The sequence below is a fragment of the Watersipora subatra genome, chromosome 6, assembly GCF_963576615.1.
Source record: "Watersipora subatra chromosome 6, tzWatSuba1.1, whole genome shotgun sequence".
NCBI classification, from domain to species: Eukaryota; Metazoa; Bryozoa; class Gymnolaemata; order Cheilostomatida; family Watersiporidae; genus Watersipora; species Watersipora subatra.
The window spans coordinates 60,318,762-60,390,850 of NC_088713.1; the positions used below are offsets into that span (position 1 = coordinate 60,318,762).

Consider the following 72,089-nt stretch of genomic DNA (forward strand, 5'->3'; position numbering starts at 1 on the left):
TTTCGATGGCCAAAGACTAGTACAAAGGTTGTCCTGCTAATCTTGTTTTTTCACTATTCTTCCGATCTTCTTTCACATAAATTTAATTATAGTCTGCATTCACGAGGATGATGAGGTGATTACTTTCCTGGACTTTGTTATCGATGCCAACACTTCGAAAAATAGGTGGCAAGTCCTAAATTAACGTTTAAATAATATATTACTTAAAAATACTTATTAAAAATATATTACTTTGTAAAAAGTGTGTTAAGGTTTGTAAAACCTTGTGAATGTGTATTGTAAATAAAAGTATAATGACGACAGAATCATAAAAAGACCGTTTATGACGTTCGGTATCCGTGATCGATTCTATTTCTCCATCAGGCGATTCGATTTATACAATTTCTCTTCTCTGGCTAATTTGCTGAAATTCTGAAAACCACTGCGCAGCATGGAAACGTACAATCCTCCCGACTTCGGAGGGGGCTGCTTCGCAGTACTGCGCACCATGGAAACATAGTGAATATTTATGAATATCGGGAGGAATTACGTCTCCTTTTACACAGACAGTAAGAGTACCATATTCTGCAACCTTGACAACTTAACACAGCGAATAGCAGATGACAACATGCTGCATAGTGCTGGTTGAATGACTAATAATAGGACAAGTTTAATGATCTGCCATGCATGGCATGAGAACAGTTAGAATAAGTATAAAGGCAGATGATGCTTTGTTCCCTATCAATTAAGACTACAAGCCTGTCCTCTAATCTATAGCTATCTACCTAGTTATGCCCATTTGATTTGAAAAATAATGATAAATGCTCAGCAAAAAGGATTTTCTATTGGTTGCACATGATTGGCAACAAGGTTGTTTCATTAGAAACAACATTTGATTGGTCTAGCTAATGTGTAGGCTTCGTAAAGAAAAGAAAAGTGAAACCCTATTGATAAGCCGATACATCAGCTTACGGACTGTACTTCTATTACCCCTAAAGCCGATACATCAGCTTACGGACTGTACTTCTATTACCGCTAAAGCCGATACATCAGCTTACGGTCTGTACTTCTATTACCCCTAAAGCCGATACATCAGCTTACGGTCTGTACTTCTATTACCCCTAAAGCCGATACATCAGCTTACGGACTGTACTTCTATTACCACTAAAGCCGATACATCAGCTTACGGTCTGTACTACTATTACCGCAAAAGCCGATACATCGGGGTTACTGTCTGTACTTCTATTACCCCTAAAGCCGATACATCAGCTTACGGACTGTACTTCTATTACCGCTAAAGCCGATACATCAGCTTACGGTCTGTACTTCTATTACCCCTAAAGCCGATACATCAGCTTACGGTCTGTACTTCTATTACCCCTAAAGCCGATACATCAGCTTACGGACTGTACTTCTATTACCACTAAAGCCGATACATCAGCTTACGGTCTGTACTTCTATTACCCCTAAAGCCGATACATCAGCTTACGGTCTGTACTACTATTACCGCTAAAGCCGATACATCAGCTTACGGTCTGTACTTCTATTACCCCTAAAGCCGATACATCAGCTTACGGTCTGTACTTCTATTACCCCTAAAGCCGATACATCAGCTTACGGACTGTACTTCTATTACCACTAAAGCCGATACATCAGCTTACGGTCTGTACTTCTATTACCCCTAAAGCCGATACATCAGCTTACGGTCTGTACTACTATTACCCCTAAAGCCGATACATCAGCTTACGGTCTGTACTACTATTACCGCTAAAGCCGATACATCAGCTTACGGTCTGTACTTCTATTACCCCTAAAGCCGATACATCAGCTTACGGTCTGTACTTCTATTACCCCTAAAGCCGATACATCAGCTTACGGTCTGTACTTCTATTACCCCTAAAGCCGATACATCAGCTTACGGTCTGTACTTCTATTACCCCTAAAGCCGATACATCAGCTTACGGACTGTACTTCTATTACCGCAAAAGCCGATACATCAGCTTACGGTCTGTACTACTATTACCGCTAAAGCCGATACATCAGCTTACGGTCTGTACTTCTATTACCCCTAAAGCCGATACATCAGCTTACGGACTGTACTTCTATTACCCCTAAAGCCGATACATCAGCTTACGGTCTGTACTTCTATTACCCCTAAAGCCGATACATCAGCTTACGGTCTGTACTTCTATTACCCCTAAAGCCGATACATCAGCTTACGGACTGTACTTCTATTACCACAAAAGCCGATACATTGGCTTATGGTCTGTACTTCTATTACCACAAAAGCCGATACATTGGCTTATGGTCTGTACTTCTATTACCGCTAAAGCCAATACATCGGCTTACGGTAGTGAAAGAGTTGATTAAGATTCTCCTCTTTTCGTTGAATTTATAACAAACAAGACATTTTGCATTGTCACAATATTTATGAGTATATTAATTGCATCAAGATACTCCTGATGCAATTACATCTCCTTTTGCATCAAGAGTATCCTATTCTACAACTTTAACAACACGACACAGCAAAGAGCAGATGAGAACATACTGCATAGTGCTGGTTGGATGACCAATAGGAAGGCAAGTTGGATGGTCTAACATGCACCACATGAGCACAGTTAGGCTAAGTATAACGGCAGATGGCGCTTTGTTCCAAATTAAGACTACAAGCCTGCCTGCCCTCCAATCTATAACTATCTGACCCAGTTATCTCCATTTGATTGGCCCTACATTGGAATGGTCAAGGTAAGTCGGAGAAGTAAGTAACATGAAAGCATGGCTACATACGTCTTGGCACTGCATTCTAAAAATAGAAGGCCATTCTCATCAGCAAACGTCTTTGCCTCTTCGTATGTCACGTCACGTTGTGCGTCTAAATCGGACTTGTTGCCAATCAAAAAGATTACCTGTAAAAAGGACAGCCTCGCTAAGAAATGCCTTAGAACCAAATGTATTTGAGGTAAGGTATCATGTCTCCATAACAGCACTAATTTTGGTTACACAAAAGCGTTTTGTTGCCAATATCGTGCTATAAACCTGCTGCGGTATCTTAAACATCTTCCCTACGATGCCTGCATGCATCAGCTAACAAACCAAATCAATATTAAACAACAACGTGTAAGGCAATGGTGGCCGAATAGGAAACTATGAATGTTGCCAGGTAACACAGCTGCTTGCGGATGTCTAATGAAGCGTGACTGACTACATGTGACACATTGTAGCAGGCGATATATAGAACTGACATGATCAAAGAAAGAGGTTGTTTCATATGAAAGGTTTAAACTCGACACGGATAATTGATAAGATTATTGGATCGGCGGATACCAAATCATATTAGCTAGAGTTCTACGAGTTCATCATAGCAGGGTGCGATTGGAAAATGGAGGCAAACCCCTTCCTTCCAAAGATCAAATGTCCAAGCAAAGGCTTGAAATAAATTGAACTATTAAATTTATTAACTTTTCCTGTATGTGAGAAGATAAACACATGTAGAAATTCTGACACAATAGGTTAGAGTTATCTTCTCTTAAAACACTCTTTAATTTTAATTTTTTACTGGAACATGGTTAAATTCCCGTTAAAACTTGATACATGACCATGACGCATGTACATATAAGTTGTACTAATATTCAAACCATAAGGCCTGTGAAAAATCCTTGAATAGCAAATTAATTCGCAAAAGATTAAATAATAAAATGGTGCCATAAAATGTTTACAATTGGGTTGCAGAAAGAGCTCGGACACTTTTTCGCCCCTATATTACTGCTACAAACAACTTTAGCGCGTTAGAGTCGAAATGATTATCGCCACTAGTACACTAGCAGTGCGTGCGCCGTGAGTGATCGTCATGTATAACACGTGCACCATTATTCCTAGATGCAAAAAGGTTGAGTGGCGCAGTGGTTGGGCGCTTTGCTGCAAATCCGAATATCCTGGTTCAAATCCCATGCGGTACAATCTTTTTTTAATGCTTTTAGCGTAGCTACAGATGGACAAGCACAGCTCTTACTATAGTACAGATTATTAAAGCTTCCAGCATTATTTTTGTTGTTAAAAACAAAATAATAACTACCATTAGTAGTATTACTCAATAGATAATGACCAGAATTACATTCAACTACAGTTTGTGAGGCCTCGATAACTGTAATAGATCTGCAATGGCTAGTAATTGCAAAGAAGAAACTGCAATAAAAATCAAAGGTCTGTAAACATGTTTGCTATTGGCTAAACACTGATAGATGATCGTTTCCTTTACAAACACGATAGACTACTTTATTAACTACTCACTAATTAAAGACGAAGCCGTGTACGAAGACGACTAACTGTGCAACACACCTCTCGCCCATACACAAACGCTGTGTTGAGCCACACTACGCGACTCGTGGCGCACGATGAGTTAAATTGCAGAATTAAAAATGCAATATTTGATGGCAGTACATATAATTTACTTTCTATTCTAGGATTTTATACCTAAACTTTTAGATGTTTTTATATACGCATATGTTAGTAATGGGCATACCATAAAATATCTATTTGAACGCCGGGGCACTATTTTTCAATTTTTCTCTATAGTGGCATTCTAGTAGAGGTGGCATTCAATTAGAGGTTTTACAACATGCGCATTTATTTATACATGGTTATATACAGGCAAACTCGGATAACTCAAACTACACGAGACCGAGTGAAAGTGTTCGAGTTATCAGAGCGTTCAAGTTATCAGAGCACTGTCACAAGTCCATGTATTTATTTATTTATTAGTAGATACATGTACATATACAAACTATAATATAAATCAAAAGCATAGATGGCTTGTTGCAAATTAAAAGGCTTCTAATGTAATGTTTTAAAAAAATTTTATGAGAAAGTATAGAGATTTTTCCATCACTTAAGATTTGTTTGTTGTTTTAGGTGATGTGACTGCCAGAACGTTTTCAGATTAAAATAGGCAAAACCTGATCGCAGTTGAAACGCTCAGAGAAAACGACATATTTTTCTTTTGAGCGTTTTAGCAAAAACTAATTTCGCCGAGTTTTTTCAAGTTTATCTGAAGGTTACCTCGCTTCTCGTTGATTTTGAAGGGCTATCCCCAAGCGGATGCTTGGTAAAATTGGATTTTTTTGCAAACCTTTATAAAAGTTGTTAACAAGAATATTTTACCGATGATGATAATAATGATGCCTAAGAACTACTAAAAGTTGATGTTTATCTCTATGGCTCGCAATAAAGTGATATTCTAAAGTGATAACAACCGTCTCGGTAGCCGTTGGGCAAAAAACTGTTCGAGTTAACCAAGTTAAAGTCGAGTTATCTGAAGCGTGGGAACGGTTCACTTTATTATTGCGTGGGAACAGACCAAACAAAACCGTTCTAGTTAACTATGTGTTCGAGCTGTCCGAGGCCGAGTTATCCGAGTTTCACTGTATCTTTATGGTATAAATATAGTACTAAATATTATAGTATTAAATATATGTATTACTATAAAAATTATTATAGTATACGTATATATTATTGCTTTTATTGTATTATTATAATACTATGTATAGTATTATAGTATACATATACATGTATCACTATATTATATATGTAATAAACATATGTATTACTATATTTATAATTACATTTATAGTATAAATATAATTATAAAACTTATAAATACAGCAATATATAACAAAGGTTGAAGTGAATAACATTTATTCCAAGGATATTTTCTAGCTGTAATCCTAGCCAAACAACAGTCACCTATCTACATGATTTATATTTCAACTTTTTGTTCTTAGCTAGTTAGCTTTGTGCTTAGGTAGTTCGAAAGAACTGAGGAATAGAACATACAGTGTTAGGGTTTGTCAGATTCCTTGCGTCTGTCAACCAGCTGGATAAGTGGTTGTACGTCGACCGTCTGGTGATGTCATACACCATGAGTGCTCCAGCAGCACCTCTGTAGTAGCTGCGTGTTACAGCCCTGAACCTTTCTTGACCTGCACCGAGAATGACTCACATTAATGTAGTTAAAACTACTAAAAGCCTCTCACTGTAGTTTATAGCCATTCCAAGTGTAGAAAGATGGCATCTGTGTATTGTATTGTATTTCACCTGCTACTAAATAACAACGTTCAAAATTAATGAATTTTATTGAGAAAAAAAACAGGCGAGTATGGCATCCGTGTTTTGAGACTTCAAATTGTGTGACTGAGCAGGGCCATAACTCCCCAAATAGTAGGTTCCCATATTCCTGTATTGTGCATAGCAAACAGGAAAAATAAGACAACTCCTCAAGTTCTAGCTGATCAAGTCAAAAACAATGCAACACACTAAGATATGGCATAGAGCCTCACATGTTCATGGATTTGACTATCACAAACTTCAGACTAGAAGGTTAGACTACCCGCTGTGCCCCAGGTATTTAGAAATACAGCCAGGCTGAATGATAGCACCAGCCCACTATATACTATAAAACAGAGTAACTGCATGAGTAGAGTAATAGAGTAAACACGTACCAGCTGTGTCCCATATCTGTAGTTTGATCTTTTGTCCGGAAACCTCTATTATTCTAGTACCAAACTCCACGCCGATTGTGTGTGGACAATCAGCCATGACTGTGAAAAAAATATACATCTACCTTAACATCACGTGTTCTATTCACTATCTTACTATACTCTAAATGCTACTTTCACATGATGAAAAGTTTTCTTCAACTCATTTCTTTCTCTCTATATTTACCACTGCATTCTCCTACTAGTTACATCGACACAAAAGATCAGAACGGCGCCAATTAAATATGACAAACTTCCAATGTGCATTATGTATCGCAAGGAGACCAAAAATTGATTTCACTCATTTAAGACATCACTAACAACATTTCATTTCGAGTCTAAATGTAATCTCTTCACATTCAAGTAAAAGCTGTCAACATGGCTCAAGGATCTAGGTTGACTTTACCTTATGCTACCTGTTCAATGTATATAACGCTTCACCTTCCTAAACTATATGAAACTTTCACGCTGATTAAAAACCTGCTGGTAGTGACTGCGGAGATTTATAGAATTTGTTACAGCTTCATAGCGCTGTTATTCTAGAAAATTTATAAAAAATTGCAGATTCCTATCATGCCTTTTTGTAACACTGCCATTGTCCTATTTCAAAGTTGAATTTAAAATTGAAGTCTTACACGAAAGAAGAGAATTCCTTCAATACCCTTTTTTGTTATTCCGTGAGTGCGTGACTGAATTGTCATGGTCCGCCATCTTTGTAGACAACTTTTACCGTTGAAAACACGACGCTTCTGCAATCAATTTTAAAGTTAAAATGCCGGTAATTTGCGGTATCATTGGTCACTCCAACCACAGCAACAGAGAAAGTCATCTTCGATATTTTAAGGTGTCAAAAACACTATATTTAATAATGCTAAGTGAACGAGAATGACGCTTGTTTACCTACAAAATATGGCGGCGTTTCCGCGAACGAGCGCATGTGCACACATATTGATGATATCACAAAAAAAGTCAGACTACTTACATTTCTTTTCAGTGAACTGGTGTAGGAGACAACTCTTACCCACTCCCATGTCTCCTATTATAATGTACTTAAAAATGTAGCTATAGTTGTACGGGCCGGCAGCCATCTTGTCTACTCCTCCGTTATCCTTACACCACTCTACCTGTGCACCTGTGTGAAAATAAGTACTTGACTAATTGATATAAAAATGTTGACTGCTCACTGATGAAGCACAGCAAAACGTTGTGAAGTGGTTAGTAAGTTTTGTAGTTTGTAAGTGGTTTGCAAGGCAGTTTTGTAAGTGGTTGAACAAGCAGGCAAATTCACATTTCTTTCGGCCTAGACATAGCCTACATTGCATGAAGAAAAAGAGCAGAAAAAAGGAAACAGCTTGCTTTATAATAATTACTATTTCAGCGTACCATTATATTGGCAGGTTCTGTATTAAAATACTTTTCCACAAAAATTACAATGTATGCTCTGATAAAGCTAAAAGAAAATTTGTGTACAGCAACTTCAAAGGCTAATGAAAGTGTGAATAGAAAATAAAGAAGGTGTTACAATAAGTAAACGACTCATTTTCATTATTTAAGGCTCCAAATTAAATGGTAAAGGCAATATATTATTAGGCCTATAAATGTAAATAGAAAGTTCATGATATACTATAAAAAACGACAATTTTTAATGCTGTAACAAGTGAGAAGTATATAATAATCAATGGTCTTTTTAAACAGTAGTTCAGCCAATCGTTTTTACTGTTTGCGAAGAACTGATTAAAAACAGTTACCATACTTGGAGCAACGATTAACTATTATAAAAAAAAAGAACTTCTCGAACCAAAATTTTAAAATGTTTCAAACCAGCTGGTGACGGTAGACGTCGCTCTTGCTGTAATCTGCTGAACCAAATAGCTAGAATACTAAGCTAAGTTTTCGTAAATACTAGATTAAAAAAGCCTGTATCTAGATATAATATCAAAGAGCACAGAAAATAATTTATTTCTGCAGCTTCTAACGCATTAGCCATTGACTCAATCTGATATCTCTGTTAATCCATAGCATCGTGTGAGAATTATTTTTGTGTGAGTTTTAGCAATAATTATATAGCAGGAATAAACGTGTAGCAGTATGATATTCTTAAAACAAGCTTCCTTTAAAGTGTTTGAAAAAATGTTTCACACCAGCTTTCAGAGAACTAACCGTAGAGCGTTTGGGTAACGGTTCAACGTAAAATCCTACAGCGACTTTTATTTTATAAACAACAAGAACACAAAAACAACTTCCGATAAAACAAGATTGGCTGTAATGGGGAAGGACAAAATGGCCTCCTAACATCCGCTTCCTGTTAATCTTAAGACCGTCCCATTGCACTTCGATTGGTCAAACTAAAGAAATTACCCAACGGTTGTTAGTCCTCGACGTTTAAAGAAATTTGGCAGTTAAAAAAGCGCATGGCCACTTTTCTCGATCTGGCAGGCTTAACAATGGTTTTTGTCAATATAACATTGCTTTGCAAGCAATTTACATGCTAGCCTCGACTGACAAACATATTTTTTACTGTAAAATTTTTAATTGCATAGTTTTGAGAGAGTTTTGCTCAGTCGTAAAAAAAATTCCGGATTTCTACCCTTAATGAAAATTAATCTACATTGAGCAAGCTAACAACTGATGGGTTCTTTCATAGATATTAAATCCTAAACCAACTAAAAATTGTGAGCTGGAAAAAATTACCATAATGTGCTAACATTTTGAAGCAAAAAAACTGAAAATAACTGAAATCCAAACAAATTTTGCTATTAAGAAAACATGCGATATTGTGCTCAAATTTTGACAGAAACTGCTCAGTTGTTTCTCTATCAGCTAGTTTGATAAAAAAATTTTAAACATTTTTTAATCATACATTAACCAAAGACTGCAGTAACTTATAATTGTATAACTGATAATATAACTTATAATTAACTGCATGCAGTTAATTTTGACTTATCTATGTAAACTATGTTTGGATGAGAAACAACAGAAAACAAAACTACAAGCACTGTATAAAATAATCTGCATTAGTGTTGTATAAATCGATGTACTCACATGTACTGATGTGAAGATGAAGAAGAACCTCTGTCTTTCGTTATACTTCCTTATATCCTACCCCATACTGCCTTACACTAGCTAATCTCCTAGCTTTACCCACTAGCTTTATGCACTCACCGTAATTACCAAGACCACCTGTACTGCCTTGAGCTCAGACACCAATATAGCCTGAGCCTAATAAATCCCATAATACAACATGCCCTTTCTTTTTTTCTTTATGTTTTGGGCCACTCCATCACTACCAACAAGCAGACGTAGTAACTTACCTTACTTGTGTTGCTCGTTACCTGACTCCATTAGGGCAGTCTCCATAGGCTATGCCTCTGGGTTGTCTGACCCTGTGCCACCGTCTAAAGTACTCTTTTCGCTACTGCCAGCTCCATTGCCAGTCTGCACTGGCTTTTCCATCACCCTGACCTCCGCCGCTACCAATACTTTAACCGTGACCACTGTCACTACCAACACTCCTTCCACCAACATCTCCAACACTACTTCCACCAACCCTGACTAGCCCGGAGTCTTGGTTGGGTCAGTAATGACTCCTCAACCTCATCTCCGTCTCTTCCGTCTTTACCTCGCTCTCCCCAGTAAGAGGCAGGCTCGACAGGCTTCCTGTGGGAGGTCTCCACCTGGGCCGTAACCGGCTGCACAGGGGATGGCACCACAGAGCTGGGAGTTGGCATAGGCCCAGACCTATCTAGCTCGACCTCACCTGCAACCAGTGCAGGTCTGCTAATAGCAATTCTCCTCTGGACCTCGGCTAACTTCTGCACCACTACCCTGAATGCCTTGACATTTTCCAACTCCATGACTGCTGCCTCCCGTTTGGCTTTCAGCTTAGCCAATTTCTCCTTCGACTTCCTCCGCACCTCCCTTTCCTCTCTTTCAATCTCTGCTACCTTTTTCTCAAGACCTTCTCTGTCTAACATTCCATTGCTGGATACCTCGGCTAGAAAAGAGCAAACCTTTTCCATTACAGACACTGGTTCAGCTACTTTCTCAGCACCTTCCCTTACCTCATTGTGACTCTGTTCTCTATCACACCCCATAGACACTTGCACATCTCTGGTGCCTTGGGCTGTCCCCTGTTGACTACCAATTTCCACGTATTCGCTACTCTTCACTCCCTTGGTTTTACAAGTCCACCAATCTTGACCTGTGTGACCTTTCTTAACTTCGCTCTCTCTGTCAGACTTATTTGTCAGGTTTTGCAACTTGACATCATCTGAAACATAACTTGACCCAGCAATAATGGTTCTTGATGAAAACGGCTCAACTGGCTTAATACTTCTACACTCCTTAACAGCCTCAAACTTACTTTTGCATAACGCATTTACAACAGCAAATAATTTAAGCTGCTTCAACTCAGTTATGCCCAAGAAGTTCGTTCTCAATCCTTTCACCACATGAACTTCAGCATCCATATGCCTGTCTTTACTTTCCACATGAACTATTACACTTCCAACCACTTTTAGCTCACTACCATCAGCAGTTTCTAAAACTGTCGACGGTTTCTTTAACCGTAGGTTCAACTTATTGGCTGTTGCCTCGGTTACCATAGACACCTCAGCCCCAGTATCAAACGTAAACTCTACATTTACTCCATTAACTTCTAAATACTGCACAATTCCCTGGCCTAGTCATTGATCTTCACCATATTTATCTCTATAACCAGAGAATCTAACACTTCTGCCCTTACTATTATCCCGGTACCTTTCATCATACCGGCTCGTCTCGCGCCTCTCCTTATACTTCTCCCCCTCAAACCTATCCATACTTTTGTCCCTGTACCTACTAGACTTGTCCCTCATCTCGCGGGGGCTTTGTCGGCCCCTGTACCTCTCCCTACTAATATCCCTGCTGCCATATCGCTCATAGCTACTATCACGGCTACCTCCTGACCTCCTGCTACTACCTCGCCTGTCATAACCTACTTCTCTCCTATCCCTACAATAACGGGATACATGTCCTCGCTGTCCACAACAAAAACATTTAATGGAGGGACAACTCCTCATCTCATGCCCACTACGTTTGCAATTGTAGCATACTCTACCTTCACTGCTTTCTCTACTGCTTGCTCTATATCTAGAGACATGCCTCTCCCTGCTATTATCTCTATACTTCCTACTGTCACCGTCCTTGTTATACTCCCGGCCTCTTGTCCCATATCTCCTAGTATCGTGCTCTTCACTACCATAATACTCTCTACTACTCCTAGGGCTACCCCTAGGGGAAAATCTACTTGCTGAATCATAACTTCTATCTCTATCATTACTCCTGTACTGCGCTCGACTATCAAACTCTAATACCTTTGCTACTTCTCTCTTAACCTCACTTTTTAAATCACTACCTCTACTATCTGCTCTCACGAACCTGTCTGAATGATTCGCCATCTCACGAGCCCTCAATGCCTCATGTAACAACTCCCAAGTCAGATTGGCATTCTTCATTAAATCTCTGCTTACTTCTCTATCTCTCAACCCGTTAACCGCCACAATAAGGGCAAACCTTACCCTATCATTATCGTTAGTCACCTCTGCATATCTGCTCAAACTCTCTACCCGTTGTAAATATTCTCTATCACTTTCCCCAAGTGCCTGCCTAGCCGTAAGGAACTTATGCCCCTTTACGAACATACTCTCTTGTCTACCATAATAATCCTGCAAAACCTCCACTGCCCCTTCATAAGCAGAATTTACGCCATCTATGTTAAACCCTGCACTCCTCAATACCTCTCTACCACTGTGCCCAATAGCTCTCAATAGTGGCACTAACCTACCTCTACCTCTCATAATAGGTACTCTATTGTCACCTTCACCTTCATAACCTCTTCTCTCGACAGCACTCTCAATACACAAATTCATCTCTATAAATCGCTCCCACGAGCCATCACCGTGCTCACCGAACACCAACTTCGGAAAGCCACTCTCCATCCCTACTCAACACAATATATCTCTCGCCACAAATCTACTTTACCCCAATCAAATAAGTTTAACGTAATTGTCACCTCCGAACACGTAATAAATATTTACACCTCTCCAACACCGATGCTTCACCGCTACGACACCTCACAGCCTCACAACACCACCCTACCCCACGTCACCTCACCTGCACGCCCGTGAAAGGGTCTAATCAACCGTGTAAACTTAACCCGTAACCAGAAAAACTATCGCTAATGATAACACTAAAAGAAAAAAAAATCAGAATTTTGTCAACTGCGCCATGTTGTATAAATCGATGTACTCACATGTACTGATGTGAAGATGAAGAAGAGCCTCTGTCTTTCGTTATACTTCCTTATATCCTCCCCCATACTGCCTTACACTAGCTAATCTCCTAGCTTTACCCACTAGCTTTATCCAGCTTTATGCACTCACCGTAATTACCAAGACCACCTGTACTGCCTTGAGCTCAGACACCAATATAGCCTGAGCCTAACAAATCCCATAATACAACAATTAGCATTAAGAAAAAACTCTGAATAGAGATATTTATTATATTGTATATATTTATCAATAGAGCAATACTGTAAGATTCTTACTGAACACGGCAGAAAAACAAGCGGAGGGAGAAAATTTTTGCACAAAGCAAAATAACATATGAAGATACAGCATGCAATGCATGCTGGGAGGCAATAAAAGAAAATGCATAGATTGCTTAAGGCAATGCTTTATAAGTGACAGACATGATGAACAACATAAATAAAGAGTTTTACATAGAGTTATCAGCAGTATCAATACTTGGCAAGCTTCCAAATAGAAGCTACAGAGCAAACTGCTAACCGTAAGCTATTGGTTTATAATAATAAACATCTAGCATTTCATGGACATCTGGATAGGTCTCGCAGTTGTCACCGTCATGCTATTTAGGCATCTAGTGTAGGTAAACCCTGTTTCATAAACATTGAGCAATACATTAATAGAATGTCATCAGTATTAGGAGTTGTCCTATTTCCCAGTTCCTTTAGGATAATGTGGGAATTGTGGGAAAAGATGAAAGCCTGGCTTCTCCATGTCCCACTTATGATCAGCTTTCCTGCGTCTCATTCTCAACACGTCTCCGTCGGTCTGCAAGAGCAAAAGATATACTTTTACTTTTCTTGTTAAGTGAAAATGACCTTGTACATAATTCTAATAGATTTTATCTGAAATTATTGGTACTGTTTTATCATAATTGATTGTTTTTGATGTTTTAGATGATCTGACTGCCAGAATGTTTTAAGACTAAAATCGACAACACTTGATCGCAGTTAAAATGCTCAGAAGGAGAATGCATGCAAAGTGATGTCACTAGATGCTATAGTTGATATCAGCTATTGCTTTCAAGTCGCTGCGTTAGGCATCGCTATTCTGTCAGTCTCTTTGCAACTATAAATGTCATAATTGCATGTTCAATTGATCCGAGCATTTTAATCGATTTTAATCTATAAACATCCTGGCAATCAGATCACCTCAAACATTAACAACAATAGCAAATAGTTGAAAAATTCTGATAATTTCAGATAAAATCTACTAAAATTTGGTGTGAGTTCATCTTTAATAGACTTTGACTCTTCGCTGCCATTTTCACTTCAAGCCTATGATTGGCTGTTTTGCCTCGATTGACACCCTATTCTCAACAGTCACAAATATATTAAAACACAGCTATCCCTCAACGTACAAACTGAGCTCGAGGGCACCAATGCGATGAATATCAGTAAACTACTCGTAAATATTAAACACAACCTATAATAATCATATTGTTGTCTAGAAAGCCTCACCTTGATGCCAGCTAGTTTGTCTGTCCTGTCTTCTCCCATGCGCTGCCGGGCTAAGTTAAGCAGACCAATGTTTCTGCTGGTTGCCTTCATGGACTCCAACAGTCCATCTCCACCCTGTAAGTCATAGTAACTGACTGAGTATATACGTACATGACTAGCGTGTGCTCCAAGTATCACGTCTTTTGCTAATATATACCTGCATGACTAGTACAGTATTTATAGCAGGGGAATCTATATAACTGATTAAAAAATGCGAAAGCTATCAATATCAGAGATTCATTTTGGAGTTGTGCTCCCGATACAATGCTGAGAGAGCACAATTCCTTAGAGATAAAACTTACATTTCAAAAGTCTACATTGTTTGACCTCATCGTTCGAATGAACTAACACTAGTTATAATGCAGTTTGAACTGCTACAGTATAACGCAATTTATTTCGAAAATATTGTTCTTTGTGTTACTTATGTATCACCAAATAAAATATAACCTTTTGTAATCTTTTTATTTTATTATTTAAAAACCAAGTAAACCAGAACATTTCTCTATTTTTTATTAATACTGTTACTATTATTTTTCTAAGAAACAACTGAAAGCGTGCTAACGCTAAGTAGCACCCATCTGAACTTCCTGCAATAACTAGTGATATACTGATGTGAAAGGGTTGGATATACACTGAGACTTACCCTGACAATTTCCTGTGGCTCCTTGAGCTGGGTGCCTGGGTGTCGCTGGAAAACCCTGACTTGAGGTCTGTCAAGTCTCTCATAAGTCATGATGTCATGGTACATGGTCGGTCCACGAGAGTACTCGTATGCTTTCTCAGTCAAATCATACCATCGCTGATTTCGATGCTTTGCATGCCGGTTTTCTCCTATTCCCATATCGAGTTGTTGCTACAAACAAATACCAGTCACTTATAGAAACTCGATGTTAACTTCTGAGGTTAGTGCATACGTAGTGCACACTCAAACGCAGTGCGAACTCAACTGTAGTGCTAATATAGTGCATACTCAAATGTAGTGCTAATATAGTGCACACTCAAATGTAGTGCTAATATAGTGCACACTCAAATATAATGCTAATGTAGTGCACACTCAAATGTAATGCTAATGTAGTGCACACTCAAATGTAGTGCTAATGTGGTGCATACTTAAATGTAGTGCTAATATAGTGCATACTCAAATGTAATGCTAATGTAGTACACACTCAAATGTAGTGCTAATATAGTGCACACTCAAATATAATGCTAATGTAGTGCACACTCAAATGTAGTGCTAATATAGTGTACACTCAAATGTAGTATCAAGAAAAAGAAATTTAAAATTCAAAATATTCCATAGATTCTTAATGAATAAAAAAACTTGAGAGCAGACTTTTGCAACAATTAATAGCTCTACCTTAAGAGAAGTTGTCTCCCCCATCTTCTGAGTGATACCAGAATTGACCGAGCTGTTGACAGTCTTCCTCAGTTTGTCACACTTGTCAATAAGGTCAGCCGTCTCCTGCCTCAAGTGTAGACCTCTGTCCCGAGCGCTCTTCGCTTCTTGCAGTGCACGGTCGCATTCAGGGGTGTATGCCCCCAGTGGGTCCACTTTGAAGCAGTCGGGAGTTGCCGTTGAAGCCCTCATAAAACTGTCAAAAAGGGTAGGTGAGACATTAGCACAGGGAATCTAATCAAAACACGCTGAGCACTTTAAATTACACAACTTATCGTCTTATCTTAACATTTTCATCAGACTTAAGTTGTATTGCATTATGGGTAAAAACAAAATTAGCAAAGAGGTTACATATGGTTAGCAATGAAAAGTCACTGAGTTCACAATACGTCTTTTACCTGCCTCTATATTAAAATAGCTTGCGATTTCAATAATTTGGAGAGATATATGAGTGACCAAAAATCCAACAGGAAAAATTTATATGTATGTGTACTAAGTCAAACACTCAATAAAAGTATATTCATATGTTAAGAATAAAAGATCAAGTTGATAACAGAAACAGAGATTTTGAATATTAATCCGTTACAGGAATATTTCACCTTATTACCATTTCCCATGACATACCAGCACCCAATGACATACATAGAATTACAGGCTAAAACAAGTGCTAGGACCAGTAAGGAGAACGCGAATGAACGTATAAACACAAAAACGCATGACTCTTATTATGATATAATTATATCAACACAACTTTGAAAATCAATAAACTAATTAGATTCAAAATGTAGCATGGAGCAGACAACTCTGAATCAGGATTTATGACTAGTCAAAAGACAAATTTAGTTCGATGTTCATTATAAAGATTTTTTTTAACTAGTTAGAAAATTGCTATTAACCGAATTAAATAACACTGAAACTAATAAAATAATTTTAATATCTGTTTTATTTAAATGTCACTAAGATGTCAGTTTAGAGTTGTCTCATCTACATGAGCAAGTAATCCTCAATTTAGTCATTATGTAATCTTTTCAACTTAGGCTTGCTAAACTCTTCTTATTCGATAAATTTATAAAACTAAAAACCTGTCAAATGATTTTATTCAGGTGAACAATATTGCTGTCGCACATTTCAATTGTGTTTCGCTTTGAAAAAGCCACGCAATTCATACAATAATAACATACAAATACAATAATAACGTTATAAATACAAAACTTATAGAGTATGGCATTTGAATTGCTTTCTTTCATCTTCAATTACAAAAAGATTCTACCTAGACTTAAATCCTGCAAAGAAAAAGCAGGGAGGAACCTATGGCTTAATAAAGAAGTTACCAGGAACACCCTCATCAATTACAGCCATTAGGACATGAAGCTAATCATGCATTGAACAAAAGAAACCGATAGTTTCCATCAAGAAAGGCTTAAATGATTACGCTTTAGCTGGCTAGGCTATTGTGTCTAACTCCCTAGCTCAGCTATTGTGTTCAACTCCCCAGCTCCTGTAAGCCCTTTGCAAGTTGAACAAATAGCCTACGTGCCTGTTTGACCAGACTAATTAGTGTTTAACAGTAAATCAACGAAATCATCTAGATCAAATATCAAAGGATTTGATAAGCGGCATTGTTATTTGCATTGCTGCCTTTAACTGCACCCAGAGTCAAGGCAAGGTACTGCAGGCTTGCAAAATGGTATACTTGCTGATACTAAAAATGCGTCCTAGAATTGAAGAATGTAAAGATATACAGAATGTCTGCCTGTTTATTTATTACACTTTTTTATTTTCAATTTACTTTCCTTGTTTTGTGTTTTAGTAGTACTCTGATAGTCTAGTCTGTGAGAGATCATCAGGTGTAATAACTATGAGTACAATTATTCTGAAATGCTGGAAAATGATCGATTCACGCAGGTCGTAGAGTGTTGGTCTAACAAGCTGAATGTCATGAGTTCTAATCCTATACAATGCAATTTTTTTCCCAACCTCCTACCGCTGCTTCGGACAAACAGACAGACTCTCATTATAATTAAGATTATATTTACACTATTTTTATTTACTCAGTATGTCCCTTTCCCATCTCCTTTTCTTCAAGGTCAAAAAATAGGTCAAAATAGCAAAATTCATAGCTAAAACAGCTTTAGTCTTACCTATCCTCTCTGACAATATCTTTGTGTACGCGTCTCTGTTCTTGGGCTGACATTGGGGTAAGGGAGTTGCAAATGAGGTCCATGACACGTGACCTTTCTTGTGTGACAGCGCCGAGTCGTGACCTTGCCACATCTAATACCTGGAATAGTGTAGGCTCTTAATTAACTCATTCGCAAAATTAAAAGTTAAGAAAAACTTTGAAACATTAAAAATGTTTTTATTTGATTTATGCAGTCTTTCACCGTCTTACCACTTCTGAATCTGCATATTTACTTCTGAGTTGAAAAATATTGATCGCGAGCAATAAAATTTTAAGTCGCCATGATGAATTCCGGTTTAGGTAGATGTCGATATGGGTTTAGTATTTTGGTTATAACTTTTGCCAGAAATACTATTGAGGCATATGTGTAAGTTTTTCTGATTGGGCAAAATTTTTTCTTCATAACTAATCAAAAGTCTTCTTCTATAACTTAGAAATAACTGTACATGGAATGGGTAAATTTCCAAGGCGAGATAACTCGCGTTAGTAGCCTAGCTATGATATAAATTTGCGAGTTAACTGGCAATGGTTGCGAATGAGTTAAGAGAGAAGGTTGAGGCTGTGGATAACATGACAACTCCAACACTGTGTGTTCAAGTTGGTATTTATTTTAGTTCTTCCTGAGCTTTACTCTGTCCTTATTATATCATTAGATCCTAATCACAGTTTGGTGGTAGTTAATAAAAATGTAATACCGCCTCGCAGACTTGTGATAATTCCATGTCTCATCAGACTCAGGCTAACTAAAATGCTGGTTTTGTAATACAAAAACTTCAAAAAAATAACAACATTTTCTTGTTTTTTTAAAGTAACAGAAACATAATCAAGTATTTTGCCTCCAAAAATACTTTAATCAAATAAATTTTAAAAGTGTAATTTATTGTCAGTTTCACCTGAGATTTGATGCTACACATTTTCAGTTTGTGTTTCAACAAAAAAATTGTTGTTTTATAAATTTTTGTGTATCAATTCAAGCAAGAGAACGATCAGACATGATAATAAATAAATCAATAAATAAAAAGGTTTTAAGAACTAGATTGGAGCAACTTTCAGAAGGAAAGCATATTATTATTATTGTGATCTTACATCACGACTCAAAACCAAAGAACAAGACATTTTATGACCTGTAAAAAAGACTGAAAAGGATACACTACCAAAGGCTTATTTTTTTGTTAAATGTTGGAGTTGTCCCTCTAATTAAAAACTGGCTCAGTCATTGATCAGTTGTTAGTTTTACTATCAGGTAACAAATCAAGTAATCCCTTCTGAATGTCAAGTCATATGACAGACTCTGAGAGAGAACTTACCTTGTGTACATGACAGACTCTGAGAGAGAACTTACCTTGAGTACATTTCGAAGTCTGAGAGAGAACTTACCTTGAGTACATGCAAGAGTCTGAGAGAACTTACCTTGAGTACATGACAGACTCTGAGAGAGAACTTACCTTGAGTACATTTCGGAGTCTGAAAGAGAATTTACCTTGAGTACATATCAGAGTCTGAGAGAAAACTTACCTTGAGTACATGACAGAGTCTGAGAAAGAACTTGCCTTGAGTACATGTCGGAGTCTGAGAGAGAACTCACCTTGAGTACATGTCAGAGTCTGGGAGAGAACTTACCTTGAGTACACTTCGGAGTCTGAGAGAGAACTTACGTTGAGAACATGTCAGAGTCTGAGAGAGAACTTACCTTGAGTACATGTCGGAGTCTGAGAGAGAACTTACTTTGAGTACATATCAGAGTCTGAGAGAAAACTTACTTGCAGCTGTTGTTTGATAAGTTTCAACTGAGACTCATACATTTTCTTCATGTTCTTCAGATGCATCGCTTCAGCAGTAAGCATGTCATCGGCCCCATCCCTCGGCTAAAACCAGTCTAATTTAAGTATTTGGCAAAACAAATCTTGGGAAGGCAACTCCAGTTAATACTGAGTAGCATGAAACTTTGTGTCAATACTGTCTGCTACTTCTATTATCTCAGATTTAATTACATTTGATGATGTAAAGGTGTGTATGTTAGAAACTGTAGGCAAACGAGACATTAATGAGATTGTCCAATCAAGAGTCAAGAATTGCAAATTGGCTTCTAACTGTACCCACTTCAAACCTGACTCGCTAGATATTAATTAACCTGAAGTAGAGTAGGAAGCTGAAGGGTTCACACTGTCAATCATAAAGATCTTAAGCAACTTAAAAGAACTTAAAACTTAAACTGAAAACTTTTAAAGATCTTAAGCAACATCGCCGCTGCCGTCATTATAAATCCTGTACAAAAATTTTGCGAAAAGCTCCATTTCGAATTTGCTTAAAAACAATGAGCAAATATTTTGTTTGGGGACGAATATTTTCAATTTGTTGTTGACATGACTGCTTCAGTCCGCGTTTACCGCTGTCTGTACTAGCAGCCTCAATGTATTTCATATTAGCTTTGAATAAAAGGGATCAAACTGCTATGAACACCTGTAGAACCTGTTATATGGTGCCGATTAATACTGACATCACGTAACAATAAGCTTTTCCCACCGGCCCTACCCGCTCCTTATCAGTTATGCATGCCAGTAAGTTGATAAGGCTATAAACAATAGCCACCTTCACTGTATTCAAGTCCGGCTGTCACATTATCAATACGAGATACAATGAGATGATAGACGGCTTTAACGATTTCCGATAGCCTAATAAATACTTTCTATTGACATTAACTTGTCTGTATCAATATTATTCTCCTTAGCAACAGCCTAGCGATAACATCAACAACTGTAAGCGCTTATAGAACAACAATTTGAACTAAAAAATTTTGCAATCGTAAACTAACTTTTAATAGCAAAAAATGTTATATGCTTTTGTTCATCTGTTGTATCTGCAGCTCAATGTATTAAGTGCACAAATTCATAACTTTTTAAAATTCTTAAAATAATGCATTGAGAATCTGCATAGGTTGATAATTACATTTCATAAAGAGGTAAGAAACAGTCATAATACTGCAACCGTTAGTCTCAACACACCGCTACATCAGAAAAAAATAATTTTAAATTTAAAAACAGCGTTAAAAACAAAAAACTAGCAGCGGATATGTGATCTCTGTTTTTCTGATGTTACAAACGCGGGCGCAATGCTCAAATAATATGCCATTTAGCATGTGCATATGCTATACAGTATATGATAACATCGGTCATCAATACGCGTTGTATAACTCAGTGGAAGAGCGCGCGAATTTAAAACTTGAAGTTGTGATCTCCGTGAGGTCAAATCCATCAGATTGCGAATTTTTAATTCCAAGATATTAATAGCTATAGCTGGACAAACACAGATACACACACAAACTAAGAAATATACATATTTCTGTTACAAACCTTTTCTCTCTGTGGCCTTGACTCTCTATCTGTAATGCTGTCTTTATTTAGTTGAATATCTTTTCTTGTATGTTCGTGTGCTTTCTCTATCATAGCCTTTGCTCGAAGCAGGCTTCTTATTTCTTCATTCGTTTCTAAGAAGCTTTGTCTAAGCCGAGCAACCACTGCTCGCACCTAACAATATACATTATGGTATAATTAAAAAACAGAAAAACGGCTGATAAAAGTAATATTTTAATAGCTATTTAAATTCTGATCCAATAGATTATAATTACAAGATTAGCTACATCAATGTCTATAGTTGATTTGTTTGTCTCAGATATCTAACAAAGCAAATTATTGTCTGATTAAAGCAAGCTTATACTTAAAAAAGCTAACATTTCAATTATGTTTAACCGTACAAAAACGCGCACATTAAAACTAGAAATCAAGCATTAGCTGACAACTACTAGGTCGACTCTTTACCTCTCTTGTGTATCGCTTGATTTCATTATTACTGAGTTCGGCAACAACTTCTCGAATTGTGGGTAAGGGATCTGTAGCTTTTCCTATGTCAATTGCTCGATCAGATCTCTCAACAATACTTTGACTTAGTTTTACAGTTTTCACTGTCGAATTGCTCCATTTTTGCGGTCCAATTGTTGACGAGTTTGGTCCGTACTGTTGAGATCCAGTAGCGCTGTTTCCTAATCCTGTTCCTTGCAGAGACATCGTAAGTGGTTCCATAGCCATTGCCATACTTACACTAATTGTTTACCAATCGTGAATGACTATCAATACCAACAGTTCAATGAAACCCTACTGCTTTGGAAATTTTAGCAAAACACTGCCATGTGGTCGTCATTGGTTACGAGTAATGGATTCTTGTTCCTGTTGAATCTTAATCCTTTTTGTTAAATTTCGATAGTTTTAGTAATTATGTCAAACAAAGTTTTTTGTATGCAACTAAAAATAAACATAATTTTTTTGTTATTAATAACAAGCAATAGGTAAGTAGATTATCCGAACCGTCGTTAAACGGATAAGTCGGAAGTATTTGTATCCAACCTGACGTCATTTTGATGCTTGCTGCGGTTATATTAAAATAACTTTTTACTTCATTCACGTTTCTCGACCGGCTCTTTACGGTTCATATTTGTGAGACTCACAACTTCTCTGTTGAGTGTTTGAAATAAGTTTTCATGTTACCTGCTAGATTGCTCATTTTATCCATATAATATGTGTAACACTCTTCATTAGTTGTCATGCAGCGGCAGCAAAAACCTTCCGTGGATGTGCCCTCATCAACCGTTCCACAATGGAAACTAGATTTCTTGGCGAAAAAGCAGGCTTTGAAGGACTACCAACGAAAGTTAGGAGAAAGGACTCTAGGACAGTGTCGTATTCAAGAGCCAACAGTGACAACATCGCATCCCGAAGCCGACTCAGCATGCAATCGCGGTTCTTCCACTTTCCTCATCACAGATTATGCTAGTGAAAGCATTGTTTCGTCAATTTCCGAAGATAAGCATAAACTTGATGCGACTAACAATAGTTCACAATTAGTTGAAGCCAACATAGGCAAAGTTTCGAACAATAGACAATCGAGTGTTTTATCAAATGGTTTGGAAACGGCAGACATGGACCACGATGACCAGTTGGCTAATACTGAAGAAGACAACAGCGAAACCGATACAGATAGCAATAGCTCTGTTGAAGATAAGGCTTCTTCTGGAAAAACTGGTGGCTACTCTTTTTTGACGGGACAAAGAATTGCTGTGCACACATGCGATACAAACGAGTCTTCTTCTTCTGATGAAGGTGAATCTAATGAAACTGAGTCAGAAACTGAAGGTTCTACAGAGCTCAAGTACAAACCAGGCTTCGTTTCCAAATTGCTCAATAAATTTTCAACTATATCTTACCAGGGCTCAGTAGTTGGTTCTTCTGTACCAAGCTCTGCCAGGCATAATATGATTTGTAACAAAAGTTCGGCGCCCAATGAAGTTACTTCTATTATCTCACCTAGTCAGACATCTTCCTGTACTTCTGATCAATCCGTCAATTTACCATCACCTCAAACTTCAAATACTAATGACATGGTGTCTCCCAATTCGATTATTTCGCCAGTTGACAATTATGATCCACCAGCTTTAAAAGCTCAACCCATTCGGTCTTCAGAAGGTTTGCCAAGAAAGACATTTTATCGAGCACCAAATGAAATTATTTTGATCGAGGGACACTCTGGCAGCGATGGAATAGCTGCAAGCCCGGCTGATGACCACTTGGAAGAAGTGAGAAGTCCTACACAGAGTCCGGCAGAAAAAAGTCCGGAGCAAGCTGAAGCTAATGAGTAAGTATGTTTTATTTTGTTTCGTAATAGAACTTTTCGTTATCTAATTTTCTTAAATAAGCCAAGTAGTAGATGAAACAATGACCACTGTTCACTACAAATAAACATTCTGATAGCATAAATATGTAGTTATATACCAGTAGAAAATGTATGCAAAACTTCACTGCCATAGAAGTTAGATACCCTTTGCTATGTAGGGTGGCAAGATGGTATTTGGATGTAGATAAATTGATATAGAACTTTGTTATCAGAAGGAAGTTTTTATCTTGTTAGCCTAAAAATATTACTAGTGTCCTCAGTCATATCTGAGCGATGGGCATGATAATGCAGAGTGAATAACTCGACTATCCCTGAAAGATAATATGTTATGCGATGTGTACAATGAACACTTTAGATAAGCTCTCCCTGACACTTTTGATATTATAAATGGTTGTTCATCATGAGTTAATACGGAGACACTTCTCCTTGAGTACTGTCCTTATCCTAAGTTATTTATGATAAGATGGGAATCAACTATTGAATGGTTTTATGGTGATGGTTTGTCTTCTTAAAATGGAGCTGCAGCAATATATTGTTATTTGACAACTTATATCAGCAAATTGTTTAACCAGGTAAACAAATAGGAAGAACTCTAATGTGGGCCTTCTTCTTTTCCACCTGTAGCATGAGTTTTATCTGGGGTAGTTAGGTTCCCTTCTACCTGTAGCATGAGTTTTATCTGGGGTAGTTAGGTTCCCTTCTACCTGTAGCATGAGTTTTATCTGGGGTAGTTAGGTTCCCTTCTACCTGTAGCATCAGTTTTATCTGGACTAGTTAGGTTCCCTTCTACCTGTAGCATGAGTTTTATGTGGGGTGGTTAGGTTCCCTTCTACCTGTAGCATCAGTTTTATCTGGGGTAGTTATGTTCCTTTTTACCTGAAGCATCAGTTTTATCTGGACTAGTTAGGTTCCCTTCTACCTGTAGCATGAGTTTTATCTGGGGTAGTTTGGTTCCCTTCTACCTGTAGGATTAGTTTTATCTGGGGTAGTTAGGTTCCCTTCTACCTGTAGCATCAGTTTTATCTGGGGTAGTTATGTTCCTTTTTACCTGAAGCATCAGTTTTATCTGGGCTAGTTAGGTTCCCTTCTACCTGTAGCATGAGTTTTATCTGGGGTAGTTAGGTTCCCTTCTACCTGTAGGATTAGTTTTATCTGGGCTAGTTAGGTTCCCTTCTACCTGTAGCATGAGTTTTATCTGGGCTAGTTAGGTTCCCTTGTACCTGTAGGATTAGTTTTATCTAGGGTATCTAACTTCTAGGGCAGTGAAGTTTTGCATACATTTTCTACTGGTATATAACTACATATTTATACATATTTATGCTAACAGAATGTTTATTTGTAGTGAACAGTGGTCATTGTTTCATCTAATGATTGTTGATGACTTACATGCCAACAGCAATAATATTTCTTAGTCTTGCCGCTGCTACGGCCAAACTTTGACCCAGAAAAAATGTTCAAACAAGCGTTTCTGTTACCAGTTTCATCTCACATGTTATCATTTTGGTTAGACCTGGCTCTCAATCGGCCCTGGCATCAGTAAGTAGGTCTATTCATTGGCTCGGTAAAGGTTTACTTCCGCGCTAGTTTTGTAATAGGGTCTATTATCTTTGCTTATTCACATTTCTCTGGTTGAGTGCAGATCTAAAGATTGTGCAACAAAAACCCTATCACAGGACACCGCCCTCCATCTTTATGATTTTGCTCTAGTTCCCTTCGATAATCAAAGGTTCATCTAAACGCCGCTCATCATTGTTTTGGTTTCTGCTGTGAATGTGTTTATAAAATCACATCCAACCAGTAGCAAATCCACCCACTCAAAAGTTAGATATCTTACACCAACATCAATCGCACCACCCATGGGTTGATGACAAACTACTCCCGGTACCACCCATCCATTCTTACTAGCTAGTCGCATGCTATTGACACCTGTTATCTAGTATTGACGTACGACTAGCTTATATCAAATACTCGCTGTGATACTTGATAATCGGTGTGTACAATTACATACCATTCTACTTAGCAAATAGGAACATTTTGTGCCGTATGTTAACGTTGATCTACGGTTTATGGTTTATCATCCGTACGTATTATGAAACGCACTCAATTTTGCGGTGGGAGGTATTCCCATGAAACCATTCCAGCCAAGTGAACCCGTGATGGATGGGCAATTGTCTGACAGCCTGCCTATCAGCCACCTCTTCACAGATATTGTCTATCTATTGTATCTCGCTCACTCCTTGATAAGACCGTATGAGGCTTATCTTCTCGTGTGAGCAATTCTTTGCCATCTGTGCAATTCTATGGCTGTCACAGCATTCAGCTTGCTGCCTGGATTCTAGATCTGTTTCGTGCCATCTCATTCTTTTTTGTCATGTTGGAGTTGCCCCACTTACTAATTATCAAAGGGCCTGTGACGGCATATGGATTTACTAAAGCTGCAACACTTTCTGTAATTATCTTGGCTATTATCTTGTATATGTTTTAATGTTTTTTTGTTCTGCCGTATATATTTTTATAAAATATTAACTCATTTAAAATATTGAGTCATTCTTTGTTTCAGTTGATATGTCTATCACAGTTTCATTTTCAGAAGCTTATACATAGCTAGTGAAGAGGGCTTCTGGTTGCATTATCAACCATGTTTATTTAAAATGTCTGGGCTGGAGGTATCCTTGACCTATGAGTGCTCCAGTAACTGAACTGATGATATGCTGCCTGGCAGCCAGTTTATAAGTTACAAGTTCTTACAAAGCGCCAAGCCTCTAACATATTTTCAACAAGTCATGGGAGAGACAAGGAACTAATGACTTGGTTGACACTCCTTAGCTTGCTGTCCACTGCGTAGCATCTGTATTGTTACAATCTTTCTCTTGACAACCAAGGATTTGGTCTTTGTTTTACAAATGAAAATGTCAACCAGTTGTCAATGAAACTGCCTTGCAAACTGATAAACAGTGGCGCTATTCTAGTCTCGCATGGAGCGGTCTACTAGTGGTATATCCACTCCACTGGCTTTCTCTAGGAGCAATGGAGAATACTTTAGTTTCCTTATGACTCATTCAGTGGATTGCCCCATCAGATTCACCTCAGTGCAGTCTTTGTAACAAATGGTACTATTATGATGTTATCTCTCTTCTAGCTATTGGAAATCAACCGCCAGAGTCTCACCACGAAGCCCATCCAGAGTCTCACCACGGAGCCCATCGACTACCAGTCCATCCGCTGAAGGATCAACCAGTGTTCAGAGCGCGCGAGAGAGGGTGCTGCATGCCAAGGCTATCTTTGAGGGTCGAGTGGTGAATTCGGGAAAAAAAGGAAGGAAGGAACATGGCCCGATCTCTTCTTTAAAACTAGGAGTGAGTCTTATACAGCTAGAATACGTATTTGTTTAGTCGAAGTTCAGGTTAGTAGGTTAGATAAAGCAAACTATCTAGTGTTAAAGGGTTACTTGCATCAAGTTTTAAAACATTTCATCAGAAAATTTAGACATTTCTCTATCATTTAATATTCTATTTGTTGTTTTATGGGATCTGACTGCCGGGATGTTTCAAGATTAAAATCAACAAAACTTTATCGCTGTTAAACCGCTCAGATCAAGCGAAAGTCTGATTTCTATAGTTGCATAGAGACCAACAGAATAGAGATGCATAACACTGTAACTTCAATGCAATGGCCAATATCAACTACAGTCATACCTCTACATACGTGTCCCCAATATACGAGAAACTCGAGATATGAACTGAGTTTCTAACAAGTTTCTTCTTTGGAATACGAGTAATCTTTGAGATGCGAGCATAAGAGCCGGTTTTTGATGGCCACTACACTATATGACCAAGTATGCGATAGGTTGCTTTCAAGAACGGCATCGCCCGGTTTTTATCCTCGAATCAGTATAAAAAAGTTGTTAAAAGGTTGGCTAAAAGTTATAGTGAACTCGAGGCAAAAGCGCATAACTGGAAGCATACTGATAAATATGATGATGAAATTAAAGTAAGTAAATAGTAAAAGTGATCAAAACTTAGACTCAAGTGTGTGTTTATTAAGGTAAACTTATTGAACTTAAATTCAAAGTTTCTATTAAGTCTCTTATTGCTCTCAAGTCTCCCTCAGGCCACCATTATCCACAAGGTTTGTCTTGAAGGTAAAAGCTCCATTCAGTAGTGTACATAGTGATGTTACATTTTATTACAGATCATAACAACTAAATGGGTGTTTGTGACTTTGTTAGTGTAGGTCCTGAATTATAATACTTAAAGGTTGACATGCAACAAAATTCACATTACCGTTATTTGATATGAAAAGATTCACCATGTCTTACTCTGTTGTGTTGTGGGTGCAAAATATGTGGAATTGTGATTACAAGCTTTTATAAGCTTAAAAACGAACAGTTTATCGTCGCCATCACTAAACTGCCGTAGATTAGAATCTCTTTCCAAAACGGCGCAAATAGGACGTAGTTGTACAAGATGGCTTCTGTTTACACTTTCATGCAACCTCATTCGTCGAAATATTTTCATGAATATACTTCACGCATTCAATAAAACCATGTCTATTGTTCTTACGCGTCTATTTTATCGTCATTGTAATGCTGTCAGTTTCAGCACTGATATCTTAAAACCTACCGTACAAATTCGTATAATATTTTAACCTTAGCTCGAATGAGTATATATCATTGTCTGATAAACATGACGAGCCTGTTGGGCACCTGTGAAAATCGAAAAATGCTGCAGAAATTATTCGCGAATAATGGTTCACATGATCAGATTACGAATAGACGATTAGACCAAGCCGAAACAAAACTGTAAAGTAGCGAGCATCTATATTTAATACGGGGTCTTCGGTAAAACCCAAAGTGTTTGTCATAAACTAGTGCTGCGAGAAGTTTTATATTGAGCTTTTTATTGGCCTTTCAATTTACGTGAGAACATCACGTGACAAAACAATAACCAAATGTAATGACCACATCAAAGAAATAAACTGATTCCAATCTACGCAGGCTTTTCATTTTTGAGCTGTTAAAAGCTTGTAATCACATTTCCACATATTTGGCACTTACAACACAGCAGAGTAAGACATGGTGAATCTTTTGATACCAAATAACTGTAATGTGAATTTTGTTGCAAGTCAACCTTTAAGCCAAATTTATTGAAGTTAGATTCAATGTTTCTATTAAGTCTCTCAAGTCTCTCCATTCCTCTCAAATCTCTTCATTCCTCTCAGTCTCCCTCAGGCCTCCATTATCCACAAGGTTTGTCTTGAAGGTAAAAGCTCCATTCGGTAGTTTACATAGTGATGTTGCATTTTATTACAGATCATAACAACTAAATGGGTGTTTGTGACTTTGTTAGTGTAGGTCCTGAATTATAATGCTTAAAAACATATTTTCCACCAAATATCCTCTTTAGGTGGATTTTGTGTAATATGGTAACAGATTAATTTTTGCTTAGTTATTTTATATAGGAAATATTGTCTTGAGATGCGAGTTAATTGATAACTCTGGCTTAGTCCACGAACGCGTTAAGCTCGTATGCCGAGGTGTGACTTTATCCCAACAACGGCTACTAGTGACATAATTTTGGACATATTTGTCTTGTGAGCGTTTCAAATGTGGTCAAGTTTTGTCGATTTTAATCTAGAAACATTCTGGCAGTCAGATCACCTCAAACAGCAAAAAAATCACAAATAATAAAAAGTACTGATACTTTTTAATAAAATCTACCAAGGCTTTGCGCAAGTTCATATGTAAACCAATATTAAGTAACTAAGGCTAGAGTAACTAGGGCTAGAGTGACTAGGGATAGAGTGACTAGGGCTGGAGTAGCTAGGGCTGGAGTGACTAGGGCTGGAGTGACTAGGGCTAGAGTAACTAGGGCTGGAGTGACTAGGGCTGGAGTGACTAGGGCTGGAGTGACTAGGGCTGGAGTGACTAGGGCTAGAGTGACTAGGGCTGGAGTGATTAGGGCTAGAGTAACTAGGGCTGGAGTGACTAGGGCTAGAGTAACTAGGGCTAGAGTAACTAGGGCTGGAGTGACTAGGGCTGGAGTGACTAGGGCTGGAGTGACTAGGGCTGGAGTGACTAGGGCTGGAGTGACTAGGGCTGGAATAACTAGGGCTGGAATAACTAGGGCTAGAGTTACACAAGCTCGGTTACACCAGCTGTACACCTTGTTCTAGTTATTTACCTTGCTTATTATCTGATTTCTATTCTAATTATCAAAATGCTCATAAATGTTTAATCATTATAATCAACCTGGTGTGTGGCCTTACCTCCCATTGATTTTAAGTAATAATTTATACAAGGACATTATGTAGTGAGATTTAAGAGGACTTCATATCTCTTATACAAGTCCTGTGTTCCATTCAGTTGTTGAATTGCTTAAGTTGTAAGTTTAGGAAGCTGAGGCTCAAGTTTGTATATTTGTCTCATGCTTTATGAAGCCTGTGATCACTGGTTCCGAATATATCCATTCCAAAATGCGTTTTTATCAAGAGACGCTTAGATGTATGTTGACATCATTATACAATAGCTGTTGAACCAGTCACTACCAGGGTTATCTCACGTTATGTGAGCTAACTAGTGTACGTAAATGGGAGGAGGTTAGTAAGCTACTTGTACAGTGTGGCCGTCCTGTCTGGCTAATTTCTATTTATAAGGAAAGGAAATATGTTCATAAACCAATCAAATTATTGGAAGATGTTCGTAAACCAATCAAATGGTAGGAAGATGTTCATAAACCAATCAAATGATCGGAAGATTTTCATAAACCAATCAAATGATTTGAAGATGTTCATAAGCCGATTAAATGCTAGGAAGATGTTCGTAAACCAATCAAATTATTGGAAGATGTTCATAAGCCGATTAAATGATAGGAAGATGTTCATAACCCAATCAAATGCTTAGAAGTTTATATGCCGACTAAATGATCACAAAGAGTTCATAAGCCAATCTAATGATTAAAAACGTTAGTTCATAAATAAATGAAATTATCAAAAAATTTTCATAAACCAATCAAATGGTTAGAAGAAATTCGTAAACCCATGAAACGATTTCAAGGCCTCAGCTATGAAAGTCGTTCTCAGTACTTGATAAACACACGAGATTTGATTCAGTAACTTACAAGACCTGATTATCTTATTACTCTGGTAGAGATGTATCAGTTATAGCTCCAGATTCTATGCAACTGAATCCTATTCATCTGTATGGAATCGGATTCTCACAATTGGTAGTCATCCGAAATCTCTAATAGGGATAAGTCTCGTTACAGGCTAAAACTTCTACTCCTGTCACTTCGACATCATTTGCCCCAACCGGCAAATCAAGTAAGCTTTCCGAGGTTAAAGTTGACTCGGACCAAAAGGTGAAGAGTTCTCCAGATATCGTGATCATAACAAAGGCACAGAGTGAGGCATTGGAGAGACCGGTTCCCGCAGCCAGTGAGGTGAGCTCTCAGGGCACTATGCAAAGCAAGTGTGTTTCCCGGCAAGTTTATCTTGGGTCAAGACATGCCCTGCAGTTCGCGAAAACCATTGAAGCTTGCATTGAACTTGTGGAAGGAACTTCTTAATGTTTTGCCTTGCTTCCTCACGAGTTTCTTATGTTGTATTTTTGGGTGTCAGATCGAAAAAAGTATCACCCAAAATAAGTGGCAGAGCTTCAAATTTATTTCGAAATCGGGACTATGGATGTCTATTGATCTCAGTATTTGGTTCTGAAGCTAAGCATCTCATTGGTTATTTTAGAAAGCGGCACAGACTGCTGTTAAATCACCTGTCAAGAAGTATCGTTATAGCCCTCCTAGCACTCCTCAACCTCTCTTTACTTCTATTAAACTCAAACCTACCAAGCACCGACTCTACAGTGCCAATGAGGATGACATTCATTTGCAACCAGAGCCAATTGTCACATCACGGCCTATCAGCAAATCCAGTGTAGCTGTTGTCAGTCAAAAGTCGAAAGCGACAGATGGTAACAACAGTAAAGCTCAAGTTGAAGAGAGACTCAGTCCTAGAAGTGAAACTCTAGTCAGTCATTCCGGTTCCTATAACTTAGCAGAACGAAGTAAACCTACTAATGGTATTTCAGAACATAAACCTTTGGCCAATCACGGTGCATTAAATTTGCATATAGACGAGCCAACACCTCAAATTACAGACGTCTCAAAAAAAAAAATTGTAGACGAATCCAGTCAGGCTACTGTGCCAAGGATATCTCTTTCTGATATTCCAAATAAACCAGCACCAACGCGTAAGACCAACTCTCCAAATGGACAAACTTCATTTATAGACTCTAATTTCTCTAAGGCCAGAGTGTCTCCCTCCACTTCTATTTCCTCTCATTCGTCAACATCTGATACCACTGAGGTTAACACCCTGGAATCAGCTGATAGTGATAAAGTCAAAAATTCTGTAGGTCCAACTACTATTTCGCCATCACTCAATCAGAAAGCCGATGAGGTTTTCGAACCGATCGATCCCAATTCTGTTAAGATTGTAGTACCACCGCCTGATGTAAAAGTTGTTGAAAACCTTAAAGAAGTAAATGAGCTGTCTCAGGGTGTGGTCAAGGACATTGATAAGATAGCAACTAAAGACATTCCCATACCAACCGCCCAGACAAACTTTAGCAATCGTGAATCAAACGATCATATTCCTCAAAAAACCCCTGTTGCTGTTATCTCTCCAGCTCAAACGGTTGCTGAACCGCCATCACTTGTGACGACTTCGAAACAACCACCGACCGTCCAGTTACTTTCGTCAACCAATCACAGCATCTCGAGCAACAAAATAGCCAATAAAAATGACTCGGTAATTACTACTACGCCAGTTAAAGGGCCACAAGTGAACAAAGCAAAGAGTCTGGCTGACATTCCCGCCCCGGCCGCGAAGGCTCCACAGGCAGCGAGGGGAGGTGGAGGCGACACAGACTTACAGGTCAGTGACAGTATTTTGTCGCCTCTGGCCCTTTGTTACAGTAATTTGTATTTTTCTAGCATAAACCACTTACATGTAACATACCACTAGTGGCCGCTTCAAAGTGTTTTTAAGGTAACTGCTGTCTTGTTGGATGATCTGTACATGGTATTATAACATGCAACATAAAAGGACAATATGAAAAGTCATTTGCGTTAGAAATACCATTAATCTGCATGGTCACTCTTATGGTATTGCGCAACTGCTCATATAGTGCTGTTAGCACCTGACCATTGCTGTTATAACTGCTCTTCCAGTTACTATGTAGACCATATGTGGGCCTGTTAAGCTCTGGCATACAACTAGTGGCCTCTTCAATGTGTTTTTAAGGTAACTGCTGTCTTGTTGGATGATCTGTACATGGTATTATAACATGCAACATAAAAGGACAATATGAAACATCATATGCATTGAAAATATCATTCTTCTGCATGGTCACTCTTGTGGTATTGCGCAACCGCTCATATCGTGCTGTTAGTACCTAACTATTGCTGTTACCACTGCATTTTCAGTTACTACGTAGACCATATGTGGACCTGTTAAGCTCTGGCTACACATACCATGAAATCTGGTCTCTGTTCTTATTGGTCTACCTGGATTCATCTGTGATTGGCTGAGATAATTTGGTTGTAACAATCTCGAGTGTACTGTTAGCATTTAGACAAGTATAGCATGAGTTTATGAGGATTATTAGTGTTAAATACTAACTGATGACAAGTCGAGAGCAGAGTTGCTGCTCACCAGCTCATCTCTGACGACCCGAAGCTATTTTATTAGTCTTTAAGTCTGAACAGTTTAAAATCTGTTTGCAATCAAATCGATATTTACTATAATGAGAGCCGTGTCCTTCCACCCGTCTGTCTGAAGCTACGCTTGGAGCATTAGGAAAAATTCAGTGCGCGTGAATTTAACTTGGATATCCAGCTTTGCATACTAGCGGCCGCACTGCTGAATCACCTTGCAGTATCATGGAATAATTGTGCACATAGTTATTACAGACAGTGATTCCCGACGGCACACGAGATTGCCAGTGTACTAGTAATTTAATAATCAACATCTTCATCCGTAGTCCATAATAAATAGCTTAACATAATTTTGTTACACTAAATAAGTTAGAGTAGTTACAGCTAGTGATTGTGTACTCTTCGACCTGATACTATGTTATAAACTAATTTAGAGCCCTTAGTTAAAGTCTCTACTTGTTCAGTCAGATACATGCTGTATTCCAGGTTGTGCTGCGGCGCATGAAGAACAAACCAAACTCTGATGAGCTTCCTGTTACGAACATTGATGAAATGCTTGGTGCGCGAAGAGGCCATGGGACTGTGCTCGACACACGCAAGTCTATGGGCAAACGCAAGGTTTGATTTACTGATTACACTTGGGTGGTGGATTGTTCATTTTTTTCCAGAGAATCTGATTGTAGTAGCATATTATTACTTGAGTTGTCCTATCTTGTTATGCAGCTGATTTGCTTAAATGCATTGTTAAGATGTACTCACCCATTATATCTGTTACTCGATACATGATTTATGAAGATGTAACACCTGAGGATCATTTGCGTTCTTTTCCGATTAGGCACATTGAATTATGCTTCACAAAATCATTTCATCTTGTTTCACTTGTGTTTAGGACTGACACCATTCTCTTCTATGTTGTGGTCTCACATCCGTCCTTCTCTCATGTGTTGTGGTCTCACATCCGTCCTTCTCTCATGTGTTGTGGTCTCACATCCGTCCTTCTCTCATGTGTTGTGGTCTCACATCCGTCCTTCTCTCTGGTGTAGTGTTCTCACATCCCTTCTTCTCTCTTGTGTTGTGGTCTCACATCCCTCTTCTCGTGTGTTGCGGTCTCACATCCTCCTTCTCTCCTGTGTTGTGGAATCACATCCCTTTTCTCTCCGGTGTTGTGGTCTCACATCCCTCTTGTGTTGTGGTCTCACATCCTTCCTTCTTTTCTGTGTTGTGGTCTCACATGCCCCGTTCTCTTTTGTGTTGTGGTCTCACATCCCTCCTCTCCTGTATCGCGGTCTCACATCCCTCCTCTCCTGTATCGTGGTCTCACATCCCTCCTCTCCTGTGTCGTGGTCTCACATCCCTCTTTCTCTCCTGTGTAGTGGTCTCACATTCCCCTTCTCTTCTGTGTCGTGGTCACACATCCCTCTTTCTCTCCTGTGTAGTGGTCTCACATCCCTCTTCTTATGTGTTGCGGTCTCACATCTTCCTTTTCTCCTGTGTTGTGGTCTCGCATCCCTCTCCTGTATCGTGGTCTCACATCCCTCCTCTCCTGTATCGTGGTCTCACATCCCTCTTTCTCTCCTGTGTAGTGATCTCTCATCCCCTTCTCTCCTGTGTTGTGAAGCCAGATCATTTTTGTGTTGAATATTCACAGAACCCATGACAATTTAATCAAAAACCCACAAAGGTTGCTCAATAATACTACAGAAAATCTTCCTGAAATTTTACCCGACGTATTATTTAGTATTGATGTGAGTGTTTGATTGGCCTTGACAAAGAGTGCAATCAGAGATTATATCATGGCAAAGCAGGAGATTTCTATGGGTGACATAGCATATGACATATATCTCATATCTCTATGTGATATGGCATAACGGTTTCACATTTAAATAGATTTGCCTCCTCCGTCCTGCTGTTTATACACTTCAGCATTCAAATGCTGCTGGCCACACGTTTTTGAAATATATGTTGGTTCTTCTCATACTTGTGGTGCAGCTAGTACTAGCTATGGTGAGAGGCAGCAACACGACTAGATATAAACTACTCAGCAATCACTGTTTCCATGGCATGTATCACGCGGATTTGGAGTCGTGCACACGTTGTGTTATAGTGCAAATTAAGTGTTTCTACAGACATTCGCATGATGCGGATTGACTCTCACGCCTTGTTGAAAAAAGTAAAGATATGTATGCTATAAGTTATTAATTAGCTATGCATGTGTTAGCGACACAAAGAAAGGATGAGCGGAAGTATTGAAAATGTTGAAAATTGAATAGCTGGTACGGTATATTAATTCTCATCATTACCAAGTGCTGTTTCCATTAGTCACAAGCATGATGAATTCAATGAAGTTTTGCGAATTGTCAAACTCGCTTATCTTGCGGATTAGCGCCATTTCCATGATGCTGATAACTTGCGGATTAGCTCAAATTTGTTGAACTGTGTCATGGAAACATATGTATGGGATCTCAAAATTATCAATGTGGTATTAATGTATTATATAACACTAGTGGTAAGTCAGGCATTGCTCGGGAGTTCTTCCATTCTCATTCAGATAGCCAGCAGCATGTAGATTTTCAATTCATATTCCCACGCGGCTTTCACAATAACAATACAGTGGACCCTTGTCATACATATTTAATTTGTTCCAGTGTTGGCAACATAAAAGCGAAAATGCTGTATAGATGGGTATAGAAACCCGTAGTAATTTTTAATGCAAACACCCCATGGTAAAAATCATTGAAATTTTATATACGTACTGTACATATTAACAATTAGAACAAATTACTATGTTAACTTTAGTAACTATAGTTATCTACAGAAACTTTAGTGTATTTAGTGGTTATGATCTGCAATAAAATGTAATATTACATCGTGGTATGCGCAGTACGTATCGTAGAGAACTCGTACCTCCAAGGCAGATGTATAACATGAACATTGAATATAACCTAAATGATATTAGCTTATTAAACACACTTAAAGCTAGGTTTTAGTAAGTACATGTATTTTTAACTATTTTTCTAAACTTCAGCTTTGTCATTGGCTAAAATTTCATCACATGTCTGTTTCCAGTTTTTTTTTTACTATATTTAATACTGAATATCGCTAGATTGAGAGAAATCGATCATCGTATCTCTTTCATCTTTCATGCGTTATGGGAGGGATTGCGGCGAATAGCATATCGGCCTATTCGTCATTCCGACGTAATCGGCACAGCTGCTGCCAAATTTTAATATCAAGAGAAATTTTTATTGATATCATATGACGAAAAATATTTTGTATGGAGAGGGCGAAAAAACATCGTGTTCTACATCGTAAGGCGAAAAAATCGTATAACAGGGTCATCCTAACCCGAGGGCGCACTGTACGTGAGTGCATTCATAGAGAGAAATTGTCCTTGGGACACGCAAAATCACATTCTTGATTGGCCAATCAGATGGGTGGTTGGTTAAGAGGCGGGTTATCTGGAACCACACTGGAGTTTTGGTGCCAAACATTTTTGTGACCTGGATGAAGGTGCGGAGCATATGTGTAAACGCATTTACACAAACAGACAGACACAAGGATCTAATTATATAGATTAGCCCAGCCATAAGTATGCTTGTAGTAAGATTTCCTTTCGCTGTGGATCTTAGGCTAGTTTTAAGAAAGTTTGACAATCTTAGAACTAAAAATTGACAACAACTCTCTACTACAATGAGAGCGCGTCTGTTTAAAGCCACAGATGCCAAATGAGAAAAAAAGATCGCATCGTTTGGGATTCGAACGCTCAACATCTGGCTTAGCAGCCTGGCAGGCTACCACCTGCATCAATTATGTAGATACTTATTACACCTGACAGATTTCACGGTACAAACTGAACCTCCCAGGGTACAAGTAGTAGTACTTACCATACCAAGAGCCCTGTCTGTCCAAAGCCACAGTTGCATGTTGGGAACAAAAAATTGCATTCCATGGGATTCAAACACTCAACATCTAGGTTAGCAGCCAGGCACACTACCGTTTGCACCACTCGACCATCTTGCTGCATTTTGGATAATTACACAAGACAATCTTTTACTCTGCATGGGACTGTCTGTGGTCTAGCAGTAATAATAGTAATAGCCAGTTGTTCATAGCATGGTGTTGTTTTTAGTTATCAGAGCAGGACAATAATTTGAGTTAATCATTTGGCTTGTGTTACTCTTCGTCTGCAAGAGTGGTAAATCTTTTAAACTGTTTCACGAAGCAGCTCCTCCTAGTTAAAGTGTTCTATTCCATAGTGGGTTTGGTACCCCTTGAATATGTTTGTATGTTTGGCTTTATGAGAGACTTTAAATATTTGCGATTTGAATAGTCATCAGGTTATTTGAATGCATTCATTAACCCTTTTCTTTAGTTGTATCTCTGCATCTTCCTCTGTTTTCATCAGAGCAATTTTTATAGGGGGCCTTCGACAATGAGGAAAGCTCTAATCTTATTCCTCCCATCTTCACCAAGCAAACATTTAAGACATGCATCTCCTAGCGCCTTTATCTAGTTGCCCAGCTAAGCATCGTTTTTAACCTTTTCACGATTGTCTGAGTCTGTTGTTTCCTTAGTCTGGTTTTGCTTGGGAAAGTATATTTGTCTGATAATACACAGTTTGCTTGGGCAGCAGGTTGTTGTCGTAGGTTGAGTGTTTGCTGACATTTGGCAGCGTGTGTTGTATGGGCTAGCCAATGGTTGTGTTTACTTTGTGAATGCGGAGTGTATCATTAGCATTGAGAGATGTATAGCAGGAGTTTGTGTTGGATATAGTTTCATTAAACAAAGAAATGGAGTCACATCATTTCAGCAATTATTTATTGTGCCAAAAACAAATATTTGGCACAATAACCTGCCTTCCTAACATGGGGTAGCAAACCAGTAGGGACTCCCTGTTATCATGCAACCCTGTTAGGTCGCATGATATAAGGACTCTGTATGCTCGAGCTAAAGTTACTGTAGTATTAATGATAGACACTCTTTTCTCAGGTACCAGAGTATGAAAAGATTCATGAGGGGCCAACTCTCAAGTTTACCGACACACAAGTAGTGATTGGCAATGGTTGCCTTCGTCCCGTTACTAACACACCGGTAAGTGAATTTTGTTTGAATTGTGGTGCTATCAGCTTGTGAACGTATTAGTATCTGCTCTGGCAGATATGGAAACAAAGACAGTTGTGGATATGATCTTGGAGCTCGTTTAGTTAGCATTGTTTGTCAAATTTTAGTGTTTTGTGATCAATTCACTGATATGATCTCCTGTAGCCTGTTAAATGGATACCAAAATGTCTTAGTCGACCTGAAATGCTTCGAGCGTTTTGTTGTTTCATCATTCTTATTCGATTTTTTCACCAAACTGTATTCAATCTTCTTCGTCGTCGTCATAAATCTCAAAGTTTGTGTGCGTACTTCGGTTTGTTCGGTTAAAGCTATGAAAATCTTGGAATTAGCAGCTTGCGTCCTGCTGGATTTGATCTCAGAACCTCCCATTCATCAGGCAAATATCTAACCAATTAAGCTACACGAGATAGATGGATTCATTGGGAGATATGAGTGATTATATAGGTTAGAACACCATAGCATTACATTACGGCACAACATCACTAAAACTTGCTCTCATTGCTCTTATTATTAAGTTTAAATTACTACTAGTTAGAATTAGCCATTAGCAATGTGCCGGGCTAATAGCAAGTGGCAGGCAACTACATTACCTGTCACAGTTTATAAGCTGATTTCATACCCGTGCAACGCCAGGTATTCCGCTTGTTCTTCATAATGTTACTTATTTTGGGAGCTCAACTTATTCCTTATTGGCTAGATCTTTCTAGTGGGCCTGCTAATAGCTACTACCTACTCATAGCAGCTTTCAGGTTCATGGGAGTTGTCATTCTTTTGACAACAAAAAACAATATGATTTTCATTTTAACTAATTGTTCTATTCATCAAAGGATATGACAAAAGACCAGATCTCGGAGCATCTGGTCATGAAACGTCAGTTCAGGGACTTAATAATTCCTGAACACAGGCTACACCGTTTCACTTGTTAGATGCATAGAGTTTATATTCATGGCTTATTTCTACAGATTAAGAAGAATTTAAGCTTCAACGACCTTGATCTAGCGAAGGTTCATGAATACCCTAGCGAAAAGATTATGATACAACAAATAGCCAAGGTGAGGATATTGTATCAACAAGGCGCACTAACTTCTGTCTTTAGTGTTTCTTGTCTCAAACACACATCAACCTGAGACAATGATAATTTCGCTCTTTTGACAAGTTGTTACAGGTTAGTGTTCATTCCTACTCTGTGGATGTATCAGAACATTTGTGTGATGTTCTTACTGTATCCTCTGCTAGTTTATAATACACTTGACAGGGAATGGCTGTTGCTAAGTGAGGCATGCCAAGGATGACCACCTTTGACTTCTACTGTGTGTCATTGGCACTTCTAAGCGTAATTACATTTATTTTCAATAGCCTATTATAGTGTACGTTTTCATAAGATCATATCGTACTGTTTATTGTCTCAAGTCTAGGGTCATTGACTGTCTGACTCACATAAGCGTGTCGTTGTTTGGTAACCTGTTGAGACAGAGGTATACATTGAAAGGGCGTAAGCACGCGACATGTTTCCACAAGTTCAAAATTCAATAGTGTATTTTACCTGCAGTAGCCGTGTTCAACTCAATTATATGTAATCAGTGTCACCATTTATCAGACTACTAGGTCAAGCCAAAGACTTCATTCTAAAGCAGCTGGAGTTTGTTAAATTTATAGCCTGAGATTATATGTCTGTGTGTGGTTTAGGAGGCGGGTGCTGTGTATTGGAATGATTCGGACCATCTTAGCCTGAGATTGTATGTCTGTGTGTTGTTTAGGAGGCGGGTGCTGTGTATTGGAATGATTCGGACCATCTTAACTTGAGATTATATGTCTGTATGTTGTTTAGGAAGCGGGTGCTGTTTATTCAGATGATCCAGACCATCTTAGCCTGAGATCGTATGTCTGTGTGTTGTTTAGGAGGCGGGTCCTGTGTATTGGAATGATTCAGGCCATCTTAGCCTGAGATTATATGTCGTACGTTGTTTAGAAAGCGGGTGCTGTTTATTGAGATGATCCAGACCATCGTAGCCTGAGATTGTATGTCTGTGTGTTGTTTAGGAAGCGGGTGCTGTGTATTGGAATGATTCAGGCCATCTTAGCCTGAGATTATATGTCTGTATGTTGTTTAGGAAGCGGGTGCTGTGTATTGGAATGATTCAGGCCATCTTAACTTGAGATTATATGTCTGTATGTTGTTTAGGAAGCGGGTGCTGTTTATTCAGATGATCCAGACCATCTTAGCCTGAGATTGTATGTCTGTCTGTTGTTTGAGAGGCCAGTGCTGTGTATTGGAATGATTCAGGCCATCTTAGCCTGAGATTATATGTCTGTACGTTGTTTAGGAAGCGGGTGCTGTTTATTGAGATGATCCAGACCATCTTAGCCTGAGATTGTATGTCTGTGTGTTGTTTAGGAGGCGGGTCCTGTGTATTGGAATGATTCAGGCCATCTTAGCCTGAGATTATATGTCGTACGTTGTTTAGAAAGCGGGTGCTGTTTATTGAGATGATCCAGACCATCGTAGCCTGAGATTGTATGTCTGTGTGTTGTTTAGGAAGCGGGTGCTGTGTATTGGAATGATTCAGGCCATCTTAGCCTGAGATTATATGTCTGTATGTTGTTTAGGAAGCGGGTGCTGTGTATTGGAATGATTCAGGCCATCTTAGCCTGAGATTATATGTCTGTATGTTGTTTAGGAAGCGGGTGCTGTTTATTGAGATGATCCAGACCATCGTAGCCTGAGATTGTATGTCTGTGTGTTGTTTAGGAAGCGGGTGCTGTGTATTGGAATGATCCAGACCATCTTAGCCTGATATTGTATGTCTGTGTGTTGTTTAAGAGGCCAGTGCTGTGTATTGGAATGATTCAGGCCATCTTAGCCTGAGATTATATGTCTGTACGTTGTTTAGGAAGCGGGTGCTGTTTATTGAGATGATCCAGACCATCTTAGCCTGAGATCGTATGTCTGTCTGTTGTTTGAGAGGCGGGAGCTGTGTATTGGAATGATTCAGGCCATCTTAGCCTGAGATTATATGTCGTACGTTGTTTAGGAAGCGGGTGCTGTGTATTGGAACGATTCAGACCATCGTAGCCTGAGATTGTATGTCTGTGTGTTGTTTAGGAAGCGGGTGCTGTGTATTGGGATGATCCAGCTCACCTACAAGCAGCAGCAGACCGAAGTGTTGATGAACCAGAAGCAGAGGCAACCAAGTCCTCCCTCAGAGCTTCTCTCACCGGAGCTCCTACAACACTTGGTGAGGCCATATTAGATCTGCCTGCGATCATTCATCGTTTTCATTCTCTAACTAGATAAGTTATGTCATTCACTAGTCATTACATGCTACGATGTTTTGATCTTCGAAGTTGTAGTTTTGATCGTAGGAATGAGGACGAACTTACATGCTACACAGGAGTGATCACACAACTCCCAATTATTCATAGCTGACGAGTTTACGTGCTACGGAGAAATTGTCGCACAACTCGGCGTTTTCTATGTTAGCCTGTCGCAATCTTATCTACGACGGGGCGCATAATTTATATCGTGGCTGGCACTCCTAAAATGCGTCTAAGGTCAACGTCAAAGCGTGTAAGAAATTTTTCTTTAAATGTCGAAGTTAATATTTTTTATTTTGAAGATAATATTTTTAAAACGCGTGCATTGAAAACAGCTGTAAAAATTCTGTAAGGACGTCACTAATGAAAACGATGAAAATCCAATCTATCAATCGCAAAGATTTGTTCAATAATACGAATACTGATGTTTACATAATACACAGTACTTCGTTGTTACGATGTTTTTAAAAATACCCCCTCTTGAAACGGAGGTTTGAATCACTTCAAAGATTTAAAGATTCGACTTTTTGAACCATTTACTTGCTACTAAGATGAAAAATATGACAACACTTCGTAGCATTAGTGATTGTTAGCCTCCTTGTGGTTTAAGATTCTCTTTTCCCATAATTCATTTTTAATTTCTCAGTGCCATAATCTGATCAGCAAAACCTCCATAGACAGGCCTGTCGGGTGATATATAAAAATTCACTTTTTCACAAAAAATTTTGGGGAATCATCGTATTTATCGGGCACATTATCATCATCATTTTCTGACTCAAATAATCAGCAAAATTATAATTGGTATCATACAATTCTTCATCTGTATCACATTTATCTCTCACATATCAACATACGGGTCACATCAAATTTTCCCGCGACCAAACGAGCGGAGCGAAGTTTGAGAGTTTTTATGATGAATGCATGTGCACACAACTTACGAAAATTATTCATCAACAACGTCGCAAACCCTAGTATAGAAATATCATCAACAAATTTAACCATTTTTTTGTAGACTCGTTAAAGTATAATAACGATACAAACACATATAAACCTATTTAAACATCTTACCAAGTCTATGAAAGGTTGCCGCAATATCTTAAAACTAACCCATCTGATCGGATTATACATAAATAGACAGATTAATTCGGCCAAAAATCGCCACAAAACGCTTGAAAAGCTTGGTTTAATAATAGTTAAGACCGGCCTACGATACGCCAATAAAGCTGTGCGACAGATAGTAGAACTATTTAGCAGTGCGCATTTCACCAGTCTATGGCATTGTTTACTTGTAATCGAATTTATCCGAAGGTTTCTGTAATAAACGTAGACCGTTTGAGGCGTAGACCGATTTACAGGTACGAAATTGTGGTACACAGTTTATTAGCCTATGTTTTTTGTCCAATTACCCAAGGTTTCATTAAATTATTCAAAACGTTAGCCGAAATTCTTTACAACTTATGTACAAGCTAGGGCCCCTCTACAATGCCCCTTTATGACGAGAACATTTTTTTATTTTGCTCCAGTTTGCAGAAAACTTCCAGACGCGTGAATGCTCATACTTGCTTTCTGTTAAATATCGCTATCAAAACCATTCTACATTCAACACAACCAACTTTCAAACTGTGTATTGTACACAGTAGCTTGCCATTTTACTTCTAATTTTGCATTTCCGAGTTATAATAAACATATTTCCTTATTGTTGTTGTTAAATTACATACAGTAGGTTAGGCCTACAGCTTTAATTAATATTTATTTTATTGTTGCGAAACATAGGTTTGAGATAGTAGTAGATTAGGTGTGATTTTTTGTGTGATTAGGTGTTATTTATTGTTGTAAAACATAGGTTTGAGATAGTAGTAGATTAGGTGTAAAGTAGATTAAATCAAAACACGCTGGCCGCAATGCTCACTTGGCATCTTCTAATCTTGCATGCAGTCTTCAACGCATTGTATTTCTATCAGTCGGTTCGCGAGTTATGCTTAGAGCAAATCTTTGGACTGAGAAGGGATTAGTCAATGGTTCAATTGGTACTATCTTGCGTATTATATACTGTGCAAATCAAGGTCCACCTGCATTACCTGCTTTCGTTGTCTGCATATTTCCAGATTATACTGGTCCAACGTTTCTTCCCGAACACCCCAACAGTTTTCCAGTTACACCTATGAAACGTACTTGGACTGCTGGCCATGCCACTCTTAGTCGCACAGGCATTCCTCTCGATCTAGCATGGGGTTTGACAATACACAAGAGTCAAGGTCTTACCATGGCTAAGGCTGTCATTGATATAGGACACTACGAAATGACCGTTGGAATATCGTTTGTTGCTCTCTCTCGAGTTCGAAACATTAATGACTTACATGTTAACAATTATGCTAGGGAGCGCATCACTCGATTAGCTATCAATGACCAAATCCTACAACGTAAAAGAGAGGAGACTAGATTGTGCGACCTTTAACAGAACGCTAAAATTATCTAACTTTTCTATATTTGTTGAAATTGTTATTTGCACCTTTTTGAAGTCGTGCTCCCTCAAATTCATTTTATGTCATCTCGAACAACTCTCATTTACACTATACTCTGTCAATTCCTGCTGACAACTACTTTTTCAACAACCAGCACTGCCATTTCTTTTTTCCATTATCACTTATTCCATTATCAGGTCGTGGGCTGTATGAAAAAAGTGAACTATATATTTTCAGTGAAGAACTGCTATTGTTGTAGGATCTCTGGCCAACCACAAACCATCTCATCAACAAGAGTTTAAATTCGGCCAGAAGACTGTAGCTCCTCGTAGCGGCTCTCCTCCGCCGCAGGTTGAGGTGGTGGAGGACAGCGACTCACTCAGGATTGAGCCTGCAGCAGATCACGATCTAAAGTCATGGTCATCTGATGGCACAAGTGATATTCTCTTTTGATTATTATATTTATTTCTCAAGCTGTGCTTTTATATTTACTTATAGCCACGAGTGTACGCTGACTTTTTCAATTTTACAAAGTTTGTCATTCCCAATTGTGATGCAATTATTGAATTCCTTAGACATTTTGTATTTAAGCTTTTCGCCGATTGATTGTTACAAAATTTAATACAAGACACAAAAATTTACGGCTCAATTTAGTTCTGTTGTGACAGTGTCCTGTCTTATTCTTTCATAGAGAATTAATGTTTTATTTCTTGTGATAAAAGACAGCATCTGTAAGCGATGCCAGTTTAGTTTGCTTGATAAAAGTCTATCTTACCTTTGTAACAGGCAGTTTATTTCTCTCAAAGCCTTTTATGTTTTTATTGATTTCGATGAAGTCATTGGTGTGTTGATTTCTAGACCAAATTCTACAAATGTCTATTGTCTCGGTAGAGATGTAATAATTTTCTGGAAAAAGTATGCTAAGCTAATAATCAAATTGTCCACCAAAGGAGATTAAATTCCTAGAGTTTGATTAATATAACAAGTTCTATCTGGCAGCACATACACCTGTTCTATTACTGGTAGATGGAAACTAGATACAATTCAATTATATTTATATGGCTCCTACACCTTTCAACTGCAACAAGTTAACCTTTATCAATAAAGCTTTCAAAATTGGTATCTGTTTACTTTTCTGCTTAAAGACATTCAAGAGTTGCTGCAATCCATGTTGTGTCGAGGGAGGCTGCTCACATTTAGATGGGATGTCTTACCTTTAGTTAAAGTGTTTCCCTTTGATCAAGCACTTGGGTTGTCAGTGTGTAATTGTGGACCAATCTTAGGAATAACTGTCCCGCCCCTGAACCGGGTTTACTTGCATTCAGATTGTAAAATGCCTAGCAGTTGGTTTGGCTCCAGTGGAAACGTAGTTGTTATTAAAACCTTAAAAAGCTAGGTCTGGCCTAGAGATGGTTAACTATTTCTTATCTATATGGAATATTTAGCAGCTGATATCTCCTCCAGAAGTGTTCATTAACTTAATTTATTAACGCAGAGAGCAGTTTATAGATATGAAGAACACAATCATGAATTGTCTTCTACTTTTTTATGTGAAGTTGTTTTCCCCTGGTATAATGCGGTTATAATCAACTTGTTCCCTAATAGTAGGTGTGATTATTAGTAGACAGAGAGAATTATTTGTAGCTGTTGGCCTGCATTATATGACATGTTAGTCTTCACTACCATCCAGGTTAGAATAAAAGATTGCTTTCAACAAGAGTTGAACTCATGAAATTCAGCTTGACAGAGTGATACTTTAATACCGGGGTGATAGACTGTCGGTTTACTACCCGTGTCAAGTCAAAATATTACTACCTGCACTAATTGTTCACTTTCTTACGCGTGGGAATAGTTCTGTATATACTTATTCTCTGTGCTTTATTGACACATCTGAAGATCTCTCATGGCACACTAGACTCTCAGGGTACTAGACTATAAATAGAATACATTTAATGAAATTATAATCCATGACAAAATCTAATGTATCCATAAATGGAGTTGTCTGTACCTGTAAAAAAGTAATGGCATGCTTCTGCCATGTGGGCAAAATGCTTGGTAGTGTTCTCATGTTCTCTAGTAAAAAGACTCACCGCCAGGACTAGTTTTTTATAAGCTACCTTGGGTGGTCCTAACACTTATCAAGGGCTTCTTCTGGAACTGTCAGATAAACTCGAAGAAATGCATTTTGAAACAAGTTCAGTCTGACAGAGCCAGGTAGCCATTTCACTTGGCCCAATGTGCCAAGGACAGAGGTGGATCTTTAACATGCCCACATTTTCAGTGGGGTACACAGGGCCTCCAAGTTATGGTCTAGATCCAAAAGACTCAGCAACTTAGGGTTGAAAGCTCACTGAAAGCTTTTTGTCAGGTTGGCATTGAGCAGGGCTCAAAACCACCAATTCCATAGTTGACAGTTAAAAATGCTACCACTAGACCACTCTGACACCATGAATGTATCTGTGAGACTGGTAAAAATGTGACAAAGCAGTTGCCTCTGTTACCATTTCATTTCATACAATTTTACAGAGGTGGACCTTGATTTTTTTCGTTCAACAGCCATCCTTATGTGACAAACAGAACAGGTGCTTGTTTCACAGAGGAAATGAGAAGAGCTTAAATATCTGTAATAAAAATAACCTACTCTAAACTTCATCTAACCTAGACTGTCAGGGTACTAGTATGTATAAAAGAGATATCCCTACGCCTATGCGTAGTTTTTTTTCCAAGTGCGGAAAGAAAGAAAATGATGCTTTTAAGGCTAAGTATGTGGTTCTTGTTATGCAAATTGAATTTGTGAACTTGCACTGAACTGACACTTGAGGTTTTATAAAAACCTTTTTAATTAAAACATTTTTTAAACCGCAAAAATTTTACACAAGTTCTATACATTTAGCAAAATTTATGTAAAAGTAATAGTACTAGTAAATTTGCTTGTTTTAACCATTTGATTAAAACTATGGTCTCACTTTGGAGTTGTTCACTCTTAGCAAATGACAGTAGAATTTAATGTTTTGTTGAGTTAATTTAATTTAATAAATGTTCTTAGCATCTGGAATGAACATTTTACGTGCTTGAATAGTTAATATGTACAATTAACAGTGGCTAATTAATTTGTACAACTAACAGTGACTAGTTAATATGTACAATGAACAGTGACTAGTTAATATGTACAGCTAACAGTGACTAGTTAATATGTACAACTAACAGTGACTAGTTAATAGGTACAGCTAACAGTGACTAGTTAATATGTACAACTAACAGTGGCTAGTTAATATGTACAACTAACAGGTGCTAGTTAATATGTACAACTAACAGTGGCTAGTTAATATGTACAACTAACAGTGACTAGTTAATATGTACAACTAACAGTGACTAGTTAATATGTACAACTAACAGTGACTAGTTAATATGTACAACTAGCAGTGACTAGTTAATATGTACAACTAGCAGTGACTAGTTAATATGTACAACTAACAGTGACTAGTTAATAGGTACAGCTAACAGTGACTAGTTAATATGTACAACTAACAGTGACTAGTTAATATGTACAACTAACAGCAAGCCTGGTAATGCCAAAGATTTAATTTTTAACCAGCAGGTAGCCCGCAGGTAGCTCGCAGGTAGGTGTTTAAGAGGCTGGTTTTCAGGAGCTAGATGAAGCTTTGAAACTTAATATTTTTAGCGACTTGGAGTCATCCGCCTTTAGCGGCGGAAGACTCAGAGCATATGTGTGTAATGTTTGAATGAACTTGGCCACAATGGTGGAAGCGCATGGCATTTACGCAAACTAACTGACATAAACACACACAATGACAATGTGGAGTTTGTTAATATAGATAGATACAGAATATAATCTTATATATATATTTCTTCACGCGTAACACTACAGCTAGTATTATGTGCAAAGCCAGACCAGAAAAAAATGTTTAAGCTCATTTTAAATCTGTAGTAGGCACTGCAGCCGGTACAATATGAACTACATCAAAATAAGTATAGTACATAGAAATGAACAAACACCTTCATTCAGAAGTTAGAATAGTAAATGATGGTGCTGAATGTGTTGAGTAAAAATAAATTTTCCATGTAAAAACTTTTTCATTACCCGCGCAACGCCGAGCATCCACCTAGTATACATACATTTATCATTGTTACCATATATATATAAATTACTTACAAGTTTCAAATAAAACTTATCAAGTACAACTGTTTTCTTCAAACACTTTTAAAGCAAAGAAATAATTTTTCGAACTGTGGACATGTATGTAATGATTGATAACAAGGTGACTAAGATAAGTAAGTGCTTGAATGTCTTCCAACTGTAAAGGCTCAAGAAAAAAGCTGCAACTAATTGGATTTGAACCTCAAGTATTAGCACAAATTATTAAGCAACAAACAATATAAGCCTAGCTCATACAGTGATTAGAGATGGGAAGACAACTCCTGTGACACCTGTTGAAAGCTTTTCATGGCTAGTTTAGAATCATACGTTTAGTTTAGTCTAGATCGCTGTTGACAAAGTTCGAGCAATGATGGCGCTTGTCATCCACCATTAATTTTAGTATTAAACATATTCTGTATATGTAGGAGTTTAGTCCGTCATTTTTAGGTGTACAGTACAGCAATACTATGACATCACAGTAGGAAAAGGAACCTTTTGGTTGTGACCGTTCTGGCGCTGGACCTTTTTTGTGGTCATTTATGGTGCAGGACTTTTGGCGTAGGTTAAAATTCAGAATTTATCCTTTTCATTGTGACTTTTGACTCAAAAATTTTTAAGTAAAAGTGAAAAAGAAAGATTTGTACAAAGCGGCTACATTTACATACTTGAAAATGTAGTTCACAAAATTGTTCAATCAAAATTTGATGCTGTCAACGTAAAAAGATTTTATTTATGTATTTTGGAAGAAAAAGTATTGTTTGTGAATGATAGTTAAGTTGTTTTTTGCATTTTTTTGTAATTATCATCGTGTTATTTATTCATTGTATATAAATAATTTCTTTGGTGTAAAAAAAACAGTGCCAAAAAGTCTAGCGCCAAAAATTTTGACACAAGTCTTGCGCGCTAGAAAGCCCTAGAGCGCATCACAGTAACCTACCGACCACAGTATAGATGGCTCCCATTGTTGCTAGCTGTATCATGAGGCAGCGGCAGAACTGTCATGTGATTGGCCGATCATCGGCGATATAAATAAATACATCTCAATAATTGAGCCAAAAACTATTTAAATTAAAAAATTACATTAGATGTTAAATGTTGACTTGCAGTAATATTCACATTATACAGTTATTTGGTATCAAAAGATTCACCATGTCTTACTCTGCTGTGTTGTAGGTACAAAATATGTGGAAACGCGATTGCAAGCCCTTGAAAGCTAAAAAACAAACAGTTAATCGTCGTCACCACGAGACTGCCGTAGTTTGGATTCTCTTTCCAAAATGTCTCAAATGTGACCCAGTTGTACAAAATGGCTTCTGTTTACACTTTCACGCAACGTCATTCGTCAAAATATTTTCCCAAATATAATTCACGCATTCAATAAAACCATGTCCATTGTTCTTACGCGTCTATTTCATCCTCATTGTAATGCTGTCACTTTCAGCACTGATATTTTATAACTTACCGAAAAATTTGTTTACCATTTTAACCTTAGCTCAAAAGAGTACATGTCATTGTCTGATGAAAATGACGAGCCTGTTGGTCACCTGTGATAATCGAAAAATGCTGCAAAAATTATTTGCGAAGTATGGGTCACATGATCAGATTACGACTAGACAATTAGACCAAGCCGAAACAAAACTGTGAAGTAGAGAGCATCTATATTTGATACGGGGTCTTCAGCAAAACCCGAAGTGTTTGTCATAAATTAGTGCTATGAGAAGTTTTATATTGAGCCTTTTGTTGGCCTTTCAAATCACGTGAGAACATCATGTGAAAAATAATAACCAAATGTAATGACAACGTCAGAGAAATAAACGAATTCCAATCTACAGCGGCTTTTCGTTTTTGAGCTTTTAAGAGCTTGTAATCACATTTCCACATATTTTGCACCTACAACACAGCAGAGTAAACATGGTGAGTCTTTTGATACTAAATAACTGTAATGTGAATTTTGTTGCAAATCAGCCTTTAAGTAAATAATCGAAGAAATAAGATTGAAGTTAAATATTTTAATTTATCACTATTGATGAACATTTCATTCTTTGTTAAAGCATTAGATCAACAAACAAAGTCTAACAGTTGTTCAAAGTGAGTTTTAACAAAATTAACAGCAGTTAACATGTTAATATGTTAACATGCACAGTTGTTCAAAGTTAGATATGCAGCACTGCAAATAACTTGAAACAAGTTAAGTTTATACATTTGTAAAATATCTTATAAAAAGGGTACATACAATCGGTCTACATTTGCTCATAATTATAATCAACATACTTGGTTTTATGATGATAAATGATTACATGTGATAACCTGTGAAGACTTGAGATCGCTTGTGATTATGTGTGATGACTTTTAGTGACTTGTAATGACTTGTGTTAATTTTGTGATGACTTGTGATGACTTGTGAGGACCTGTGATGACAGGTGATCACAGGGTATCCCAAACCCCTTGCTGGCTAATCAGCAAAATCTTTCTATTACGCAATGTAGTCAGCAAATACAGGTAGCGTTTATATACATAAAGGTTTGACCAAAGTACCTGCTGTGTGTTGTCAGCAAGTGCTATTACGCGGCAGGTGTTGATATACACTTGTTTTTATACTAATGTAGTTTTTATTTTAATACAAGTTTCACCATGGATATTCTACTGGTTTATTTTGATACGCTCAGCTGAAACCAGCAACAGCTTTATGGAGATGCTTGGCTGTTTGTTAATATGTGACAATAAGACCAAAGCTTGTCTGTAAGGACTTTAATACGATTAAGAAAAGCCTCAGCTATAGAACGCTTCTGGGGGATTAGCAATGTGAGCATAAAGTCACAGCAGGGTCAGGGAAGTCAGGCAGTTCAATTCAGAGTTCAGAAAGAGAAGGAGCATTTAGGAGCTGGTTGTTTTGGTGCTTGGGTGCTGATTGGTCAAGAAGTTGCTTTCTTAGAGGAACAAGTGCAGGTATGTATTAACAAAAATTAGTTGATGGAAACAAAAACATAAAAATAATTTAGGTTGCAGTAAAAATTATTTGCTGTGGAAAATCCTTCTTGGAAGATTGTGAAGTTTGTTCTGAGCTAAGCTTAGTTTTTAGGCTTTTATTATTGAGAGGTTCGTCTATCCAATCTTTTACAAATATGAGACTAGTTTTGCTAGCTGCAACAGGTATACCCAGTGCGCTGAGAAATAGTTTTAATCAGTGGTGAAATCAGTAGTTTTTACTCACGCAGAAGAACTTGCCTCGGTTGTGGAAGCTTTGATAGAGAATACTAAAATTTGTTATGTAACTTTCATCTTATATCGTCATTTTGCCTGTTTACAGAAACCCTCCCAACAGAAATCATGAACACCATAGAAACTACCGCCCAGACTTCCACAACATCTGGCTTTCTGTCTACCGTTTCCACCTTTTCTGAAAACTACACATCAACACTCCCTGGAAATTCTACCACTGTCGCCGGCTTAGATGAGATGACCAGCACCGTATTGATCGTCTTCGGTATCGTACTGGGTGTGTGTCTCATCGTTTGCGCACTGATTCTGATAGTCGGAGTGTGCCGATCGGGTAGGGCATTCTTTCGGCGGTGTTCGTGCTCTTGCTGTAAGAGAACCACTGTGGTTAGAAGCGACCATTCCGACTCGGAGACACAAGACAGCTCAGAATCGTCAATTGAGCCTTCACAGCTGGAGGAAGGAGCAGTGGCAGCACCAGTAGCGGATGAAACCACGCCCCTCTGCCCTAAAGATAATGTCTCTCAATCAACTGATGAATAGGAAACTAAGCCAGCCCATATTTGGGCAGTGTTACCATCGTGTTAGTATCGTTTAATGTTTCAATTTATGAACACTGGAAAAAAGTTGTATCGTATCCTAATTTGTAACGTTTTTCTTTCCAATTTGTTAAAGTTTTTCATATTATTTTATTAACTTTTTCATATTATTATTAATTTATTAACACAGAATGGTTTATACTGTAAATATGAAGGACACAATCATGAATTGTTTTCTACTTTTTATGTGAAGCTGTTTTCTCTTGGTATAATGTGGAATCTACTTGTTCCCTGATAGTAGGTGAGATTATTAGTGGACATAAAAAATTGTTTGTAGCTGTTGGCCTGCATTATATGAAATGTTAGTTTTTACTACCATCCAGGCTAGGATAAATTATTGCTTTCAACAGGATTTGAACTCATGACAGCTTGACAGTCTAACAGTCTATCAGGGTGATAGAATGTCAGTCTGTCAGTTGACTTCCCCCTACCATTTCACAATAATTGTAACCATAATTATTACACCTGATGATCTATTACAGAGTCCTTGTATTTACTATAATAAAAACCCTGTTCATCCGCGGCGAGGGTTGGAGGTTGAGATAAAAGATTGCTTTATAATGGATTCGAACTCATGACATCCAGCATAGCAGACCGAAATTTTACTACCTGCACTAACTCTTCACCTTCTCACATGTGAGAATAGTTGCGTATATACTTGTTCTCTGTGCTTTATTAACACACTTGAAGATCTCTTGGCACTCTAGACTCTCATGGTACTAGACTATAAATAATAGAGATACTCCTATGCCTATACATACACATAGTTTTTTTCTCTCAAGTGCGACAAGACATAAAATGATATTTTTATTTTTGGCAACCTGGCAAAAGGCATGTCGTATATGTGTAGATTTTGAATGAATTCGGCCACAAAGGTGGAAACATATGAAATTTATGCAGACTGACAAATGCATGCACAATGAAAAAGTAGAATGTATCAATATAGGTAGACTAGATGAATTTCTAGCGCTACACGAGTAATAAAAAAGTTTTTGCGTACAAAATTTAGTTATAATTGTTGCTAAGTTTTTTACCCAATGGATCTGAGTAACATGAGCTAGTTATCTACAAAAAGAGCGATTATATCAAACTGAGCATTAGAAAAAAAATTCATGGCTTTTAAGCGTGCTACATGAATCGTATTTTAACCAAGAAGCATTAAAGACTAGTAGGTGTGATAAGTAAAATGTGCCTAATTATTCCCTTGTATGGCAATGTAGCTACATGATCTAATGGTTTAGTGTGCCTGTCTGCAGATCTGTAGATTCAGAGTTCAAATTCACTCAAAGCGCATATTTTGTTTGTAAAACTTAATCGTTAAAACTGCATGCATTATCAGACAAATGATAAGCATTGAGATTTAAATATACATATAGACGTGTAGATGTGCATACAGAGTTTTGTTCTATTGGCACCTGTCTCATCTAATAAACAAAGTATAAATACTAACTAAAATTTGTCTGAAGTCATTCCGCTGTTTTTTAGTTGATTCTTGTTTCTAAAGGGTTTATTATTTGACAAGATAAATCTTTCTTAACTCATCAGATTCTTACACTAGTGGCAGCAACATTAACAAGCACAATGAAGGTCTGATAAGTGAACGTTTTCAGCCAAAAGAACCGATGAACAAAAACTAATTGCTTCCATAATATACAAAAAAGTACCGCTGAAAGTGAAGACGATTGCAAATAAAGAATGCATCTATGCTTTGAGATAAGCAAAGATATTCCTGGCTTGTACACATCATAGTAGAAAAAGAAACTTTTTGGTACTGATGTTCTGGCGCTGGACTTTTTTGTCATGGTGATTTATGGCGCAGGACTTTTGTCGTAGGTTACAATTCAGAATTTATCCTTTTCATTGTGACTTACGACTCAAAATATTTTAAGTAAAAGTAGAAGAGAAAGACCTGTACATAAAAGCTACATTTACGTACTTGAGAAATGTAGTTCACAAGATTGTTACATCAAAATTTGATGATGTCAACGTAAAAAGATTTTGTTTATGTATTTTGAATAAAAAGTATTGTGTAAGTGATAATGTGTCAAATAGAAATGTTTTTGGCATTTTCTTATAATTATCATCGTGTTATTTATTCACTGTATATAAATAATTTTTTTGATGTAAAAATAACACTGCTAAAAACTCTGTTGCCAAATATTTTGACGCATCAAGTCTTACGCCAGAAAGTCCTAGAGAGCATCACAGTAACCTACCGACCACACTATAGATGGCTCCCATTGTTGCTGTCTGTATCATGAAGCATCGGCAGAACCGCCATGTGGTTGGTCGATTATCGGCAATATAAATAAATTCATCCCATTAATTGAACCAAATTCTATTTAAATTAAAATATTAGATTATATGTTAAACAAATAATAAAATAAATAAGATTAAAGTTAAATATTCTAGTTTATCGCTAATGATGTTAACATAATGATGTTAACATGTTAACATATTAAGCATGTTAATTTGTTAACATAATAACATGCACAGTTTAACAAGTTGCAAAAGGGTACATACAATCGGTCTACATTTGCTTATAACTATGCTCAACATACTTGGTTTTATGATGAGAAGTGATTACATGTGATGACATGTGTTGACAGGTAAATCTAGACCCCTTGCCGACCAATCAGCAAAATCTGTCTATTATGCAATGTAGTCAGCAAATACTGGTAGCGTTTGTAATCATAAAGGTTTGACCAAAGTACCTGCTGTGTGTTGTCAGCAATACGCTTGTTTTTGTACTATTGTAGTTTTTATTTTAATACAAGTGTTCACAACCATCGCTATTCTACTGCGGTTTATTTTGATACGCTCAGCTGAAACCAGCAACAGCTTTATGGAGATGCTTGGCTGTTTGTTAATATGTGACAATAAGACCAAAGCTTGTCTGTAAGGACTTTAATACGATTAAGAGAAGCCTCAGCTATAGAACGCTTCTGGGGGATTAGCAATGTGAGTATAAAGTCACAGCAGGGTCAGGGAAGTCAGGCAGTTCAATTCAGAGTTCAGAAAGAGAAGGAGCATTTAGGAGCTGGTTGTTTTGGTGCTTGGTCGCTGATTGGTCAAGAAGTTGCTTTCTTAGAGGAACAAGTGCAGGTATGTATTAACGAAGATGATTTGATGGCAATAAAAACATTTTTGTACAATAATAAAATTCTTTTAGGTTGCAGTAAAAAGTATTTGCTGCGGCAAATCTTTCTTGGAAGATTGTGAAGTTTGTTCTGAGCTAAGCTTAGTTTTTAGGCCTTTATTATTGAGAGGTTTGTCTATCCAATCTTTTACAAATATGAGACTAGTTTTGCTAGCTGCAACAGGTATACCCAGTGCGCTAGAAATATTTTTAATTGGTGGTCAGATCGTGGAAGTTTTTACTCACGCAGAAGTACTTGGCTCGGTTGTGGAAGCTTTGATAGAGAATACTTACCATTTCTTGAGTAACCTTCACCTTATATCGTTATTTTGCCTGTTTGCAGAAACCCTCCCAACAGAAACCATGAACACCATAGAAACTACTGCCCAGACTTCCACAACATCTGGCTTTCTGTCTACCGTTTCCACCTTTTCTGAAAACTACACATCAACACTCCCTGGAAATTCTACGACTGTCGCCGGCTTAGATGAGATGACCAGCACCGTATTGATCGTCTTCGGTATCGTACTGGGTGTGTGTGTCATCGTTTGCGCACTGATTCTGATAGTCGGAGTGTGCCGATCGGGTAGGGCATTCTTTCAGCGGTGTTTATGCTCTTGCTGTAAGAGAACCACTGTGGTTAGAAGCGACCATTCTGACTCGGAAACGCAAGACAGCTCAGAATCGTCAATTGAGCCTTCACAGCTGGAGGAAGGAGCAGTGGCAGCACCAGTAGCGGATGAAACCACGCCCCTCTGCCCTAAAGATAATGTCTCTCAATCAACCGATGAATAGGAAACTAAGCCAGCCCATATTTGGACAGTGTTACCATCGTGTTAGTTTCGTTTAATGTTCCAATTTATGAACACTGGAAAAGAGTTGTATCATATCATAATTTGTAACAGTTTTCTTTCCAATTTGATAAAGTTTTTCATATTGTTGCACAGTATTTTCACTAACACAAAAAAAAACTCTACTGACCTCAACAGCATGTATGTTGCTACACCGGTAATATAATAATATAGTATAATATGTAATATATAATATAGTACAGTATAATATGTAATATATAATATAATATAGTATAATATGTAATAATATAGTATAATATGTAGTATATAATACAGCATAATATGTAATATATAATAATACAGTATAATATGTATTATATAATAACATAGTATAATATGAAATATAATATAGCCAATACTAATGATTGAGCAATTGCAGAGCAGCATTTAATGACCTATTTTCAACTTTTAAAAACGGCTGCTAAACAAAATGGCAAAACAAATTTCCGTGCCTTATACTTCGTGCCGTAATAGTAACAAAAAAACATGCAAAATAAAAATTTCCATGCTTATTGCAATTGACTCTGACACAAACTTTATACTTTTTGCTAGTTTGCCCCAAACTGAAATCGTCATCTTTCTTTTTTTTAACCCAACCATCCAAATAAAAAGGAAGCTAGCACACTTTAAACTGCAGTTAAAATTACTATAATGATCGTGAGCAAAAATTGCAAAACGAAGAGTCATTTGGAAATTTTCAAAGAGATAAAATAGATTGGAGTCTGAAAATATAAGCAGGGAAAGCAGCCAAAGGAATGACTCAAACTTACGATTTTTAGTTTGGTATAAATAGAATCAATTCTACAACTAATCACTTCCTGAAAACAACTAAGCTTCCAGAAAACCTAATCAACTGTTATTATATTTCAGTTTTCAGTATTCAGTATTCAACGATGTGCTTTAATAGCCTTGAGAAGATCAATGTAGTGTTAAGCAACGGTAACTTCAATTTAATGTACTTTACAGAATTTAATCAGATTTTAATTTAATTTAAGTATCTAAGTTACTTTATTTGTATGTTTGACTTTCTGCTGATAGTGAGCAGAGATTTTATTGTGCTTAAACTCCACGTCCAGCTACCCTGCTTGGTATAAGCATCGCATTTATTCTCTAGAGATATAAACCAAGAGAGCACAACTCGTAAGAGTTGTAATACAGTATAAAATAGTCAAATGTACAATAATTAGTTTCTCCCGAGACTTGCTTAGTGCAGACCATCGTAAGTGTAAGCCGATCAGACCTTCTGTAATCAATCAGGAGGCTTTACTCGCATTACACTGTCTTTACTAGCATATTCAGTATGACAGCAGGTGTCAACAGGTGCTTGGTTTCTAGTTTTCTCTAAAACCAACAGAACAGTAAATTTAATTGTGGCAAATAATACAATATATGCTTGAGCTGTATTGAAATCAGGGATCGCTAAACATATTATGGAAATGTTTCCTTTTCCATATCAATTTCCATAAACATAAATATTTCCATAATTTTATGGAAATGGATATGGAATTTTTTTTAGAAATATGGAAATGTTATGAAAATAAAAAAAAATATGTAAACGAATTATAAAATGTTATGGAAATGGAAATAATATGGAAATGAATTATGGAAATGTTATAAAAATAGAAATAATATGGAAATGTTATGAAAATAATATGGAAATGGGAATAATATGGAAATGAAATAGGGAAATGTTATGGAAATGGAAATAATATGGAAATGAATTATGAAAATGTTATGGAAATGGAAAAAAACATTGAAATGAATTATGGAAATGTTATGGAAATGGAAATTGTGATATACATGTAATCCCTGATTGAAATGTCAGCTAAAATCTAATATCGCCTTGACAAATCAGAATGCTATAAAAAAAAATTATTGGCACAGAACCACATCTAGTTAGTGTAACAAAACTAACATTCACACTTTTATGGGTACACTTTTAATCTATGTACAGTATATAAATCTCAATGCAAGCTAAAGCCATTAAGATTTAATAATGAAATATTTGCTCTATGCTAAATTCGATCTCAGGACCTATCATTCCCCAGGCGATTATCTTCACGATTAAGCTACGCTATTTATTAGATCTTATGAGTCATTATGTCGGTTAAAATTTGCCGTTACACATCTATTTTCAGTTTGTTGTAAGGTTCCATCGGTAAATTGGTAAAAGCTAATACTTTCCGTTCGGTCAGACAAAGGCAGTCCGTTATCTCATTTCTACAAATATCGAGAGGTACCCGTATCGTCATATTCAAAGTTCTGATTGATAGCTTTTGGTGGAACAGTAACCTTTTTTTATACACACAAACACGCACACACGCACGTACACACACGCACACACACTTTTAAGCACAAATTTTTATTAATAATTCAACATATTCAGGATTTTTATTTTGTTTTCTCAGTTCGTATTAATTGTATCATTACCAAATCCTCTTTTATGGTAGTCGAAGCAAAACAGACTTAATTTAGCTATTACTTGCTAATTATTTCACATTGACCTTTAAACATTTTTATAGTTGTTTTATTTTGTTTTTTGACTTATTTAACCTGGTCAAAACATTTTCCTCATGACATGAAATTTTAAAGTTACAGTTGTTTGACAAAGTTTGAAAACCTTTACAGTTGTTTTACTTTTTTTCTTAATTTATTTAAACTGCACGAAACATTTTTTTCGTGATATGAAGTTTTTAAGTTAGAATGGTAATTGTAGTTGTATGTTAATTGAAAATAAATTTTCTGCGCAAAGACTTTTATTACCCGGGCAACACCGGACATTCAGCCAGTATATATATAAATCTCAACATATATTTTTTGTTTGTTGTCTGTCTGTTCACGGGTCCAATTATAGCGATAAAGATTTAGGAACAAAAACCCACAGAGGTTTTGATTTTGGAGCCTCCAGTTTTGGAGTCTAGAAGCTTGGCCATTAGTGAGTCAACTGCGCATAGCGTTTCATAATAAAAAAGATATTCATTACATCAATTAAAATACATGTACTCACGCTTAAAGCGCTTGGTGTTACTAACTAGCACGGTTTACCGTTAACATAACGATTCATAAGCTGGCTTCAAACACAGCTATTGTTTTAGTAAAGATTTAGAATCCTAGCTTACGAGGTAAGTTACTCAGATTTATTTGGTAATTATTTTATTACCTGTGCAATAGTCTACAGTATATGTATAAGCTACAGTCTGTGCCTGTCAATTATTAGAGATAAAGTTCTAGTAACGAAAAATCTGCCTTACAGAGAACTTTCTGTCAAAGCAACCAGTTATGAAGGCATAAAGTTTTTCCAATACATTACGGTTTTCAGTTGAGTCTAAGGAACAATAATGGTGAAGATATCCATTACATCAGTTAGAATAGGCATAACGACATAGGTGCATCACAAATAATGATTGCCAGCTGGTCTCACTAGGTAAATGCCCTGTGCACACAGGTAATAAAAACAGCTTTCAAACAGTTTTTGGAAATGTACTGTAAGGATAATATAGCAGGTAAAGCGATGTAATGTTTATAGACCATTTTTATTACTCGTGCAACACCTAGCTTTTGGATAGATGCATATATTTCAAGTTCTCCTTGCAGATTTCTTTTTTGCATTAGTTTTATTGTTAGGTGTAATAATCTACAGCATTTATTAAAGCATAGACTTTGATGCCTAATAAATGAGATACAATGCATTTGATCGAAAGACCTGATCCAAAAGATAATGGTTTTATTGTACGAATCCCACTTAATAAAGATATTTGACTGTTTTAAAATAAGAAACTATTTCCTCACCTTGTGGCCTCACACTGCTCGTCGCCGCTTTCGTTTCTTTCCACGTTTTTTTGTTCTCGGCTTCCAGTGGCCACCATTGACTCCAAACCCCTCACTGTACGTACTCATCTTATAACCAGCGGTCACATTATCTGTCAGTGACTCTTCCATTGGCCGGCTCTTGCTCTCTCGGTTTGGCACGACTCGTCGCGGCGCGTGGGCTGACATTGGCTTAATGAGTATGTTTGACTGGCGAGCTACATTCATAGCTTCTAGCTGGAGGCGTTTCTTATTTCGAGATGATTTTATCAGAGCCATAATTGAGCTGAAGACGCAAATTGGCACAAGAGCAAATGTCGAAATTATTCCTATGAAACCGATGTTGCTGCTGCCTAAACCTAAAGAGATCAGCAACAAAGGTAACAGTACAGAGGTAACTAGTACAGAGGTAACTAGTACAGAGGTGACTAGTACAGAGGTAACTAGTACAGAGGTAACTAGTATAAAGGTAACTAGTACAGAGGTAACTAGTGCAGAGGTAACTAGTACAGAGGTAACCAGTACAGAGGTAACTAGTACAGAGGTGACTAGTACAGAGGTAGCTAGTACAGGGGTAACTAGTACAGAGGTAGCTAGTACAGAGGTAACTAGTATAAAGGTAACTAGTACAGAGGTAACTAGTGTGCAGAGGTAACTAGTACAGAGGTAACCAGTACAGAGGTAGCTAGTACAGAGGTAACTAGTACAGAGGTAACTAGTACAGTGGTAACTAGTGTAAAGGAAACTAGTCTATTCGTTATACCTTATGATAATATCATGCAAACATCATCACACTTACAACAACCTTTGTGAAAACTCTCACCGGAGATCTTTACGAAGGTTTGAGGATCTTTGCGGACCAAAAGTAGACGAAAACTAACCACCCGAATATAAAATTCACTCATCACATTCTAAGCAGCTGTATGTTTGGCAGCTCCAATCAGGTCTACCATCCAAAGTTCCTTTCACTATAATCATTATAATCATTATAATGATTATAATGATTATAATGATTATAATGATTATAATGATTATAATGATTATAATGATTATAATGATTATAATGATTATAAATATATAATCAGAGATTACACACAACTAGTTTTGGTCTACTTTTGGTCATTCACGATCTCAACTGTGGAACATACATTTATCAAGGCTCTTAGGCTAAAAGCAATATCTGTATGTCTTTATAATAATTGTTAGTTTAGTAATATTAAAGGCCATGTCACAATTAGACATACTCTTTGCATTAGACTTTTTAGGGTTATAAAGATTTGTTACAAAAATGTGGTTCAAACTCCACTTTTTTAGTGGTTTTTGACAAAAATCTCTTCAAGCAGTTCTAGTTTTTGGTTTCAGCAAGTTAGTTCAGCAAGTATTAGTCTTTACTGCCCCAAATAAAAGGGATGCGTGCAAGCATTAAAAAAAAAGAAACATGTGGTATTTTCCAAAAAACCGATTTCAAGCTAATTTATAGCAAACATTAAATTTAACCAAAACCCGGCAGCGTTGACTAATTAAACTGCAAACCAAAAAAAAAGCTTTTTCAACTCCTATTTAAGTTATTCTATTCTGTAAGCCACTCCAGTAACTTAATTGTTCCGTCGGTTCAGTTATTGCCAGATATTTTCCTTCACTCTTAAGATCAGCTAATGATTTAAGCTTATGAAATTTATTAATATCAAAAAAGCTGACAAAGGAAGATATTTTTCCGAATTACAAAAATCTTTTTTGTCAATTATTCTCTCATTGTGTGCTGACATTCACTTGTCTAATGTCACTTGTCTTGTCACTAAGTTGTCTACTTGTCCTACAAATTATGTTACTCGTTTACTCATTGCCAACTGACACATGCTTGCTTGTGGTCTAATGTCACTTGTTCATTCCTTGCTGGTTGTCACTTGTCATTAGATGTCACACATTCACTTGTTGACACTTGTTCACTCATTTGATGTCACTCATACACTCGTGTAATGCTTCTTATTTACTCGAAGTCAGAACTTATTGACTTGTCGTTTGTTATCCCTCTTTTATTCTTTTCTGGTTGTCACTTGTTGCTAGGTGTAACTCAATTACTCGATGACACTTGTTCACTTGCGGAGTGTCACTTATACACTCGTTTAATGTTACTCATTTACTCATTGCCTGCTGGCAGTCATTGAAGATCTTATGCTCTCCATCTTACGTTACTGTGATTTATGGAAATGTTAAGCAAATCCATGAAAAAATATCAAAAAAATTAAAAGATTATGTGTTCAAAAACAAACAGATCATAACCAAAGCTAAATGATTTACCAGAAAAGAAATGATCAGCTTCTGTAGACTGAGAGCCATTCTCTAACTTGATCGTGGTTTCAAAGTCAAAGGGGGGTGTGGATGAGCCTTTCTGATTGGAAATTCCTTCCCAGGTTACTACAAAAGTAGCACAAAAGTGAACAATGATGTCATCATCTTGCTTTCTTGAGGTCTGTTGATTGTTGATAATCAGATTGCTTCGAAGGTCAGTTGTTCACTAGTATTTAACTAAAAGTTTACTATCAAACCACTAGTAAAGAACTAGTAAACTACTAGCAAACTACTAGTAAACTACTAGCAAACTACTAACAAACTAATAGCAAACTACTAGCAAACTACTAGTAAACTACTAACAAACAACTAGCAAACTAATAGCAAACTACTAGCAAACTACTAGTAAACTACCAGTAAATTACTAGCAAACTACTAGTAAACTACTAGCAAACTTCTAGCAAACTAATAGCAAACTACTAGTAAACTACTAAGAGTTAATTATTAGCCTTCTATTGTAACTAGCAGTCTGCTTAGATCTTTAAGATTTTCACCACTGGATAGATGTTCATATACCATGGCAGAAGTTAGATGAAGTATGGGAACACTCATCACTGCTCATTTGCACAACTGATTGTAAGGAAACATTTTTACTCACAAAATATTAGGTGAGCTACATTTATGTTAGCACACGAAATTGTGTTTGAAACTAGTTAGTAATGCATACTAAAACTTGATATCAATGCATACTAAAACTATATACTTGTATATATAAGTATAACTAGAGGTTTTGGAATAGGTTAAAGTTGCTTATTGTTTTTCAGGTTGGTGATTCCCTCTGGAGTAATGACAGGCCTGTTGTGTGCTTCTGCACTCTTTAGGTGACTGGTGGTGTACAACAACACCAGTAGAAGCACAAAACAGACCCGTCATTACTCGAGAGACAAACATCTTTCTAGAAAAATCCGATCCAAATCGTGTACAGGGGCTTTATAGTAACTTACCATTGACAAGACAGATGATGTGATTTTTGCTGATATATAGCAAGGAGGTGTTAGGCTGGAAGATTGCATTGTCGATGAATTTTATTCCACATAACGGCTCTAGTTTTACTACACTTACACTTTGGCTGATCAGGTTTAGTAACCGACAGTTTTTTTGCGCATCACTTACGAGATAAGCCTTGGTAAAACCAAATTGTATAAAAGATGATGGCTGATAGGTTAATCCTGGTTTTATTTGTACGTTGTTCCAGAGTGTGGTGGATGTAGAAGAATGGATAACTCCATGGGAGCTGTTAGTAAATAGGACCCGAAGAAAACCTCTTTTAGTCGCTATAAGCAACCAGCTCCCTTGCCAAGCAGAAATAACCATGTTCAAAGCAAACCTTTTATTACCATCGAGTTTGAATGTGCCAACCTGAGCAGAAGTGGCATTCACCGTTCGTAGTTTGTTCTTCTCAACTATGATTAATCCATCCTGAGTCATTTTATTGTCTATGACTTGCAAGGGAAAGGAAAACTGAGCGGAGGTTCCAAATCCATCAGCACTTCCTTTTCCTCTACACCCAGCGAACTGCGATACCGAATTTCTTAGAGAATTGACAAGAAAGATACAATGATACTTCGGGTTGATGAGGAACCAGCTATATTCCTGAAACTGAAAGATGCCTGTGTTTGGACTGAATCCTGTGTCAGCAACTCGTCCTTGAACCCCATTGGTCCATGAGCTTACTTTAGTTCCGGTACAATATAACATCTTATTAGTCTCATACCTATCGACACCGAGGCATGTTATCACTGTTCTCAAGTGCGGAAGTGTAAAATTTCGTTGTAAATTAAGAGAGGCACTGAAAATAAAAAATATATTGAAAAGAATTGATGATGATTTAGTTATGTATACCATACAGTAGAGAGCTATTGTGAAGAGTTGATGATGATTTAGTTATGTATATAATACAGTAGAGAGCTATTGTGAAGAGTTGATGATGATTTAGTTAAGTATATAATACAGTAGAGAGCTATTGTGAAGAGTTGATGATGATTTAGTTAAGTATATAATACAGCAGAGAGCTATTGTGAAGAGTTGATGATGATTTAGTTATGTATATAATACAGTAGAGAGCTATTGTGAAGAGTTGATGATGATTTAGTTATAAATATAATACAGTAGAGAGCTATTGTAAAGAGTTGATGATGATTTAGTTATAAATATAATACAGTAGAGAGCTATTGTAAAGAGTTGATGATGATTTAGTTATGTATATAATACAGTAGAGAGCTATTGTGAAGAGTTGATGATGATTTAGTTATGTATATAATACAGTAGAGAGCTATTGTGAAGAGTTGATGATGATTTAGTTATGTATATAATACAGTAGAGAGCTATTGTGAAGAGTTGATGATGATTTAGTTATAAATATAATACAGTAGAGAGCTATTGTAAAGAGTTGATGATGATTTAGTTATGTATATAATACAGTAGAGAGCTATTGTGAAGAGTTGATGATGATTTAGTTATGTATATAATACAGTAGAGAGCTATTGTGAAGAGTTGATGATGATTTAGTTATGTATATAATACAGTAGAGAGCTATTGTGAAGAGTTGATGATGATTTAGTTATAAATATAATACAGTAGAGAGCTATTGTAAAGAGTTGATGATGATTTAGTTATGTATATAATACAGTAGAGAGCTATTGTGAAGAGTTGATGATGATTTAGTTATGTATATAATACAGTAGAGAGCTATTGTGAAGAGTTGATGATGATTTAGTTATGTATATAATACAGTAGAGAGCCATGGAAAATAGTTGATGATGATTTAGTTATGTATATAATACAGTAGAGAGCTATTGTGAAGAGTTGTATTATGAGTTATGTATTATATACATAACTCATTACAGAGTTATGTATATAATACAGTAGAGAGCTATTGTGAAGAGTTGATGATGATTTAGTTATGTATATAATACAGTAGAGAGCTATTGTGAAGAGTTGATGATGATTTAGTTATGTATACCATACAGTAGAGATGTATTGTGAAAAGTTGATGATGATTTAGTTATGTATATAATACAGTAGAGAGCTATTGTGAATAGTTGATGAAGATTTAGTTATGTATATAATACAGTAGAGAGCCATGGAAAATAGTTGATGATGATTTAGTTATGTATATAATACAGTAGAGAGCCATGGAAAATAGTTGATGATGATTTAGTTATGTATATAATACAGTAGAGAGCTATTGTAAAGAGTTGATGGTGATTTAGATATAGTTGAAATAATGACTAAACCAATTACTAAAATATGTATATTAAATCGGAAAAAAACAAATACAAATACTTAGATAGCAGCATCAAGCATGAAGCCATCAACTCGGCTCTCATATAAAAAGGCCCTTTATTCGTCAACAAGTACAAATTGCAGTACATTGTCAGTCACCCCTTTATAATTTACTGTACCTTTGTACAAACTAAACATATCCTTTTATCCTATATATTGTGTACTCATCTAACTGTTTAAAAATAAAACTTTTGGTATCAACATATACATGTAGGAGCAGTTATTTATTTTGAATTATTGGAAACAGATTGAGTGGATGACAAAATGAATTCAATGGAAAATTAAATTAATCTAACAGTTGTCTTTAGTCACACAAGGTCTTAGTTGCACAAGGTGTTAGTCACATAAAATATTTGTCACATAAAATATTTCACTTCCACCTCTTTATTGTTTTTGAGCACTTTTATTAGACTGTATTGCAAAGTAAAATATCTTTTTCTCGCAAACAAACACATAAAGGGTAAATTTATTTTGCTTATTGCATCATAAAAGTTAACCTTAATACAAGTTATCAAAAATATTTCATCACGCTGTCTCTCGGCATTCAGAAAACTAAATACTTTTGAGAAACCATGTTTAGTTCCCAAAAACAAAGTTTTGATTGTTGCATTGCAAACTGCCCTTTTTTACGGAGTCGTGTCCATTTTCAAATATAGACTGAGTTAAGTGAACCTCAACTTAGTGCGTATTTGATATTACTTGTCCGGTAGTGAGCAAAATTCCTTTGGGAACTAACGCATTTCCTGAACAAAGGTATTTCGTTAGCTGTTATTAATATAATTGGTAGAAAGATTAATGCCTCCAAACGGTAGGCATCTCTGGTGGGCTATTGCTGTTTATAAATTTACTTATCTCATAATAAGACAGATTTTGTGCTGCCCTGTACAAGGTCAACATGATCAAATGTAGTTAAAAAAAATGTTTGAAGCATCTCATATTTTTAAATGACAACTCCGCTACCTTATGAGACCATAAAAATATTAATTATTAAACTAGAAATTCCACTGTCATACAGCCCATGACCAAAGTGATATTGGAAAAAAGAAAGGGTACTGATGGTTGAGAAATGCAATATTAGCAGTCAATTGGCACTGCAGTGCAATAGGATTACTGTAATGGTAGCTGTATTGTACTGGGTATTATTATATACAACAAACAGCAATAATGAAAGGAAAATATTATATGTTTATATCTCTCTCCCCCTGCAATAGGAGAAATGCAAAATTAGAAGTAAAATGCACTGATACTATTAGAATAACCAATATCATTAATACAGTAATACAATAATAATAGAAAACCAATGCACAATTTTGTTTACATTTAAAAACGTCATAGCTAACAATATCAAGAAGTATCAAGAAGAATATCCAAACTAATAATTAAATATCGTAATCTCATAAGAATCGTTAGAAAAAAATATCATCGTTATTTCCTTTACTTACACTGCGTTGGACATCAGATAGAATACCAAAGAACTCAAATGTGTCTAAATTGTCAGATACTTTGAAATCGGCAAAAATGAAACGATTTCAGTACTCCTACGTTAATTACAGAAACCTTCGACAATTCCTTCAGCAATTGGACAATGCTATAGACTGGTGAAATTTGCATGTTTTTTTCGTGAAATGTGCACGACTTAATCGTTCTACTCCCTGTCACTCGGCGTTTCAATTTCGGGTCTTAACTTTGAAAAAACTGAGGCTTAACAAGTTTTAATAACGATTTTCGGCCGAATAAATCTGTCTATTTGTGTATAATCTGATCAGATGGGTAAGTTTTAAGATAATGCCGACGGTTTACAAAGACTTGGTAACATATTTAAATAGGTTTGTATGTGTTTTGTATCGTTATTATACTTTAACGACTCTACAAAACGATGGTTAAATTTGTATGGATAACTAACAGCTCTCAAACACTACAATTTTTTAGAGGAGCTGAACCTGCACTCAGAAACTGGTTTAGACTGGTCTATTCTGGTTTAGACTAGTTTATTCTGGTTTAATCTGGTTTTGGACTAAACCAGAAGTTGCAACTTTAACAAACACTCGTCATGTCTTTAATGATGCAACTGAAACCGCTGACTTCTGTGTGGCATGTGTTCTTAGCAGGTATATAGGTTGTCAGCATTACCCTAGGACACTTATACTTCGCTAGTATTTAGTTTCGTGAGTAGCTCGCAGACTAAAATTTCGGAGCAATTTAATTTCGCAGCTCCGATGAGTGCGAAAGTATAGTGATGTGAAAATAAATGCAGTGAAACAAACATAATTAGATTCCTCAGGTTCAGTTCACCGATAAAAAAAAATTTCAATTTGCGACTAGTTTGTAATTGTGAACCGCAGGTAGAATGGTGTGGGCAAGGTCGATAATGCAATTTGATCGCTTGCTGCCATTTGTTTCTTGGACTATCAACAGGCCCGTTTTCACTGGGGCAGCTAGCTGGCCGGCTGAGCCGCCCCAACTTTTTGGGAATTTTTTACGGTAAGTGCAGTCCAACTCGGATAACTCGCCCTCAGATAAAATGTAACATTTCATCTCGAACACAAGGTCAACTCAAACGGATTTGTTTGGTCAGTTCCAATGCAATGATAAATTCCTTCAGATAACTCGACCTCAACATCATTTATTCGAAAAGTTATTTGCCCAACGGCCATGGACGCGGTTTTTATCGCTGTGGAATATCACTTCATTCCAAGCCATAGAGACAAACATCAACTTCTAGTAGTTCTTAGGCATCATTATTATCATCATCAGAGGCAAAATATTTTTGTTAACGACTTTTATAAAGGTTTGCAGGAGATTAAGTTTTATCAAACACCCGCTTGGCCATGTCTCATCGAAAACGTAAAAGCCTCCTAATGAACTTAAAATAAAATCCGCAAAATTGATCTTTGTTAAAACGCTCAAAAGAAAAAGATGTCTTTTTTCTGAGCATTTCAACTGCGGTCATGTTTTGCCTATTTTAGTTTAAAAACGTCTCGTCAGTCACATCACTTAAAACAAAACAAATCTCAAAAAATTACAAGTTATTGAAGAGGTGTCAGTGGTGAATCCAAACCTTTCCAGAGCCATGCTGCTTGTGTAGTACTGCGAGTGTCAGTGCATGTTGTGTTGGATCCTGCGACCCACACGTAGAGGCGACCTGGGTCGGCTTACTCTACCGGTCTGCATTCACCCTCCACAGGGGCCGTGTAAGTATTGCTCGTAGACCAACACGCGGAGGCGACTAGGTCGACTTACACCACCGGCCAATCACAACTACCTACACCAGGAATTGCTCCCTGGGAGATATAATGCTCGTACGACAAGGTCGACCTGAGGTCGACGCGGGTCGACAGTGTATTTCTAACCCTACTCCCAAAGCGCAGTCCGAAGGACTTAGGCTTGGAGTACGCAAGAGCTCAGTGTGTTTCTGTATTGCGCAAGGAAATAGAAGAGTGTGGGTTCAAATGCAAAGCATGTATTGAACAACTTCTAGGCCGATAGACACGGCCTTATATATAACAAAATATGTAAATGAGGTGGCTAGGGCCAACCTCCTCTAGGGGCGTGACTATATAAAATAACCAAGGGCACACAACTCTAATAATAATAATAACTAAAAAGGAGATGGTACGGCAAGTTTCCATCACATACGCCGCCCCTATAGACGGCTATCGGCTATATACAAAAAAACACAAGAAAGAAAAAAAAAGAAAGAATACAAGAAATATAGGAACACACCAACTAGCTACTACAAAACAGGCAAAAAAAAGAATATAATAATATGAGAAACCGCAATCACTAAACACCAAGGGAAATACGGATAAATCATGTCGACCGAGTCATCTGGGATGTCGACATGCGGTTTGCTAGATCCTCCAGGCGACGAGCCGCCCGCCGGAGGTTGGAGGCCTCCTCTCGTAAAGCATCTACCGTGACCCGGGGTCGTACTTCCCCCAGCCGACTCTGGATGCTGCTGATTGTTGTTAACCTTCTAGGGGCTGGGACTGGTCGTTCCCGTTTAGGTGGACTGGACCACTTCTTTTTCGGGGGAGAAGGGAGAGGTGCCGGGGGTCCTCTTCGAGTGGGTGGCTTTTTAATCGGCCCGTAGGGTGTAGGCTTCTCAAAGGCCGGAGGATTGTTTAATTTCACCCTTTTGCTCCAGGTCGGATAACTATCTCGGTCGACCTCGTATATATTAATCCCCTTTCCACCGTGCGCCTTCCTTACTTCGGCATCCTTGATCCGAGCCTGATGTTTGGCAATCGTATCTCGAGATGTGGAATTTCTTCCACATTTGCAGAAAAAGCGGGTAAAGTGCTGGGCGATGTGGATTCTGCGCCGTCGCGGGGTAGAGAGTAGTTGTTGGCACAGTGGACAGTTCGTACCTTTCTCTTGACAGAGTTTCGAGATCGCTTTAGCTGTCTCTGCCGCAATCCATTTGGTTGGTAGTGGAGTGGGTGGAACGCGATTATCTGAAGAATCTGTTTCTGAATCGTCTAGGGTTTCACCGGGCGCTGGGTGGAGCTCCAATGGTAGGATCTTCACTTCTGGCAACATGGGTAGAGCTCCGATGATCGGTGCCGACTTCTTTACAGTTTCTTTGGTGATCTCCATGTCGAGAAAAGATGTAGGTGTGTGTGCCTCGATGTGGTAACAAGTAGTGAGCGCGTTCTGTCTGGGATCCAAAATGGCCGCCTTCTGACCTTGAACCCCGAGGGCTTCTCCCGATTGGACGGTGCTGGTGTCGTAATCGGCCAAGTACGCGGGAGGCCTCCTGATTCGTTGAGGCCGTGGTACCTCTCTAACCCCGGTATCACTAGCCTGGGCTCCCATATTTTCTGTGGCCCTCTCTTCCTCGGGTAGCAACTCGTCGCCAGGGTCGGGGTCAACCCTCGAGGTAGGATTGTGCTCTCCTGGGGGAACCAAGGAGTCCCTCCTGGGAATCCGGAGTGTTTCTGACCTTCCTGGCGACTGAGGTATTCGCAACTCTGTTAGTTGGCTAGGCAGGGGTAACTCCGAAACAACTACTTCTGGATTGTCGTTTCCTCGTGCGATTTGCCTTCTGGGTCGGCCCCTCATGTTGGGACGGCGAGCAGGCTCGACTTCCACTGGGGCTCGTCCTTGTTGCACCGGACTGGGGCGACAGAGTCGTAATCTTCCCTCCGCTTGGATAGATCGTTGTCCATACTTCTCGATCTCATAAGTGTGGTTTTCGTGACTCTTCAACACGCGATAGGGCCCCAAGTATTTGGCCGCTAGCTTCGGGTTTTCCCCTCTTCTCCGCCGCTTGCTCAGCAACCACACGAGGTCACCCTCATTGAATAACGGAGGCTCTCTCGTGTCGGTTGACACGATTTCTTTTTGCCTATCTCTGAGGAGGGTATGGGCTTGTACCAACCGGTCGTGGACCGTCTGCACATACTCATGTATGCTTGTGAATGATTCTAGTCTATTCCCATACTGCAATTGGTCAGGAAGACGTAGTTCCCGACCCAACATCAGATAATTTGGAGTTTCTTTAGTTGCGGAGTGTGGTAACCCTCGCAGCGTCCTCATGACTTGTGGCAGTAGCTGGTCCCAATCTTCCTGCCCTCTACCCAGCAAGAGAGCTCGCAGGGAGTCACCCAATACGCGATTGTTTCTCTCGACCACCCCATTCCCTTCGGGGTGGTACGGGGTGGTCCGAGACTTCTCAACTCCCCACAAGTCGCATAGCTCCTGGAATAATGAGGATTCAAATTGGCTCCCCTGGTCGGTATGGATGATCTCGGGTAACCCGAAGTAACTAAATACTCTTTCGTCCAGGATCTGGGCTACCGTAGGGGCTGTAGCGTCAGGGATGGCTAACGCATCTGACCACCTAGTGAAGTGATCAGTGAGCACCAGCACCCAACTATTTCCACGAGGGGTCGGAGGCAGGGGTCCCACCAAATCTACGGCTAGGCGTTGCCACGGCCTCCCGGCGTACAGCCGTTGTCTATTCCCGGAAGTCCGCCCCTTTCCTGTTTTGGCCCTCTGGCAAACCTCGCAAGAGAGGACTGCTCTCCGGATATCTCCGGCCATACCTGGCCAATACCAGTCTAACTGGACGCGTTTCAAGGTCTTCTCCACCCCGCAGTGTGTTTGCTCGTGGGCTTTCCACAGGATCTCCTGTCTCAAGGTTTTCGGGCAGACCACCACTACCTTTTCTCGCCCATTCTGGGTAAGATGGAGAGTCAGCACGCCCGACTCGTCGAGCTGGAGTTGGTGAAACATCCGGGCCAATCGTTGCAGCTCGGGGCTGCCCACTCGTAGTACGGCTTCTTCCACTCCTTTCCGGTCCCTGACGGCTTGATAAATGACCCCTAGGTCGGTAGTGGCCCTTTGTTGTAGTGCCCGCACTTCGTCCAGCGGGGTCTGTACTACTGTCAGTTGTTCTGGGACCTCTTTGACTGTAC

General features: G+C 37.8%; 3 protein-coding genes across 3 annotated transcripts in view; 1 reads left to right on the forward strand and 2 right to left on the reverse strand.

The window, feature by feature from the left end:
* The window catches only part of LOC137397944 (ras-related protein Rab-14), an 11,687-nt gene extending 2,893 nt beyond the window's left edge, over positions 1 to 8,794 (reverse strand). The window contains exons 1-5 of the mRNA XM_068084038.1: positions 8,670 to 8,794; positions 7,492 to 7,641; positions 6,474 to 6,572; positions 5,809 to 5,954; positions 2,767 to 2,885 (exon numbers count right to left, since the gene is read on the reverse strand). Coding sequence (XP_067940139.1) covers positions 2,767 to 2,885; positions 5,809 to 5,954; positions 6,474 to 6,572; positions 7,492 to 7,597 — 470 coding nt within the window. The 5' untranslated portion in view covers positions 7,598 to 7,641; positions 8,670 to 8,794. The remainder of the gene's footprint in view (positions 1 to 2,766; positions 2,886 to 5,808; positions 5,955 to 6,473; positions 6,573 to 7,491; positions 7,642 to 8,669) is intronic.
* A 4,608-nt stretch (positions 8,795 to 13,402) lies between these two features.
* On the reverse strand, positions 13,403 to 22,073 carry LOC137397932 (tektin-like protein 1). The gene is made up of 8 exons (XM_068084020.1): positions 21,746 to 22,073; positions 21,281 to 21,454; positions 19,691 to 19,795; positions 17,890 to 18,029; positions 15,710 to 15,944; positions 14,996 to 15,205; positions 14,314 to 14,427; positions 13,403 to 13,621 (listed from the first exon to the last, which is right to left on the reverse strand). The coding sequence occupies exons 1-8, from the start codon at positions 22,016 to 22,018 to the stop codon at positions 13,502 to 13,504; spliced, it is 1,371 nt and encodes a 456-aa protein (XP_067940121.1). The 5' UTR covers positions 22,019 to 22,073; the 3' UTR covers positions 13,403 to 13,501.
* A 605-nt stretch (positions 22,074 to 22,678) lies between these two features.
* LOC137397926 (uncharacterized) lies at positions 22,679 to 45,319 on the forward strand. Its single transcript, XM_068084007.1, has 9 exons — positions 22,679 to 23,612; positions 26,791 to 27,007; positions 30,917 to 31,090; positions 31,392 to 32,582; positions 33,851 to 33,982; positions 38,354 to 38,455; positions 39,448 to 39,537; positions 41,589 to 41,721; positions 44,522 to 45,319. Exons 1-9 carry the CDS (start codon positions 22,900 to 22,902, stop codon positions 44,713 to 44,715), a joined length of 2,946 nt encoding a protein of 981 aa, XP_067940108.1. The 5' UTR covers positions 22,679 to 22,899; the 3' UTR covers positions 44,716 to 45,319.
* The last annotated feature ends 26,770 nt before the right edge of the window (positions 45,320 to 72,089 follow it).

What these genes read in the sequence shown, in the direction of transcription:
- LOC137397932 (XM_068084020.1), bottom strand. Translation starts at nt 22,018, where the DNA reads ATGGCAATGGCTATGGAACCACTTACGATGTCTCTGCAAGGAACAGGA. An exon ending in CAAGGCCACAGAGAGAAAAG is followed by an intron (nt 19,796 to 21,280) that starts GTTTGTAACAGA and finishes GACTGGTTTTAG; the next exon opens with CCGAGGGATGGGGCCGATGA. An exon ending in GGGAGACAACTTCTCTTAAG is followed by an intron (nt 15,206 to 15,709) that starts GTAGAGCTATTA and finishes ATTTGTTTGTAG; the next exon opens with CAACAACTCGATATGGGAAT.
- LOC137397926 (XM_068084007.1), top strand. Translation starts at nt 22,900, where the DNA reads ATGGACCACGATGACCAGTTGGCTAATACTGAAGAAGACAACAGCGAA. An exon ending in TGATACAACAAATAGCCAAG is followed by an intron (nt 39,538 to 41,588) that starts GTGAGGATATTG and finishes TGTGTTGTTTAG; the next exon opens with GAAGCGGGTGCTGTGTATTG. An exon ending in CGGAGCTCCTACAACACTTG is followed by an intron (nt 41,722 to 44,521) that starts GTGAGGCCATAT and finishes CTATTGTTGTAG; the next exon opens with GATCTCTGGCCAACCACAAA.